The sequence below is a fragment of the Dipodomys merriami genome, unplaced genomic scaffold (assembly GCF_024711535.1).
Source record: "Dipodomys merriami isolate MVZ:Mamm:240054 unplaced genomic scaffold, mDipMer1.0.p SCAF_9, whole genome shotgun sequence".
In the NCBI taxonomy this organism is placed as follows: domain Eukaryota; kingdom Metazoa; phylum Chordata; class Mammalia; order Rodentia; family Heteromyidae; genus Dipodomys; species Dipodomys merriami.
Genome location: NW_027206512.1, coordinates 17894353 through 17966441, shown reverse-complemented (window position 1 = coordinate 17966441; position 72089 = coordinate 17894353). Strand labels below are relative to the sequence as shown.

The 72089-nt window shown below is 36.6% G+C and overlaps 1 protein-coding gene, 1 long non-coding RNA gene and 1 pseudogene across 2 annotated transcripts; 1 reads left to right on the top strand and 2 right to left on the bottom strand.

Moving 5' to 3' along the window:
• Positions 1-35909: 35909 nt before the first annotated feature.
• Positions 35910-36422, bottom strand: LOC138820796 (large ribosomal subunit protein eL20 pseudogene; annotated as a pseudogene).
• A 13157-nt stretch (positions 36423-49579) lies between these two features.
• Positions 49580-51470, bottom strand: Gk2 (glycerol kinase 2). Its single transcript, XM_070012493.1, has one exon. The coding sequence runs from the start codon at positions 51412-51414 to the stop codon at positions 49750-49752; it is 1665 nt and encodes a 554-aa protein (XP_069868594.1). The 5' UTR covers positions 51415-51470; the 3' UTR covers positions 49580-49749.
• Positions 51471-51618: 148 nt separating this feature from the next.
• Positions 51619-55636, top strand: LOC138821017 (uncharacterized). Its single transcript, XR_011370031.1, has 3 exons — positions 51619-51671; positions 55220-55274; positions 55560-55636. It is a non-coding gene; the product is annotated as an uncharacterized lncRNA (long non-coding RNA).
• Positions 55637-72089: the final 16453 nt, after the last annotated feature.

Below are 72089 nucleotides of genomic sequence, written 5' to 3'. Positions count from 1 at the left end.
AATAGTTTTATATGTGTTAACTTATACCTTGTCTAGGTCTACTTTGGCATAATAAGGTAGAGTTGACTATACTCAATAGACACCTAAAGGATAACATAGTCTCTAATAATTGACATCTTGTCCCAACTCCTTGAGAGATTAAAATACTAATGGATAACAGGCTTAAGGCCAAGTCTTGGATGGTTTTTAATCTGAAAAATAACTAAAGCTGTAAAGATGAGGGTAATGTATGTCCCTCTCTACAGTATAACCCCTGTTTTCACTATATTTGATGTTGGTATAATTTGTGGAGGGGAAGGTGAAAAGCAAATTGTTTAAATAGGGATACAGGTGGACCCATTGCAACAATGAGATGTACAAGACGTTATGTCGAAAAATGAACTTTACAACTTTGGTGGGGTATGTGTGTTGGGGGAGTGGGGGTGGGAAATGGGAAGGGATGGTAAGGGGAAACAAAGGAGGAAGCAACAATGCTTGATAAGAAATGTACTCATTATCTTTCCCATGTCATTGTAACCCCTCTGAACGGTATTTTCACAATTAAAAAAAAAGACGAGGGTAGTGACTCCAGTAATAGTGTGTCTGCCTGCAAACAGGGTCTCGGGTGTGTAAGGGTGGGAATGGAAGGAAAGGGCTTGAGTTCAAACCCCAGCACTGTCCAATACAAAACAACAATCTATTTTTTATACATCCACACTAGTGATTAGAATTCATATTTCCATGCTTATTTTAATAATTTTCTTTTTAAACTTATTACTCATCACATCTTAGAGGCTTTGTTTTTATTAATATTGTAATTTCCACATTATATTTTAGTACTTGATTGCTACAAGTTTTGCATATTAATATCATATTTAGTTAATACATATATTATCTCATACATTTTATGTGTCAGTTAATAATTAGATCTTTATTACTTCTTCTGTCCTTATGTTTTATATGTCATATATTGTATCTGATGAGCTGGCTAGGTCCTCCAATACAGTGATGAATGAAAGTTTTAATAATATGTATCTTTGTTTACTTTCTTACTTTACAAGTAAAATCTTTACTACTCCATTGTCAACTATGGTGCTTAATATACATCTAAGGTAGACTACTGTTATGAGGTTATTGTCCCTGTCTTCACAAAATGATTTAAAGCCTTAACAAAATTCCAATTAAAATGCCAACAGAACCTTTTTGGAGAACTTGATAATTTTAAAATGGCGATGAAAGAACAATGCACTTAGAAAAGCTAAGATACCACTGTATGAAACTTAAAATATGCAGAGATATGATCTATCAGTAAATCAAAATATATCAGGGAAAACTAGGGTCATTTCATAGTAATAAAGTGTCAATTGACCAACAGGTGAGAATAATTCTTGTTTTTTTAGTACCCAAGAACAGATCTTTCAAATACATGAAACAAAGATTAACATGAGTGAAATCAATGATGCTAAATGGAAATTGAAATACCTTGCATTTAATAACAGACAAGAGATTATACAGCAAGGCTTACTAGGATTAAGAATAGTTTTAATTTACCAAAAATTTGCTCAAAACAGAAGAAATGCACAAAGGATGGTCCCCAAGATAGACCCTCTTCCAGGCCACAAAATAAGTCAGTAAACTTAAGAAGATTCAAGCTGTTTAATTTATACTTTCTTAATATACTGGAATCCAAACAGAAACCAGTAATAAGACATTAGAAACTTGTGACACAAGAAATAACAGGGCAACAAATATTTTGCATTGAATGTAGTAAAACATTTTTTTTCAAGTAGATGTCAACATTTGTCTTAAATTGAATGGTAGGTTGTCAGAGTTTGTGGTTAAGCTTTATATCTTTATAGTACCACATATACATATACATACACTTAAGTATTATATCACATCCATGCTTGTTGCATGGTTAGGTTCTTTGTGGTCATTATTTTTAAAAAGATGGAAAATAAACACTTGTGTTCCTTGCAGTTGTTTGTATCATTTGGAAGAAAAGAGAAAGATAGGAAGAAAGGAAGGAAAGAAGGAAGGAAGGAAAGAAGGAAGGAAGGAAGGAAGGAAGGAAGGAAGGAAAGAAAAAAGAAAGAAAAGAAAGAGCGAGAGAAAGGAAGGAAGGAAGGAAGAAAGAAAGAAAGAAAGGAAGAAAGAAAGAAAGAAGGAAAGAAAGAAGGGAAGAAAGAGGAAGGAAGGAGGGAAGGAAGGAAAGAGGGAAAGAAAGAAAGAAATCCACAGCATCTGCAATTCCATTTTAATTAGATTCTGGAGTAATGGTTGCAGCTGAGCCATTTATTGTTTCTGTAAGGGAGAGCTAGCAGCTTTTATTCTCATCATTTCTGAAAGGGAAATGTGATGGCCAAAGCCCTGGTGGAAGGATTTGAGGTGAGGAAATTGGATTGTTTGTCCAATGTAACCAAACAAGTTGAGAGGCAGCATCTAGCAATGTGGTCATGGCGATATACTCTTCAATATAAACATCTATTCAATTATTGTTAACATATCTGATTTTTCTTTCAGGTTAATAGCTAAATGCTTTTCATCAATGGAAATTGAAATTATATGTACATTATATATAGACTTTGAATAGCTATACATTTACCTCAAGCAACTATATACTAGACAAATATTGGCACTCAAAATAACGTGTTTTTCTAGTTCTTGGAGATTAACAATATTAAAAAATCATTTAAAATGCCTTTTAGAAATAATTACATCATAAAAATTGTATAGAAGAGTTTCCTTTTATTTACAAAATAGCTCTTCAAAAACTTTTAACATTGACTCTAGCTCAGAAAAATGGGGTTTTCATATTATTAAATGAGACCAGAAAAGCATGTCAGATTTATAAAACCATTTGTTCCTACAAAACTATACAAGTGGAAGGCTTTTGAAGAGGGTTGGCTAGGAGCACTTCATTATTTTGAATGCTGGATTAATGTTCATAGCATTCTGTGGCTCACTTTTATGTGGAGGCTGGTCTGAAATGCAGTATATTATGCAATAGTTTTGTCATGTATCCGTGATGATATTAACCATCTAATGCTAAACAGGTTTGGAGGAAATGAGGAGGGAAAAAAATGACTTACTATATTTATCCTGAAACAAGATTCAATCTGCCAGTGTATTTAATACTATATTTTTCATTACCTCGCAAGCATATGTTGAAACTGCTACAGATGATGAAGTTAGCTGCTGGGCAGAACTTTCATCAATGCTTTCCATCTTTATTTTAATAACAGGAATGAGCAAACTGTTTGTGACCTTTGTCAAGGGCTTTGTGGAAGACAAGAAACTGAACCACCAAATCACTAGCCTGAAGCCCTATTGAATATTCAAAACCACCTTCCCTAGTGAGGAAAAAAATGTCTTATTACAAAGGCATTGTTTCTTATAAAGCTCTACCTTGAACAAAAGGTTCAAAAACTAAGGGTAAAATATGTATTTTATTTTTGGCTTTAAGAACAGTACATGTGTAATAGCATTTGCAAATGAGCCTGTTCTGTTTGGAGGGAAAACACATTTCCTTCAGGTCAATGTATCTTTAAAAATAATAAGAATGCCTGCTACTACAGAACCCTAGTTAAGGTGACTTATTTGCAAAACCAAGCCTTTTGGGCTAGGTGGAATCATCATATTTTATAATAATAGATAGCTACTTCTACTGAGTGTTTAGCATTATGTTAAGGTCTTTACTAAATTGATATGTAATTTTTACCTAGAAGGTAGATCTTGTGATCACTTCTATTTTATAGATCAGTAAACTGGGCAGAAAAAGACACAAAAATAGCATCAAGTCAGTTTTGGAATTCGATCATGGTGGTTAGACACATCCGTTTCTGGATACTTGATTCCACACCAAAGGAACCTAGTGCTTTCAACCTCTTCTATTTGGGGATGGCCATGGTTATTATAGAAATGACACATTTGATATTTCTGGCTGTTGAAAAATTAAAGTGTTTGAAAAGTCTTTGAGATACTTAGTTATATTACTAAAGTCTAAGAACTCTGGATAACCTATGTGTCTTTGGAAGAAAGATTGCATTTTTCAACTGTAGCTATCCTAACAGATCTCTAGCTTGAAAGACATATATTTGGTCCGGTACACACAGATATCTTTTACATGCCATTCTTTTTATTGACATCATACAAGTGAAAGAGTCCTAAACAGATGCCTGCAACTAATTTGCAAATTCAGTCCCCAATCGCTAAGTGATAAATGGTCAACACTTCTTGAAACTGCATGTGGAACAGCTCAAGTCCATAGTAAAGAGACAGTGAACCTTTCATCTTTAATGTGCCGGTCAGTTATAGGTTAGCTATACAACATAGTACAGTGAACCTGTAAACATTTGGTTTCTGTGATCACTTCCTACTTAGGGCTTATTTTCTTAATAAAAGCACTTTTTGTGCTGAACATTACAGTTACTGAGGTAGATGAAAATAGGGTTGATTGGGGGAAATAAAGTAATGTTTTAAAGCCTCACTATTTTTTTTTTTTGGTGGGTGGTGGGGGCTGAACTCTGGGCCTGGGTGCTGTCCCTCAGCCCTTCAGCTCAAGGCTGGTGCTCTACCACTTGAGCCATAGCACCACTTCTGGCTTTTTCTGCTTATGTGGTGCTGAGGAATTGAACCCAGGGCCTCATGCATGCAAAACAAGCACTGAGCCACCTTCCCAGCCCTAAAGCCTCATTATTACAAGTGATTTTCAAGTCTTGATTAGAAATGAAGAGTCAACAATGATAATCTTTTTTTTTAAAGATAAGTTCTGCACTCAGTGTGGCTTACCAAGTGGAAACAATATCTAATGATTTGTTACTAGCTAATCTTGTTCTAGGGGAGCTTGCCTTAACAATGTAAATTAACACATTGCTTCCTTTATTGAGGATATCTTCTATATAATATAATGAAAAGAAATTTCTGAGACAGTGTGCTTCTGATTTAGCTCATTTTCATTCCTAAAATGACAAGACTTTAGCAGAATATTTTTAAAAGTAGACTTAATAATTTGAAACAATTTTTGCTATTGGATTGTCTTCATGAGAATTGCTTATTGCTTTAATTAAGGTTACTAAATACATATTTGTGAAGACTTTGACAAGAACATAGAACAAATCTCATAGATATTTCTTATAAATTTTCTTATACTCTTACATTACATAGTTGCTAATAGCCCTCATATTTCTTATTAATAAATAGAGTATCAATTGTTGGTACTTTACAATGAAAAACTCTGAAGTAAACATCTTAAGGCTTGGTTTCTTTTCACACTAAATAGCTCTACATTGTTAAATATTCTTTTGACTTTATTTCTTTAAAAAAAATCCATTAAAAACAAATCATAGTAATTTCCTTCTTTAAAACACACACATAATAGCATTTAAAAAATTCAACAAACACTTCCATATTATCAATTCATAGACATCCCACTCTTGCATTAGCAAATAAGGTTATTTCAAGAGCAATATTATGAACTGATGTCTTGAATTTGCCCAAAGTAAATGACTAAAGCCCCTGACGCTGAATTTCAATCACATAATTTTATGTACGTGCATCTGTTAGTTGAAAAATTGAATATACACTGTCAAAATTTTTTTAACTGAAAGCTGTTTTGTAACATATTTTAAATTTAAAAAATGGAATAGTGTTATTCTTAGCTAGTTTCCTTCTTGTTTGTTTTTTTTTTCTTTTTTTTTAGCTTCAGCAAAGAATTCCTGTCACAACAGTAAGGAAATATGGACAGTCTTCAGCAATGCAATTGATAATGAGCAAATATGAAAGGCAAATCATGGTTAATCATAAAAGACTTAAATTGGGATTTGGTAGAGAGCTAAGTAATTGGTTAACTAATCAATAGTAACCACATAGTTTACACAGTTGGAACAATGCTTTATTCAATGATGTGTAAGTGACGTCCCTGTATAGGTTTATTTTACTGGATGAATTTTTGAGTGGCTTGACCTAATATAAATTTCTTTTACTCTCTTAAATCTCTCATATCAATTTTTACTTATACTTCTTTATTTTTATCTGACCAAACCTCCTAGGTGGTAAATATAAATGGATGACTTCACTCCTGGGAATATAGTCATGGAAGTCTAGGATAAATAGAGAATCTGCTATGTGGCATACTTTCCCTGCTTTGCTTTGGGCTATTTGATGAGCCTGAGCAGTTGTGCTAAAAGTTCTCACTACTATTATATCAGTTAATGTTGACTGACTAATACTATCCTGGTGGATGAAAGAAATTTGAAATGGAAAATGAGTGTCAATATAGTTATAGTAATAATCATTTCCTTTAGACTTGCATAAAGAAAATTTAAGAGAAGGAATGTTACTTGCAAACACCTTCCTACTGTGTGTCTTCCTTTTTATGTGTTTAAATTTTTAGTGTTTTTGGCGGGGGTGGGGGGGTGGGAGGGCAGGGATGGTAAAGGGAAACAAAGGAGGAAGCAACAATGCTTGATAAGAAATGTACGCATTACCTTGCCCATGTAATTGTAACCCCTCTGTACGGTATTTTCACAATAATAAAACTTATTAATAAATTTTTTAGTGTTTTAAGATTATTTTACTGGTCATAACAGTATATCTAGGCAGTGTGTAACATCAAATCAGGATAGCTACTATTTCCCTTTTTAAATAGTTTCTTTGTTTTAGATTAACATAGAACAATTATACATACCTGTGCAGCTTGTCTATCTTCTGATGTGTTATAGAGTAGGATAGCTTTGCTATTGGGACTGTTGTCTTGTTACACCTACATGGAAACCATTATTAAGAATAGATGTGATTTTAAAAGGAGAGGAATGAAATCTGAATTCAGGAAGGTTAATTCCAAAATGGCCATTAGAAAACCAAAGACAAAATGATTGTAATTCAATGTTTATAAAACAAGTCTCTTACTTTCATACTTTATAAGATATGAGAACAAAAATTACAGTGGGGGGAAGAGGACCAGGTAGGGGGGTGGGGGGTATGGGAAGGGGAAACAAAGGAGAAGGCAACAATGCTTGATAAGAAATGTAAAAAAAACAAAAAAGACTGATTGATCTTTAAGTGTGTTTTTTGTTTAGATCCAGATATAGTCACTCTGGCTTTACAAATTGAATGCTGACCTTCTGTAGCTTACAGAAACTATCACTACATCCAAGTAAGGGGGAGGTCTCATTCATTTATTCATTCATATGCCTTGCATATTCAAGTGTGTATGTGTATGCACAAAGAAAAGCTTGTTTGTGCAGGCTCATATCCACATTTGCTTTTAGGTTCTGATAGTTTGTCTACTCTTTGACGTGCATGTATTCCATTCTCTATGTCTATGAATTTCAGAATAAGAAACTTTGATTTAAAGTCTCTATCTTATGACATTTGTTTGGATGATTAAATTGATATAGCAGTGCAATCTGCCAAGTGGTTCTGCGTTCTTTTGTCTCCTTTGAGTAGGTCCTTGTTGGCTAAAGAATCAGGGAAGAAATTTCTAAAATCTGATTTTCTTTTGTAAACACTGATTGGCTATCTTCCAAGGGAGCAAAGCCAGATTGTCTTTGGAAATTGAATCTAAAACCCAGCATTGTGATCAGAGACCTGTGTGCTGTGATTCATTAATGCTATTTTCATATCAAGTACTTGAAAAAAATCCTCTGTATGAACAATTGGGGGAAGTCTAGCAAAATAGTTTTGACATTTTGCTAACATTAGTGCTTCAACACTGAACCATCTGCTAGAGAGTTCCGAGTCTGAATGAAAGGTGTAAACCTGGATTAGCATCGATATGGTTTTCTATCAAGTTTGGCTTATTCTCATTTCACTGGACATTTTCCAGGTCCCTCTGGAAGCCAAGATTGCCATTGGAGAGTGCAATGCCATATGTTAAGATTCAGATGACATATTACCTAAAAGTCATGAATTATTATACCATGTCTCTTTATGGAGCTGTGATTAAAAATGTTTATGTAAATGTACCTCCAAAGAAAAATGGTACCCAGTGTTGGGCAACAGTTTGCATGGTAGCACTGATGAGATTCCCTGACTCACTCTGAGTGTATCTCAAAAAAGTCTAGTCCTGTGGCAATCACAAACAAACACCGTTTCCTGCATATACTGCTTTTAGAGGAAAGGGAAGAGCTTAGGGTACCATTAGCCAGTAACTACCTCTGCAAAACACAAAGTCACTAACAAAAATAAAATTAGCCAAAAATGCCTTATCTCTGAGATTAAGTAAAAAAATGACAATAGAACATATGATTTCATGTACTCCATAAATGCTAATGCTGTGTCCTGTTGAATAGTAATAGGATTAATACAATCTCCCGTGTTTGTTCCTCTCCCTCTTAAAGGCCTTGAGACTGCTACCCCCATACTTCTCTATGCACAAAAGAGTCAAATACTTTAATCTATAAACAGCAGATGTAAACAACTCTATGTATAGTCTCTTAATCTTAAAACTTGTTTAGGGTTAAAGTATAAGAGTTAAACTGAGTTGTGTAGAGAGATGTTTCTGTATACTTTAATATTCTATAGATTTTTGTAACTAATGGTCATAGACATTTACTGACAAATATATATATTTTTTTACCATTTTTATATCTGAAGTGAGATGGGTTTGGATTGACATCTAATGTTAAAAGGTACTACTAGTCATGATAAAAATGAAATATCATGATCAAAATGATGTTTACATTTTATGAATAGATAACATTTATTACATTTTATTGCCATGAATTAGTAAACAAAGGTTAATCAAATTGGTAGTTGTATAACACACCTAGAAGAGACATATACATTTATATGTATAACAATAAATGCCTGCTTTTGTCAGGAAAGTTGTGTGTGTGTGTGTGTGTGTTGTATGTGTGTGTATAAATGATCTGGTAGGTATGACACTAAATGGCAAGTAATCTTCCCACATATAAGGAGTCAAAACTATAATAAATACCAAATCTTTAAGAAATTACATACAAGTAGGCTGTTCTATACATACATACTTATGCACATATATAATACACATATTTGTACACATACATTTGTATTTGTCACATACTAATGCAATGAATAATGACACCCAGCTCTTTCTGGCCCATATTTTCTCAGCTCCAGCTGAACTAGAGAAGGCTCAGAGTCACTGTGGGACCGGCCCACGTGCCTGTGTGTGAGATCAGCGTGATCGGCTGTCACTGGCTTCACTGGCATCTGTCCCCACAGTGAGACAAGCTGCAACATGAATTATTGAAGACGTACACATGCAGATCTGTGTCATGATTACGCCAAATAATACATTTTGCCACATGCCTGAGAGCTGAAAGAAGACATGGTCGACATCATCTTTAACCCTTTTTGACAATCTGCTACCATGTTACAGATTTTAAAAAGAAAACAAAACTATGATGCTTTGTGATAGGCTTGTGTCTCAAACATATATGAAAAGCAAGCTTTTACCCAGTTGGAATTAAAAAAGCAAATATTTGCTAAAATGTTTGAATATGCTTTAAAAAATAAATCTCTTTCATCAGGTGATTAATAAACTATAGTTTAAATGATAGAAACAGAATTTGTCTCATTTGTAGAGGGATTTCACTTTGTCAGATTTCTGGATGTTGGTTCACTAAGGGAACGTCTGTGATTGGATTTGCCTGAAGCAGTTCATAAAAATTAATACATGTTCACATCAATAATAATTTATAAAGCTGTTGCAAAATTTAACTGATATAATTCATATTCTTATCAATCAGGAAATATACTCTAGAGTAACAACTTCAAGAGCTTATCTTCTGAAAATTTTGTAGTGTTATGAAGCTGCGTGATTATAATCATATCCCCAAACGCCACAAAAGTGTGTCTAGCACACAGTTTTATCTACTGTACCTATTTAAATATTTATATATATATTTATTAAAATATATATTTGCTATAATAACAGAGCAAGTTTTTTCGATCTCTGTCTCTATGATTCTCTGTCTCTGTCTCTCTGCTTCTGTGTCTCATTTTTCCACAGCAAAGTCTTATTATGTGGCCCATGATAATCTGGAACTCACAATATAGTCCAGGTGCTCTGGGTTAAAGGCCTGCACCACCATACCTAGTTTCACCATTCTTTTCTGTGATGCAACCTATTACATGCATGGGTGTCATATGGTCTTTTTGCATCACCTTTTGAAATTGGGGCTGATCAATGAATCAGCCTTGCATTTTAGGTTGCAAGTACAGTAAAACCTCAGACCTACCGTAGTAGGTGCCTCTTACGATGAGATGTTTATGTCAAGGAGGATGCTCTTGAAACAGAGGAATTAGAAAGCCAGAAAGAATTCTTTCAGATGCCTAGTTTGATGTCCACTCCTGCTGATGCCAGACTGACAGTAAAGGAATGTTTAAACTACCAGAAGTTAAATCAACTGTAAAGGTTCATAACTATTATCCAGAAACCTTGTTTTGCTGCTGATCTGCTTCTTTCCATTCTGTTTCTCATATGGCACCCAGATCTTCACATTATTATATGGTTAATGCCAGGATTCTCCCCCACCCTTTTTGTTGGTCAATCGTGGGGCCTGAACTCTGGGCCTGGGCGCTGTCCTTCAGCTCTTCAGCTCAAGGCTAGTGCTCTACCACTTGAGCCACAGTACCAGTTCTGGCTTTTTTTGCTTATTTGGTGCTGAGGAATTGAACCCAGGGCCTCATGCATACAAGGCAAGCACTCAACCACTGCACCACCTCCCCAGCCCCAGGCTTCTCCCTTTTGAACCTGATGTTTTTCTGTTATGAACATCAACATACCAAGAGGTGTCTTTTCACATTTTTTCTAGATAGTATTGTAGAAAGCTGTGTCTTAATATCTAGTATTTATTTGTCGTGCTTCTTGTTCTTTTTTTGTTTCTCATAAAAATACCATAAATTTTGGACAGATCACTCTTCTATAATTTTTGCATCGATTTTTGCATCGATTATACCGTAAGCTCCAAGGATAGCCTGTGATTTGTTAACAAATACATTTTACTTCCCTTTCTGATTCTGTGACAGACGTGTAGCTTGATGAGTCAGGCCACACAGAGTCTTGGATATGTTGCTGGTTATTCTGAGCCATAAGGTAGCTGGACTAGTCATCAACAGACTAAAAAAAACAATGTAGACAGTCATATAAGCGATTGCATTTTGCTAGGTCAAATTCATTACTTCATGCTATTAATGGACTTCTAATTCAACAAACTTTGTAAGCTTCCTATTTGTTGAATTTTTAACTACCTTCTTATGCCCTACTTAGCTGCCAGGCACTCACTATTTTTCTCTTTAAACATTTCTCAGTCTTGTCTCAGAAACTCCATTCACATGAAAACATTGGTTATTGTGTGTGTGTGTGTGTGTGTGTGTGTGTGTGTGTGTGTGTGTGTGTTCTCCTTTGGGAAGATGACAAAAATCCATGAGCACTTTCCCTTTAAATATTCATATTAATGCATTTAGCCAAAAACTTGATTATAGTATTAGAAGGGTTATTTCCAATCTGTGGTTTATGAGTTCCTGATTAAAATCTTTGCTAACTCATAAATGACCGATAGTAGTATCTTTGGTTAACTCCTTCCTCCAAATATTATTGTTTAGATTTGTGTTCTATCTAGTGGCTGAGCTGAGGTGATTTGGAGAGGACCTGTGTTTCCTGAAACCACACTGATCAAGGTCTTGCCTTCTCCAGTTTTATCAATTTCACACATGGACAGTGGGCATTAGTGGAGATTAAGGAGGAAACTAGCTCCTAGTCTATTTGAGTAACTATCTTCTGGAAGAATGTAGTAATGCAATACATTAGATATAGCAAGATTTGGCACTTGTCTCTATGGAGCCATTTTCCCATTGTGTTCCATTGCTATTTTAAAATAAACATTTGGAGAGAGTGCTTCATTTTTCAAATTCAGAGTCAAAGGCACACAATTAACTAAATAAAGAATCCATGATGTACTTTCTTACTATTTTACTGGATTGTATTGTATGTATTAAGATTGAATGCATACAAAGAGAAGATGAGAGTATAATTCACTCTACATATCCAGTTATCCAAGGTATGCATATGTTGCTATATGATATCATATCTGTTATGCTTAAAATGGTATTGCATGGAGTTTCTATACATTTTGTCTCTGACTATTGAAGCAACTTGAGGTACCTGTGAAATTTCCAGGATAGAGTAGAACAAATTGAGAGCCTGGAAGGAAATAATAGCAAGGAAAATAATTTCCCCCAAAATAATCTATGGCTTTCTGCACTATATCAATTATAAAAAAGAATATTTGGAAGATACCTGCATTGTTTGCAATTGGTATCCTCATTTCCTCACCAGTGGTAACTTATTTATAAGTATGCAAATTTCATGCAAAATTAAAGACATTCCCTGGGGGTATCACATTCTACTGTCAGCAAGATATTTTAAAAACAGATGTTTTAATATAGTCTTTAGGATTTGATAAAGGAAATTATGAAGTGCTATGTGAACTCAGTATATTGTAAATTAAAATTTTTCAAAAGCATATGGATGCAGTCTTCTTTAGAAGAGACACACAAACCTTCTCTCACTGATAATCAGAATAAAAAAAGATATAGTGTCGCAAAATTTTTTTTTAAAGATGTGCTATCTTAAAGGATTTTTCAGTTTTCTTCATTATTTACCATAGCTAAGATATAGAATCAACTCAGGTACCCCTCAGTGGATACATGGATCAAGAAAATGTGATATGTATACACAATGGAATTCTATGCTTCCATCAGAAAAAAAGACATTACCCTATTCGTAAGGAAATGGAAAGACTTGGAAAAAAATTTTATTAAGTGAAGTAAACCAGACCTAAAGAAACACAGGGTGCATGGTTTCCCTCATTTTTTAGTAACTATAAACCTACAAGTTAATCCAATGGATAGTAAAAGATAAATAGTTACACTTGGACATATTAATTAAACAGCACTCTAAGCATTCACCACTGAGAACCAAGGAGGATGTTCTTAGGAGAAGATCACAAGGGCTCAATAGTGATGTGCATTTGACCATTTAAAACGATGTTTATTGAAATGAACTCCAAGAAATAGGAACATGAGGATTTCTTTATTTACTGTTCGCAGTTATTTCTTTTGTCTTTCTTCTTTTCCTTTGGTTTATTTCCTTTTGTCACTGTTTTGGATTTCTGTATCTTTTGTTTGTATATAAGTTTATCTGATTTGGGGAGGTGAAGGGGAATCACAGAAACAATGGGACAAAGGGTGAACCAATTCAATAGTGATACTCCCTAGACACTATGCTGGAGATAGCTCTTATTAAATCATGAAGACTCTTCTAAACAACCCAAGCCAGTAGGGCCATGAATACCTTTATTCAAATGATACATTCCCATTTCAAAAACATCAAACTTGCTTTGGCTTTTAAAGCAAATTTGCATGCCCCTTTGCACACATTTGCATATGCTAGCTCTGAATTGCAAATATTCAAAACAAAATAAAATTAATTAAATAGGGTAATGTATACAACTGAATTGCCACACAGTGAAAAGGACATGTAAAATAGATTTAAAAAGCAATCATTTTAATTGTATTCCATATGGAGAATCAATATCTTTGTAGTTATAGCTCAACTTTTCTTTCCATGAGGATTTCCAGGAGCTTCTTTAGTATATCCTTCGTTATAGCCATTCTAGCATCATCATCATTATTTTACATTTGCTTATACTCATATACAATCTCATATGATCATTATGTCCACTCTCTGAGGGAAGCATTATGAAGTCATTTTTTTAATTAGTTTAGAAAAACGAATCCAAGGGCAAGAGTAGCTCTAGAACTCTATTCAGAGTAAGTAGCAAAACAGGATTTAAACAAAACAAAAGAATAGATAATCCATATGCTGATGACTGTAAGTCTAGCTACCTAAGAAACTAAAACCAGAGTATCACAGTTGAATGCTAGCCCTGGTAGAAAAAGCTTTGAGATTACATTTTCAATTAACTAGCAAAAAGTCACTCTGGGGTGTCACTCAAGTGGCATAGTACCAGCTGCAGGCAAGCAAACCTCAAGAAAGCCCAAGAGGCTGAGTCCAAGCAATAAAAGGGAGGGAGTGAAGGAAGATAGATTGTTCCAAATGTAATGTTATTTTTATTCCAATGTGGTTTTCATGCTTCTTTTATACTGTTGGAAATGGGATTATGGCTGGATCAGTTTTATGTGGTTATACCCTTCTACTCAAGTTCTTCTGTGACTCCCTTACACAGCTTGTTTTTTCTATCATTTTATGTTCCTAATATTTTAAAGTTTTCTCTATTTCATCCGTGATGTGTTTTAAGATCTCAAAGAAAGGAAGATATTCTTAGGAGATGATCACAAGAGTTGAATAGCTATGTGCATATGACTACATAAAATGATGCTTATTGAAATGAACTCCAAGAAATAGAAACAAGGTTTTTATTGTACTGTTGGTAGTTATTTCTTTTTTCTTTTATTTCCTTTTGTCACTGTTTTTTATTTCTTGTATATAAGATTTGGGGAGTGGGACAAAGGATGAACCATTCATTAGTGATACTCACTAGACACTATATTGGAAATGAATTATGCAATTTTGAGGGGAGGGAAGTATTGAGGGGTAAAACTCAGAGAGAATGAGGAAATGGGTGACACTGGTCAAAGGAAATGTGCTCATTACCTGACTTATGTTACTGTAACCCTCTGTATATTACCTTTACAATAAAATTAAAGAAAAAAAGAAGATCTTAGTAAATTCATTTGTGCTGTTTATTTATGATTTGGTGTAGTAAAACTAATTTTAATTTTAGCAAATGTAATAAAGACCAACTTTTACATTTGTTGAGAATCTCTTCTGTAACTAAAACTTTTCCAGATTGTGGACACACACAACAAAGCAATTAGAAGTATTCGCTTCTTAGAATTTAAATTTTAGATTTGAGGGAAGTAGACATAGGTAAGAAATAAAATTCAAACAAGTTGAATGAATATGCACTCTGTGAAGGAAAGACAGTCATAAAAGATAAAAATGAGGAGATTTTGACTGTGGGAAATTTGGTTCTGTTTTAAATAAAGTGTTTAATGCGAAATGACATTTGAACATCGGCTAGGAAATAGGAAGGTAACTCTACAGATACCCAGAGAAAGATCTCCCAGACAGAAGGAAGACCAAGCTGAAAAGATTTAGATGTAGGACAATAGCATGTCAAAGAACAAGGAGGCCATTGTAGTGTTAGAGGACTTGAACTTTGATTCTGAATGACATGAGAAATCAAGGAAAGTTTGAGCAATAGATGTGGTTTCACCATTTGTAAACCATCACCACTATGAGGTGTAACTAAGCATGCTCGTTTGGGGGTGCTTGGGTTATGTCATACCTGCAGTGGCAATAGAGATTTTTGGGAACATAATGTACCATGATGTGCATTGTTACCACAACCACTGATGTTACGGATATGTGAGTCTATGATCGTTCACGAATCATATATGAACAACTAACCAGAAACAAACGTATGTACTTCCGGGTCTCCTTCCCTTGTCCCTTTTAGTTAAATAGCCTGCCTTTTTTCGGTGTCAGCACTAGGGCTTGGACTTGTGTCCTGGGTTCTGTCTTTGAACTCTTTCACTCTATCATTGAGCCACAGCTCCACTTCTGGCTGTTGGGTAGTTAATTGGAAATAAGATACAACTGGACTTTATCAGGCTGGCTTTGAACTTCAGTCCTCAGATCTCAGCATCCTGAGGAAGCAAGGACAACAGGTGTTAATGACTAGTACCTGGCTACACTGACTTAGTAGCAAATTCTAGTTATTTTTTCTTTTATTTTGTACTTTTATATAAGTGTAATACTATGGTGCTTGTACTATTTCATGTCCATTTTTTCTTTCTTGACTGTACTGGATTTTGAGCTTAGAGCTTTGTGTTTACTAAGAAGGTACTTTACCACTTTAGCATGTCCCCTGGCCTTTTTTTGATTTAGGTCATTTAAACAAAGATGACCTTACAAGATACTGACTTTTATATATGCCCCGGAATTAATCGAACTGCTTCAGACATTTCTAACTGTGGTGGGGCTGATGTTTATTACTGTGCTAGCTGGGGATGTGAGGTCACTGGAATGGGCTCTTGGATCATGCACAAGGGCCCTCCCTATTCTTGTCTGACAAATCTTGCCCCCCAGACTTGCCTCAAACCCCCTACGTGGCCAATGATATTCTTACCAATGTAATCCTGTTAAAATAACCTTTACAGAGGAGGAAAAAAGGATAACTAACTGGGAGGTGGGTCTGCCATTAAAACAAAAAGGTGGAATCTGTAGGGCACATGGGCAGCAAATATGGCCCCGAGAGTGAGTGGGCAGAACCCGATTTCTTTATGTTCAGTGTGTAAACAGCTCATGGAAGCTGATCATGGAAGCATGATAGGGTGTGACCTTTACAGTGATTGGTTGGTTCCTTTTCCTCCCCTTGCCACCCGGACTTTTTTGCTTTTAAAAAGTGCGTGCTGTGTGGTAATAAACGAGTTCATGCTTGAAAAAAAATAGATTGTTTTTTGAACAGGGTATTGAATTTCCCTATCTCTGCTTCCCAAGTAGGCTGGGATTCCAGGTGTTAACCACCTGTCCTAACCCCATATCTGACTTTTTTCATCCAAGATTGTTTTTATGAAAACAAACACTGTTCTACATTTAATTATATGTTATTACATGATGGCTTTAAAAATAATGTATTGTGGATGGTCATCTGGAGAGGTTGGCTTACTGGAAAATAATAGGATATAATCATAAAAGGACAAGATTGTCTACAAAAAATATGCATTGGCATTTGATCAAATTATAATAAAGTGATGATGGTGAAAATTAATAGGTTTACAGGGCAAAAATGATACTGATGTTATGCCAAAATGAGAGAATTTCCAATGAAATAGTGAGGAGAAGACTCTAGCTATCTTTGTATCCACAGTATAAGCTTTCAGATGTGAAGGAACCAGACTTCTTAGCACAATGCTAATAATACAACTCCTAACAGTTAACTCATGAACACCAAAGTTTCATAAAACTTCTAAATTTAAAGAGATATTGACATTTTGGATTTATCTTTTTAGATTTCATTTCAAATGCAAATTACATTTTGGATTTGGCTTGCATTCAGATATGCTGGTGGTCACCTGTAACTTTCAGAATTTTTCTCTGGGAAAAAAACAAACTAAAAATTTGTGTTAACCAGCCCTTCTACCAAACTATATTTGTATAATTGTTTTCACTTTCTAACATGACACAAAAATCATCGTAATATACACTTCTCATGAATACTGAGACATTTATATTTTATTATCAGGATTTTGATTTTTGTATTCTGTTTCACTTATTCATTCTTTTTGTCCCTGTGTTCACTGATGCATTCAATATGAAAACTGTGAACAAGTCTATAACTAAAATTATAAAAATATCAGTTAATGAAAAATAAATACCATGAAGAAAAATAAGGCAGGTGATGAAGGATTGATCACAATTTTAATGGTTGGGATCTGCAAATGCTTTCCTGAGAAGTTCATATTTGACCAAAAGCCTGCACTGGTAAGGAAGGAGACCTGGATATGTGAGGAAGAGCATTCCATGCCAGAAAAACAAAAATGCAACAATCTGAATAAAGGTGTGCATTTGGATGGGAAATGACTTTGCTCTGGGCCCAAGGAAGGACATATCCTCAACCTGAAATTTGAAATGTTGTTTCAGAAAACTAACTTTAGGATGTGTCAAGTTAGAGATCAAACAATTCATTAGAAAGGACAATACATGTAGACATGGGTGCTGGCCCATGAGAAGAGGCTCCCGTTGAGTGCTCAAGTGTTTCCCCTGGATTTGAACACGTGACAAGCCCAGTGATCAAAAAGGCCCAGAATATTAAGTCTTATCAGTTGAGTAAACTTAGCTCATTATACCCTGAATGTCTGTTTTCTTTGAGAATCCCTTCAAATAAAAGATAAGCATTCCAGACAAGGACTTATCAAAAAAAAGAAAACTATAGACCTGTTTTTTGATGAACATCAATGCAAAACTTCTCAACAAAATTTTGGCCAATCAACTTCAACAAGTCATCAAAAAAAATCACACACCATGATCAAACAGGATTCATTCCAGGGATGCAAAACTGGTTCAATATATGTAAATCAATTAATGTAATACATCACATCAATAAGAACAAGGATAAGAATTACATGATTATGTCAATAGATGCAGAAAAAGCATTTGACAAGACCAAACAACACTTTATGAAAGCTCTTTATGAAAGCTTTGGAGAAGCTCGGACTCCAGGGAACATTTCTCAATACAATAAAGGTTGTGTATGACAAACCTACAACCAGCATTATACATAACAGCAAAAAGCTACAGCCATTTCCTCTAAACTCCGGAACAGGACAATGATTTCCACTCTCTCCACGCCTCTTGAATTTAGTATTAGAATGCCTAGTTAGAGCAATAAGACAACATGCAAACATAAAGGGGATCCAAATAGGGAAAAATAAAGTAAAACTCTCCCTTTTTTGCAGATGACACGATCTTGTATTTCACGCACCCAATGGACTCCACTCCCAAGTTACTCAAGCTGATTCGAATTTTTGGCAAAGAAGCAGGGTATAAAAGTAACCCTCAAAAATCAGTGACTGGGCTGGGAAGGTGGCTCAGCGGTACAGCACTTGCCTTGCATGCATGAGGCCCTGGGTTCCACTCCTCAGCACCACATAAGCAAAAAGAAAAAAGCCAGAAGTAGCGCTGTGGCTCAAGTGGTAGAGTGCTAGCCTTGAGCTGAACAGCTGAGGGACAGTGCCCAGGCCCAGGGTTCAGGCCCTATGACCAGACCCCCCCCCAAAAAAACCCCAAAAACAATGACTTTCCTGTATGACAATAATGAGAGGAGTGCAGCTGAAATTCAGAAAGCTACTCCTTTTGTAATAGCCCCACAAAAAATAAAATACCTAGGAATTAACTAAAGAAGTGAGGGACCTCTATGATGAAAACTTTAAAAACCTGAAAAAGGAAATTAAAGCAGAACTAAGGAAGTAGAAAAACCTCCTATGCTCCTGAATAGGGAGGATTAACATCATGAAAATGGCAATACTGCCAAAGACTATCTGCAAATTAAATGCGACAAATATCAATATCCCAACCTCATTCTTCAATGAAATAGAAGCAATCCAGCAATTCACATGGAACAATAAAAGACCTCGAATAGCAAAAACAATACTTAGCAGAAAGAACAGTGCTGGAGGAATATCAATACCAGACTTCAAACTCTACTACAAAGCCATAGTAATCAAAACAATTTGGTACTGGCACAAGAACAGACCTCAGGACCAATGGAATAGAACTGAAGACCCAGAAATGAACCCACAGACCTATGGTCACCTAATCTTTGATAAGGGAGCCAAAAAATAGAATAGAAGAAAGACAGCCTCTTCAGGAAATGGTGCTGGCAAAATTGATTAATCACTGTTGAAAACTAAAGCTAGATCCTTATATATCACTCTGCACCAGAATCAACTCCAAATGGATCAAAGACCTTGAAGTCAGAGCAGACACCCTAAAAACATTACAGGAAGGAATAGGAGAAACCCTAGGTCTCCTTAGCACAGGACGAAATTTTCTTAATGAAGACCCAGAAACAACAAATCAAAGAAAGATTGGACAAGTGGGATTGCATGAAACTGCAGAGCTTCTGCATGACAAAAACCATAGCTAGTAAGATCAATAGAAAGCCCATAGACTGGGAGAAGTTCTTCACTAGCTATACAACAGACAAGGGCCTCATATCTAAAATATACTTAGAACTCAAAAAATTAAATCCTTCCAAAACAAATCCTCAAAGAAACTACCACCCCATTAAAAAGTGAGCTAAAGACTTAAACAGGGACTTCTCTGAAGACAAAATAAGAATGGCCAATAGACACATGAAGAAATGCTTAACTTCTCTAGCCATAAAAGAAATGCAAATCAAAACAACATTGAGATTCCACCTCACCCCAGTTATAACGGCTATGATAAAAAAAAAAATCTAATAATGACAGGCTGGAGGGGATGTGGCCAAAAGGGAACCCTACTGCGTTGTTATTGGGAGTGTAAACTTGTTCAACCACCCTGGAAATCAGTATGGAGTTTCCTCAAAAGACTCCACATAGAGCTCCCCTATGACCCAGCAATCCCACTTCTGAGCATTTACCCAAATGATCACAAACAAGACCACACTAAAGCTACCAACATAACAGTGTTTATCGCAGCATTATTTACCATAGCTAAGATATGGAACCAACCCAGATGCCCATCAGTAGATGAAGGATCAAGGATCAAGAAAATGTGGTATGTTTGAATATATATATATATATATATATATATATGGATTCTATGCTTCCATCAGAAAGAATGACACCACTCCATTTGTTAGGAAATGAAAGACTTGGAAAAAATATCATATTAAGTGACGTAGCCCAGTCCCAAAGAAATTTAGGTCCCATGGTTTTCCTTATTTGCAATAATTAGTATTCATATACGATAATCTTATCAGAGGAGCTGAAGCTCAAAGGCCATGTACATATGACCATATAAGATGATGCTAAGTGAAATGAATCCCAAGACATCTTTTTTTTTTTGTTTTTTGGTTGGTCATGGGGCTTGAACTCTGGGCCTGGGCGCTGTCTCTGGCTCTTCAGCTCAAGGCAAGCGTTCTACCGCTTGAGCCACATTGCCACTTCCAGAATCCTAAGATATCGACACAAGAGGTTTATCTCCCTTTATTGTTATTGTTTTAAATGTACCATGTGATTTTATTTTATTTTATTTGTTGTTTCCTTTGTATGTTCTTTTCCCTATGGCATATCCCCTGTTGTCACTGTATTTGATTTTGGCACCCTGCATCTTGTATTTACATATGTCTAATCTGGGGAGGGGGAGAAGAATAACAAAATGCTGAAATAAGGACACAGAATGACCCATTGCAACAAGGATGCCTATATTGGAAACGAACTTCATATCTTCGGGGTGGTGGAGGGGGGAGGTCGGGGAGGGAAGGGATAGTGGGACAACAAGAAGGAAGGGAAGGTGTAACAATGATTGACAAGTAATATTCTCATTGCCTTACTCATGTGACTGTAACCCCTCTGAACAGCATCTTTACAATAAAATTTTTTTTAAAAAAGATGAGGTTTCATCAGAGGCTTCTTTTAAGACAGATTTTCATTCTTATATGTTTTTTTCTTTGTAGACATATTTGTGATCCCTGGAGTCATTTTACGAAATGCTTTGTTCCCATACGTCTTTCCTTAAATATTCTTGCTCAGTCTCAGATCATAGTAATCATTTGGACAAGTGAGCAAAGTCACCGGAAGAAAATAGCTTTTTTTTTTTTTTATAAATTATATTATTGTCAAACTATACATTGCAGCTCAGTAAAAGCTGTGAAATTTAAAGCAAAGAAAGCAATAACTGTTTGTTTTTAATTAAGCTATTCTTTAGTACAGTGTTATCCTCGAATTTCTTTCTTTTTTGCGGGGGAGGAGGTCCAGTCGTGGGGCCTGAACTCTGGGCCTGGGTGCTGTCCCTCAGCTCTTCAGCTCAAGGCTAGCACTCTACCACTTGAGCCACAGAGCCACTTCCAACTTTTTTTTCCCTGCTTATGTGGTGCTGAGGAATCGAACCCTTAAAGAAATGACTTTTAACTTGAGAACTGAATCCAGTTGTTCAAAAGACTAAGGTAAAGAATGCTGCAGGGACTTTGGTGGGGGGATGGGGGGAGGATACGAAGGGATGGGAAGGGGAAACAAAGCAGGAGGCTACAATGCTTGATAAGAAATGTGCTCATTATCTTACCCATGTAATTGTAACCCCTCTGTACAGTATTTTCACAAATATATATATGTATATATATATATATATATATATATATATATGCTGCAGGGAAAGGAACAAGATGTGGAAAAGCTTCAGGATAACAAAGTCATCTATAGATCTGTTAACTTTCACTTCTCAAGAGGGCTCATATTTCCACCTCAATTTCATCGTTGATAAGAAACATATCTAGAGTAGCTACTATGGATTTTTACCCCAAATTAAGAGATTTGTCTTTATTAATCCGAACAGTCTATTTGCAATACTGACATAGCTTCCATGTGTCAGAGTTTAGCTAGAATCAAAATTCAGCTTATATATTCCTCCAGTGCTAGATTAGGTTGCATGGAATGAAACTACCACCTTTTGGGTCAGAGAAGATGACTGCAAATTTCATTTGGATCATTCTGCATATTTCCATTTCTCTTGTGGACCCTGGAAAATCTTGGGTGTTAACTAGATAGCTAGCATGTTTGGGGGAAGTGAATTAACAAAAAAGATTTGTTTTGAATAAAATTCACTGATCCAGCTTCTGAAGATGTTACACTATTGCAGACAAAAATTGACTCCATGAAAATATTCTTATATCATATGGATCATCAAATTATATTACAGAACCGTGCATACATTTTTTAAACTTTTTGTATATTTGTCTGATTAGGGCATTCCAGCATTAAAACAAATAGAGAAGGTCAGGGGTACATATGTAAAAACGTAATCATGTAACTTGAAGGAATGGATAGAATTGGGAAAGAGACAGAAGAATAATAAAAGCATGACTAGAGTTTTGAAGTTCTACTGCATTGGTAAGTTCAAACTTAACTCTTTTCCTTTATTTCTACTTAATCATATGGGGGATTAAGAAAGTACAGAATTTCTAAGCTCCAACTTATGCCTAATTTTGGAGAATTTATTAACAACTACCATAGGTGATTATTCTTTTTTAATTTAAATTTTATTTTCCTGTAAAGATGCTGTATAGAGAGGTTAGTTACATCAGTAAGGTATTAAGTATATTTCTTGTCAGGAATTGTTACCCCCTCTGTTTTTCCCCTACTATCGCTTCCTTCTCCAACTCCCCAACTCCTCCCAGCCTCCAAAGTTATAAGATTCATTTCCAGCATAGTGTCTTGTGAGTATCTTTGTTTCAATAGGTCATCCTGTATTCTTGTTTCAGCATTTTAAAATTTTCCTTCCCCTCCCCAAATTAGATAAATGTACATACAAGATGCAGGGTACCAAAGTCAAATACAGTAGCAACAGGGATATACTACAGTGGAAAGACCATACAGAAGAAACACAGAAAAAAAATCACATAGTACATTAGAAACAACAGCAGAGAAAAACTTTTTGTGTCCATATCTTGGGGTTCATTTCACTTAGCATCATCTTATATGGTCATATGTACATAGCTTTTGAGCTTTTCTGCTCATCTGATAAGATTATTCTACATAATACTAATTATTCTAAATAAGGAACCTATATTTCTTTGGATTTGGCTTACTTGACTTAATATAATTTTTTCCAAGACTTTCCATTTCCTATATTCTTTCTGATGGAAGCATAGAACCCCACTACATATATGTATATATATGTATATATACATATATGTATAAATATATATACACACACACACACATATATATCACATTTTCTTGATCCATTCATCTACTGAGGGATATATGGGTTGGTTCCATATCTTAGCTATGGTGAATAATGCTGCAATAAACATAGTTGTGCTGGTAGCTTTAGTATGGTCTTGTTTGTGATCATTGGGGTAAATGCCCAGAAGTAGGATTGCTGGGTCACAGGGGGAGCTACACATTGCTGTATGCTTTTGAGGAACCTCCATATTACTTTCCAGAGTGGTTGAACAAGTTTATACTCTCACCACAGTGCAGTAGGGTTCCCTTTTGGCAACATCCCCTCCATCATGTTACTTTTCTTAATTATAGCCATTCTAACTGTGGTGAGATGGAATCTCAATGTTGTTTTATTTGTTTTGGGGTTGTTGGTTTTTTGGGGTTTTTTTTGGTTGGTCATGGGCCTGAACTCTGGGCCTGGGCACTGTCCCTCAGCTCTTCAGCTCAAGGCTAGTGCTCAATCACTTGAGCCACATCACCACTACCTGTTTTTTCTGTGGTGCTGAGAAATCAAACCCAGGGCCTCATGCATGCAAGGTAAGCACTCTACCACTGAGCCACCCTCCCAACACCTCAATGTTGTTTTAAATTGCATTTCTTTTATATCCAGAAAAGTTGAGCATTTCTTCATGTGTCTATTGGCCATTCTTATTTCGTCTTGAGAGAAGTCTCTCTTTAAAGCTTTAGCCAACTTATTTATTAGACAGTTGTCTCTTTGAGGATTTATTTTGGGAGAATTTAATTTTTGAGCTCTAAGTATACTTTATATATGAGACCCTTGTCCGTTGTATAGTTAGTGAAGATCTTCCAATGGGCTTTCTACTGATCTTGCTAGCTATGTCTTTTGCCATGCAGAAGCTCTACAGTTTCATGCAATCCCACTTGTCCAATCTTTCTTTGATTTGTTGTGTTTCTGGGTCTTTATTAAGAAAATTTCAGCCTGTGCCAAGGAGCTCTAGAGTTTCTTCTATTCCTTCCTGTAATGTTTTCAGGGTGTCTGCTCTGACTTCGAGGTCTTTGATCCATTTGGAGGTGATTCTGGTGAGGGGTGATATATAAGGATCTAGCTTTAGTTTTCTATAGGTGTTTAACCAATTTTTCCAGCACCATTTCCTGAAGAGGCTGTCTTTCTTCCATTCTATTTTTTGGCTCCCTTATCAAAGATTAGGTGACCATAGGTCTGTGGGTTCATTTCTGGGTCTTCAGTTCTATTCTCTTTGTCCTCAGGTCTGTTCTTGTGCCAGTACCACATTGTTTTGATTACTATGGCTTTGTAGTAGAGTTTGAAGTCTGGTATTGTTATTCCTCCAGCACTATTCTTTCTGCTAAGGATTGTTTTTGCTATTTTGAGGTCTTTTATTGTTCCATATAAATTTTTGGATTGCTTCTTCTATTTCATTGAAGAATGAGGTTGGGATGGTGATAGGTATTGCATGGAATTTGGCAGTATTGCTATTCAGAAGCATGGGAGGTTTTTCCATTTCTTTAGTTCTACTTTAATTTCCTGTTTCATCTAAAGTTTTCCTCACAGAGGTCCTTCACTTCTTTAGCTAACTCCTAGGTATTTTATTTTTTGTGGGGTGATTACAAGAGGAATCACTTTCTTAATTTCAGCTGAGCTCTCCTTGTTATTGGCATACAGAAAAGCCATTGAATTTTGAGAGTTAATTTTATACCCTGCTACTTTGCTAAAGTTTTGGATCAGCTTGAGTAACTTGGGAGTGCATAGGTGATTATTCTATCCCTTAAAGTTTGAAAGAAGTATCTCCAGACAAATGAATCATAGATAAAGGCACATAGGCTTTTATTTCTTTAAGTATATCTTCATTGCTAACAAAGAGCATATATGAAGAATTTTTTGACTGCAAAATTAGTTGTAATATACAAAAGACCCTTACTTCATTACTTCAAAGTATAAAGATATTCATGTGTTTGCACTTAAAAAGCAAAAACATGAAGCTGTGCAACATGGCCTTATGCCTGTGATCCTAGCTACTCAGGAGGTTGATCTGAGGATTGCTATTCAAAGCCATCCTAGGTAGGAAAGTCTGTGAGACTCTTATCTCTAGTTAACCAGCAAAAAGCTATAAGTGGAGCTGTGGCTCAAAGGGTAGAGTGTCAGCTTTGAGTGAAAAAGCTAAGCAAGAGCATGAGGCCCTGAGTTACAGCTTCAATACTGGCACACACACACACACACACACACACACACACACACACACACACACACACACACACACACACACACACACACACACACACACACACACACACACACACACACCAATAAAAACAGTGTGTTTTCCTGTATATAATTCCAAGGCTCAGTTCATGAAATTGAAAATATTCACAACTTCTCTAGGACAAAAGTCAGAAATCGCTAAGTGTTAGTGGATCAGTAAGTCAATTAATGGCTCTAGTAATCCTAGATATTCAGGAGGCTGAGATTTGAGGATCACAGTTCAAAGTCAGCCTGGGCAGGAGTTTCTGAGACTCTTATCTCCAATCAACCATCGGAAAATCAGAAGTGGCATTGTGGCTCAAGGTGGTAGAACACTAGCCTTCAGTGAATAAGCTCATGGACACAGTCCAAGCACTGAGTTCAAGCCCTATGCCTGACCAAAAAAAAGTCAGCAGTATTTCTTCTTTCCTAAATATGGCAAAAGCTTCTGTGGACAATTTTTCTACTTAATATCCATAATTAAGAAGAAAACCTGGGGCTGGGAAGGTGGCTCAGTGGTAGAGTGTTTGCCTCCACCACTGAGGCCATGAGGTCCTGAGTTTGATTCCTCAGCAGCATATAAGCAGAAGTAAAAGCTGGAAGTGGTGGTGTGGGTCAATTGGTACAGTGCTAGCCTTGAGCTGAAGAGCTAAGGGACAGTACCCAGGCCCAGAGTTCAGGCCCCACAACCGACCAAAAAGAAAAAAAAAAAGAAAACCTATCATAGAGTTATAGTTAAAGTGCCATTTTATAATCCTACACCAACACTTTGCAAAATACCTGTCTATATCTTGTCAGATTTTCCATTAAGCATGTTCAGTTGATTTTCTTTCTCATGTTCGTGCTTGTATTCAGTTTAGTTACTTGCTTATTGCTTCTAAGATAAAATTTGTGTTTCTATTTAATCTTGTTGGCTAATTTAGGCATTGTAAATCTCTATTGTGAAAATACTGTAGTAAAAGAGGGTGAACCTATGAGGTGAAGTGGGTATTGGTCGTCATGATTTACTGCTTTGACTCTTGGAGCCTTTACATTAATGCCTGGTGTCCATGTTTGGCTAGGGAAAGCCATATGGCCAATGAAATTTTGCAGGAGTCGCCTGAAACCAATGTGCTGAACACTGGCAAACTCTACCTTCGGGATGTGATGACCACATGCTTCCTTTCGTCAGCCAAGAAAACCAGAATAGCTAAGCTTTTTATAAGGATTGTTTTTTGGAAAATTATGAATCCACAGTGAACTTTTCTCAGAAAGTCCTATTGCCAATACAGGTGTCTCAGGTAGAGGCCTTGTCTTCATCTGTCCTCTCAAAAATTATACCTACATGTAGGGAATTCCACCTCCACTTCTCCTTAGGAATGCATCCATTCACTTATTTCTGAGATCATTTCTCTTGGTAGCTGAATCAGCCACAATAAAGTCAATTCTGCATTGTGGGAATTTTCTCTGAAAGGTCCGTCAGACATTCACTAGTTTTTGAATGCCTCCCTCTTGTTATACTTTCTTCCATTCTGGGCTATTTTAGTGAGGGTATCATTTCCTTGAAATAGTTCTTCATTTAAAAAGCCTTCAAAATATTAACCAGTCGCTGAAGGTTCTTTGAAGAAAAATATGACTGCTCGTGTAAACAATTAATGGTTGTTAAGCATGGCAGTGTATATTATGACAAACAACACATGCTACATTATGCCAGCTGGTGTAATGATGTGATAATGTCTGACTCATTAACTCTGGCACACAGTTTACGATGCCCTTCTATGACAGGATTAATTGATTCACACATACATTAAAACAAAAATAACTAAACTGAAATTCAGCTGGAAGCCTGGCTCCTCGTTTGTCATAAACCCTGCTGTTGGTGATAGCTGACAAAGACCTTAATGCTGAGCGGGCTGAGGTTCTTCATTGACTTTATGCCTTGAAAACATACCAGGATGCTCTGAAGTATGTGTGAGGAGAGAGAGGGAGAGAGAGAGAGGAGAGAGAGGATGTAGTATAGATAATATAGAATCAGATATAGATAGTAGTTGTGTAGAGATCGCTCAGCAACAAGCCAACTGTTATTAAAGGATTTACTAGACATAGAGCTTAGATACTTTTCCTATTCAATATTTAAAGGATTTCTTTCATAAAAGTAATTAAATACTTTTCAGTGAGTTTTGTCATTGTTATTTTATGGTGATAAACAGAATGTTCACAATTGTGCTAAATTTTTATGTTTAATCTCATCTATAATTTTGTATGTTCACTGAATTGTGAGAGTTGATAAAGTTTAATATTTGTGCCTACACATTTGTTCACCTTTTGGAAATGGAATTGAGTCCTATTAAATTGAGAGCCTCTTGTGGAGGAGAGGGGGAAAAACAAGTCGTTTAAGGATTCAGGTGGACCTGTTGCAACAATGAGAAGTACAAGTTGTCATGTCAAAAACAAGCTTTACAACGTTGGTGGGGGGGGGGAAGGATTGGGTGGGTGGGGGAGGGGGGAGGCTGGGAAGGGATGTGAAGGGTAAACAAAGGAGGAGGCTGCAATGCTTGGTAAGAAATGTATGCATTATCCTGCCCATGTAATTGTAACCCCTCTGTACACTATGTTCACAAATAAAATAAAAAAATTGAGAGGCACCATATTATTTAATAGGAAGTCACTATTTAACATTGTAAGACATTCTTAACTAAGAACTAAATTATTTCTTTATGCTTTACTAGTGACAACATTGTGTTTGACTACTTCTACCTGTTTTTTGAATCAAGTCTGAATTTTGTAATTTTCATTGCACAAGCATTTCAGGTATTCTATACATATTATAATTGTTTTAATTTTAGTAAATGCTTTTAGTAATGTTATTTTAAATGACTACATAACTTATTTGATCATCTCAAAAATCACTGGACATTTATATTATTTTTGAGCTTTCATTTATTAGAGTAATATATACCTTAATGAATATGGATGTCATATTTTTAAAACTAGTGTCTGGAAAATAAATCACATCTAGCAACAAATAGTTCAGATGTGACACTTGAATAGAAAACAGTAGCTGCTATCAAACTACCAGATCAGGAGAAAAGCCACAAACTGGTATTGAGACTCTGAATTATAACTTTTCAACCAAAAATGAAAAAGAAAAACCTATATTTACTTGTTTCTCTCCAATTTGTGAGGAAAATACACAATCTATATTTGATATGCTGACATGTGAGGAAAGCTCTCCCACACCGACAATCCATACTCTAGGGGAATAACACTTGGTTAAACTTTTTATGGTAAATAAAATCAATCATCCTTGTGTGGCATGCTGACTCCCTCTGCAATGACGTCTGTTCATATGAAGAGGTGAGTGTGACTCTGTAAATGTTTTTAATAAAAAGAGTAAACACTGCAGAATGAAATTATAGGTATACTGGTTAGAAGATATGTCTTTCAGCATGAGGAGACATTGAGCAAAGAAGTATGTCCTGCTCCAGGTCCAGTTCTGGGTGTACTGATTCTCTTCCTGAAGTCTTAGCATTTGGCAAGTGTCCTTTGTGGACCAGAACTCAGCATTGTGATAAGTGCATTTTCTCTATCATTTTGTTGTGTTTTGTATTTTTTTCCTCTGTGCTTTCTTCATTTGTCCTGATATTTTAGAAAGAAAATTGAGATTTTTTTGTTTTTATTTTGTTTTTGTCTTTTCTGATACCAGGGACTGAACTCAGGACCTCTTCCTCTCACTCAACTTTATTGCTCATGGATTGGTGCTCTAATTCTTGAGCTGTGCCTTCAGCCTAGCTTTTTACTGAGTACCCAGTAACCTTACTTCTTTAGGTTGGCTTTAGACCACAATTCTCTAAGTGTCAGTCTCTTGAAAAGCTAAGATTACCTGAGTGATTTTTAATTAACATATAGTGATTATGCAAAATAGTTTATTTATGATATTTTATACATGTATAAAAGGGAAATCGATTTGTATCAATTCCTCCATTATCCACAGTCATAACCCTTCTCCTTTTCTATTACCTCATAGTCCTCCTTTGACTTTCATATCCTTTGTTATTTTTCATATTTGACATAAGTATGGCTTACTTAGTATGATGATCTCTGCTTCTGTCAATTTTCCCACTAATGACATGCATGATTCTTCTTAATGGCTCAATAATATTCCATTGTGTGTAGGTGCCACATTTTCTTTATATATTCACCTATTGATGGCTCCTAATTCCATGGCTTGGTTGTTGTTAATAGTGCTATAATAAACGTTGTGCAAATATCTGTATTGTATGCTGACTGATTCCTTTAGTTATACACACAGGAATATAGCTGGATCATGTGGTAGCTCTAGTTTTAGTTGCTTTTTTTGAGGAAACACCATATTCCAGCATGCCTATACTAATATGCAGTTCTGCCAACAGTGTATAAGCGTTTCTTCTACCCCACACATTACTACTAACATTTTTTTTTTGTTCTCTTGAACTGGTGAGATGATACCTCAATGTAATTTTTAGAGGGACTTCAAATTTATTCCTCATGGATAACTTTTCATTAAAACTTAGATGTGATTATTGTATATTTATTATATACTTGAGATGTGGGCATTTGAATTTACAGCCCCTGATCTGAGATCAAGTTTTGCTGAAAGAAAGAAGGATAAATTCTGAGTGTGTCATAGCCAGAAGTGGAATAAAGTGAAGGGAGGGAAAAATGCCAAAGGATAGATTGCATGGATTTAAGATTTCTGTGTACAAAATGGTCATTGGGACACTGAGAAATTGCTACAAAGGCTTAAGAGCATAGTATGTTTTGGGAAATACATCAAAGAGAAGACCTAGAGATTCTGTTCAAATTTCCATTTATACCACAATATCCTCTGGGCCATACCATTTTGTAATCTGTAGTAACTCATCCTATTCCTTCAAAGATGACTAATGACCAGAAAGAAATACCTAAATAAAAATAAGTAAAATAGCATATGCAAAGCAAACGAAGCATGTATATTAAATGAGATAATTAGCATAAAGGGTTTATAACTGTGCCTACAAATAGCAAATCCTCCATAAGCATTAGACATAAATCACAAAAGTAGTCATCCAAAAGACACAGACCACTTTGTGACAGTTGCCCACATTCTCAGAGTAATTGTGAGCTATTCATATGTACATACATATGGTATGTATGTTTGTATACTACGTATTTATACATACTTTTACAAAGTGAGAAAGCTGATAAAGGAGACTCATTGATACTAAGGAGATTATAAATTTAAGAAAGATTATATGTATGTGATCAAGCAGAGCTTAATGGTAAAGAGAGGCAAAAATAAGCATGTGTTGCTAGGTGAAATAGCTCTTAAAATAACAAAAAAACTAGAATAAGTAACAGGAAAATAATGTCAGCGGCACATCATATCCATAAATTAGAAGAACTCACTCAGTATAGAATAAGAACAGGAAAATTATTTTGGAGATGATCATAGAAATTAAAGTCCATCAGTAAGGATGGAAGAGATGTATAGCTTAGAATCAAGGTGTCATCTGAGCCATTCTTGCTGTGAGACTTTTGATACAATTCTTTTTTCTCATCCTACCTTCAGGTGAGTCTACTTTTTGAGTTTCTTGGCCTGTAGCGGCTTTATTCGGTGCCTGGATTCATCTCTACACATGAGGCATCCCACCTGCTTTCACAGAGACTTATAAGAATTCTGTTCATATTAGATTAAAGGGCTACCCTGCTCCTTGACTTTGAATTGTTTGAAATTTTCTGAGATTAAATAACTCTGCTTGAGATATTTTTTAAAACAATGATGTCTTTATTTAATTTAATTTTTTATAATATCTTAAGTTTATATTTATACGATTGTTCTTTGGCTCATCTTTTATTAATCCATGCAGAAATTAATGCTTTGGATTTGGGAACTTTTGTTCTCAATGATTGTTTTAAATAAAAATGTAAAAGTCATGATTTTTAAATTTATTCCTCCTTTCTTACATAAATGGTATAGGATAAAGGTGAAAGATGAGCAATTTATAAGTAATATATACCAAGAACCTACATTCTAATTGCTTAATTCAAACAACATTGGATCTATAATTACAGACTAATTACATTAAAAAGTAACATTAAACCAAACCTGTAAATCTAATGATACAGCTCACATATAAAACATCAGCCTGTTTTCTTTCTCTTTAAATATTTTTATATCACTATTTGGCTTCAATCCTTTTTAGAATTTGCAATTTGTTGTGGAATGTCAAGATTAGAATATAGGATATTTGGTTATTAGCCCAGAAAATTAGCCTATGATAGGTAATCTTTCAAAAGAGGTTACAACTTGTAAGTAGAATGGCAAATCACAGAAGATGGATAGGAGTATTATTATAGCAAATATCTGATAAAACAAGAATCTTTACATTTTAACATTTCCTACTTTGATAAATTCCAATATATTTCAAAAAGGAAAAAGTCTTTTAAATCAAGGTTTAATCTGTATGTGTGTGTGTGTGTGTGTGTGTGTGTGTGTGTGTGTGTGTGTGTGTGTGTATGTGTGTGTGTGTGTGTGTGTGTGATCACTCACTCTGGGCCTGGGTGCTGTCCCTGAGCTTTTGTGCTCAAGGGTAGAGTTCTACCACTTGAGCCACAGCTCTACCTTTTTGGGGGGGGGGTCCGGTAGTGGGGCCTGAACTCTGGGCCTGGGCACTGTCCCTCAGCTCTTCAGCTCAAGGCTAGCGCTCTACCACTTGAGCCACAGAGCCACTTCCGGCTTTTTTTGTTTGTTTTTGCTTATGTGGTGCTGGGGAATCGAACCCAGGGCCTTATGTGTGCAAGGCAAGCGCTCTACCACTGAGCCACCTTCCCAGCCCCAGCTCTAGCTTTTTGATGATTAATTGGTGATCAGAGTCCCAGGAACTTTACTAACCTGGCTGGCTTTGAACTGTAATCATAGAATCTGTATTCCTGAGTAGCTAGGATTATAAGCATGAGCCACAGATATCTGACTTAAAGCAATTTTTATTGATAGAAGTTTTAATCTCCATTGCATCTGTGCCTTTTTTAGTGAAAACCTAAGTTTTCTGCATACAAAGTTATTATTTTGTATTTTTATGAATGTATTCTGTGTATTAAAATGATTAATGAAATTTAATAATTGTATATAATAAACACAGTAGCACTTATATTCCTAATAATACAGGTGGATATGGAAATCAAAGAATTATTGTTTTAAGATGTGTTTTGTATTATGAAGTGGTGTTAACAGTGTGTTTTTTTCTTAAAGACCTTTAAATAAGTACTGTATTCATTAAACCATTCTGCAACACTGCAGGCCTACTATTTTTTGTGAGGTGTTAATCATGGTATGCACATTTAAGTATGTACTATAAATAAATGCCATGGTCCAGAAATTAAAGGGAGTTCATGTATCTCGAATAGAGTAGAAGAGGGCTCTAAGTAGTGGGGCAAGGTCATATTAAGCCTTTCAGATTATTACAGAGTTTTGGAATTTATCTTTAGAATAGTGAAAGACAGATGAAACATGATTAATGAGCATTTTAAATTCACAATTACTTGGTTTTATGGTGTGGCGAGGATCTTGACATATGAAGTATGTATGTAGGATGCTATCTTTGAGTAACTATGGTAACAAATAGAAGTCATGGGAAAGTATGGGAAAGTATGTCAGCACTGTTTATGGTCAAAGGTTTGGAAGGACTCAGGATAACATAGATGCAGTCTAGAGAGTGAGGAGATATGTAGTAATGGGGAGTGAGATATCAAACTGGTTTCTCAGGTTTTGGGATTTAGAACTTGCTAATAGCTGCAATTCACTCATATTCCAGCTAAACTATTGAGGTGAGATATACCATGATGAAATTCCTTTGAACAATTAACATACATCTTAAAAATACACACACACACACACACACACACACACACACACACACATATTAGTTACAATAGGTCTTGATGGAGGTAGGGTGTAAATACTAGTGGGAAGGGTGGCAGCATTAGAGAGGAGGAGGAGAATGAATAAAGAGAAAATACTCTATGTATTTGTGTGAAAGTGAGACAAGGAAATCCCAATGAGACCATTACAGACAAGAATGATGGAGGAGGTGATTCTGATCAAGATATGTTATTTACATAAACAAGTATGCTAAAACACATCTCCTACAACTAATTGGTGCTAATAAAAAATTTGTCGGTCGTGGGGCTTAAACTTTTGGCTTAGGCGCTGTCCTTGAGCTTTTCAGCTCAAGGTGAAAGCTCTACCGCTTGAACCATAGCACCACTTCTGGTTTTCTATTGGTTTATTGGAAATAAGAGTGTCACAGACTTTCCTGCCCAGGAGATCTCAGCCACCTGAGTAACTAGGATTACAGGTGTGTGTGCCAATGGTGCCCAGCCCAACTCTTCTTTATACCCTCTCAAGCTGGGAGGGAACAAAGGGGCTTGCTGTGGTCCCAGCGACTCTAATCCCATTTATGAAGGCCTCACCTTCATTACCTAATTATTTCCCAAGGGTCCTACTATGATTACATTAAGAGTTAGTATTGTAACATATAAATGGAAAGAGGGATGCTTGACATTCAGTTCTTGGGAACTGAGAGTTGGCTTCTACTTTTATGTTAGCATTTTCCAGCCAATTGGAACAAAAGTTACACTGCCTTGGGTGATTTTCAGACCTTATCTATTACTCAAACTTATAGTTCATACCTTGCTATGAATTGCCTCAAGAGAATGATGTACTAACACACATGAAAATATGTTATAGTTATATAATGTGAAAATCAGGTAAGTTCTTAGTCAATATTTCACTGTTTAGTAACTAAAGCTCTAAATATTGATATTTTCAAATAAGGTATTTTTCATCAAAGATTGTTAAACAATTCTTTTTCTTTTTTTTTTACAGTCTTGGAGATTGATGTCAGGTTTTTGAGCTTGTTAAAGCAAAAGCTCTCTGCCACCTAAGTCATATCCCATTCCTTTTGATACTATTAGATTGTTTTTCAGATAGGGTCTTTAGCCATGATTGGCCTTCCTGTGTCTTCTGAATAGCTGATATTAGAGCTGATATTATAGTGGTTCTTTATTAACAAAGTATGACATGACAAGAAATACATGGAAGAAATTCATATAAAACTATGTAATGATAAAAAATAAATTATATAATTAACTTTGTTCTGTGACTAGCAATGGCATGGGTAATTTCATTGATCAGTTAGCTTTAAAGTCAGGAAATATTAATAGAAGATTTATTAAATGATGTGTGCAATTTTTCAAAATATTTTCAATACTAAATGATAAAGTTTTAGGTCTTAGGGATCCTTGGTTTAGTCCTGGCATTGGATTTCATTCCTGGAAATCTAGATACTCGGGAAGTAAATTTAAGAGGATTGAAGTTCAAGGCCATCAGGCAAAAAGTTAAAGAGACCCCCATCTCAACCAATAGGCATGATGATAAACACCTGAGATTCAGCTCTCTAGGAGTCACAGGTGGAAGAATAATGGTTTCAGACCTGCCCAGGCAAAAAGCAAAAGTCAAGGCATTATCTGAAAAATACCCTGGAGCAATAAATAAATAAATAACCTAGGGCTGGCAGTGTAGTTTATGTGGTGAAGCACCCGACTAACAAGTACAAGATCTTGAGTTCAAATCACAGTACCATAAAGTGAATCAATCAACTAATCAATCAATCTTCACAGCTTTTGTTCTAAGACTGTGACCACCATGACCACTGTATTCAAGCCTAGAGCAGCTCTACAGAACAGATGTAAGTGTTTGAGGAGATGGCGGTGCCTGATATATCTCCAAGAAATAATGTCTAGGAACCTGAGCATGGCTCAAGTGGTAGAGAACCAGCCATGAGCTCAAGCAAGAGTTTGAGTCCCCGAGGTCAAGTACCAACACTGACATACACACATAAAAAATAAGATGCATTCTACACATACATGGACACTACCACATTTGCTTATTTGCTTTTCTATGCCATAAAATGATACAGTAAACATCTTATTTATCTTTTTTCTTTTCTTTCTTTCTTTTTTTTTTTTTTAATGTTCTGAGAGTTTATTGGACATCGCCAGCCTAGAAGGTGTTGGGGCTTCTTGGTGGTGAAGCCAGGCTTGTGCTGGCGCTTCAGGACGTCTTTTTTTCTTTTCTTTCTTTCTTCTTCTTCTTCTTCTTCTTTTTTTTTTTTTTTTAATGTTCTGAGAGTTTTTGGACATCGCCAGCCTAGAAGGTGTTAACCCTTTTGGTGGTGAAGCCAGGCTTGTGCTGGCGTTGCAGGACGCGGTGGGGCAGGGGGAACTTGATCTTGGAGTCGTGGAACTGCTTGACAGCAGACTGGCGACAGTTGGTGGCCGTGATCTCCTCCACCTTCATGATCTGGATGGCGTGTGCGCGGGCGCGGTGCCGGGCACCCATGTCGCGGTAGCACTGGGTGATGGCGCCCGCGGTGGTCAGGTCGTGGTATTCCTGGTACATGTTGTGCGTGCTGCTGCGGGAATCATAGTGCAGGCAGATGCCAAAGTTCTTCACACGCAGTGGCGTCTTCTCGAATACTTGACCACAGTACACGATCTCCCCAGAGGACTTCTTCATCTTCTTGAGCTGTGACACGAAGTACCAGAAGCAGGACTTGGCCCCCACTTGGTTGGGGGCGAAGAGGCGCATCCTGTACAGGGGTGGAGTGTGGCTCTTGGGGGTGGGCAGGCAGCGCCCCCTCAGCATGCCCGAGGCCTTCATGGTGTCCTCTCTGAGCTTGCTGCCACCCACAAAAGGCTATTTATCTTTTTCTTATGTTCCCGTTGTCTCTCTGAGTCACATACTAAACACTCAGTAAATGATCATTGGATGAATGAATCCAATGGTAAAGCACTGCTAGAATGTTGTATTCCAAATGGGTTTATTGAAAAAAACCATGCAATTTTCTATTTGTGAAAACAGAAATTATTAAAAATACACTTCTAGTTTGGGTGCCATGCTAGTAAGCCTAGCTACTCAGAACGCTTGAAACCTGGAGGACCATAGATGAAAGCTAGTCTGGACAGAAAAGACTATCTTCAGTGAACCAGCAAAATCCTAGACTGGTGGTGTGGCCATAAGCAAATGGTACTGGTACTAGCCATAAGCAAATGAACAGAGGATGAAGTCTTGAGTTCAAGCTCCAGTACCAGCAAATATAGGTATATGTATGCATATGTATATAAACTTATATAAAAATAAACATTTCTGCTTTAAGAAGTAGAAATTAAAACCAATTCTAATTCCAGATTGATCTGGAAGCTCGTTGGGAGTGAAAACAATGAAAATCATGTTTATATTCACTTTAGCTCCACAGGTATTTCAACTTATTTTTTTTAATGGAGTCTACAATTATACTCTAGAAAAGAACAAACAGGAATTAGGTCTTTTCATACAATATATATATTTTCTTCTTACCTTAAATGAAGCATATATTAAAATAAGCACAGAAAATAACAATCTCTGAAGTGTCAGCCCATCACAAAGGGGTCAAGTTTAAAATGCTACATCCATTGGCTATTTGGTGAGTTTTGTTTGCTACTATCTAGGATTCATTTTTACAATAGCCATCTTTACAATGGCAGATCTAATGATCTGCTATCAAATTCATTCTCTCCTGCTGATACTTCCCACCCACTCTAGCAATAAAGGATCTGGATTCAGTCAAGGACAATTCTTTGCAGTACATGTAAGGTACTAGCTTGTAATGCAGTTTACTTTTCCAAAAAGTTCTTGGCTCTGTATTATTGACAGTAACTGAAATGTGTTTGGACCTACAGAACCCAGTGAGAGACAACTAGGAAGACAGTGAAAGGAACAGATGGTTATCTTTACAGAGAAGCAATTTCAGAGCCACATTTGGGTCATGACCATTTTGTTTTCTTTCAGAAGTGACAAAGAGAAAGAACAAGAGTCAGGAAAAATAACACAAAAATTCTCTGTTGTTGTTTAATCTCTCTTTAGATTCCTAAACATTCTGAAAATTAAAATACATATAATTTTAGGTTTATCTGGCAATGATCACTGAAGTTTGGAACTATTGCATTATAGATAATATGCCATTTATTTTTTTGTGCTGGTCTTGAGGTTTTTTTTTTTTTTTTTTTTTTTTTTTTTGTCATGGGGCTTGAACTCTGGGCCTGGGCACTGTCCCTCAGCTCTTCAGCTCAAAGCTAGCACTTTACCACTTGGGCCACAGTGCCATTTCCAGTTTTTCTGAGTGTTTTGTTGGAGATAAGAGTCTCACAGACTTTCATGCCTGGGCTGGCTTTGAACTGTGATCCTCAGATCTCAGCCTCCTGAGTAGCTAGGATTACAGGTGTGAGCCACTGGCACCCAGCTTGAGGCTTTAACTCAGGGCCTGGGCACTGTCCCTGAGCTTCTTTTTGCTCAAGGCTAGTGCTCTACCACTTGAGTCACAGCTCCACTTGTAGCTATTTTGGTAGTCAATTGGAGGTCAGAGTATCACAGATTTTCCTACCCTGGTTAGATTCAAATCATGATCCTTAGACTTCAGACCTGAGTAGCTAGGATTACAGACCTGAACCACCAGTGCTCAGTGAATATATCATTTTAAAGACAAATAAATAAGCTTTTGAGAAAATATTTTAGCACATAAAGGCAATCTCCTCCTTATTAAGGTAAATTTTTTTAAAACAGTAAAAAGAACAACTGATCTAGTCAGATAAATCTATATTTCGAGATTGCTTGGGGAAATTTAATGAGAATCTAGAAATGATTCATTCAGTCTCTGTCTTTGTTGTATGTTCATAATCAACCATCTCTTTATACCAATGTAATTAAAGTAATACACTGATAATACATGGAATGGTATGACAATTTGACTTGAGTTGTAGATTACTGTGAAAAATTTTAGAGTCGCAAATATCATATTTCTCTGAAAATATCACCTTAAATTGCAATATTAAGAAAATGCATCTGAACCCTATTTGATGAATAAGTAATTTTCACAAAATATATTTTTATTGTTATTGCAAAGATGTTGTACACAGGGGTTACAGTTACATAAGTCAGGTAATGAGTACATTTCTTTTTGAATAATGTCATCCCTTCCCTTGCTCTCTTCCATTTTCCCCTCCCATCTCCACCCACAATTTGTATAGCTCAACATAGTTTCTAGTGAGTATCACTGCTGCATTTATTCATCCTTTGTCACACCCTTTCCATGTCCCCTGTTACTCTCCCAAAGGTGATTTGGGGAAAGGAAGGGGAATAACAAAATGGTGAAACAAAGGACAAAGGGTGAACCAATGCAACAGCAATACTCACAAGACAGTTTGTTGGCAATGAACTTAAAAACTTGGGGGTAGGGGAGTTGGTGAGTGGTGGGGGAGGGAAAGTGGGAGAAAAGGAGAGAGAGGGTAATAATGTTGGACAAGAAATGTATTCATTACCTTAAGTATGTAACTGTAACCCCTGTACTTCACTTATACAATAAAGTCAAATTAAATTTAAAAAAAATCCTAGCTTCTGAATCTCTTTGTTTTCTTCACTGTTACCAGGGCTTGAAGTTAAAGCCTTGTCCTCATTCAGATTGCTTCCTCACAGCTACCACTCTAACAACTTGAACTTTTTTTTAATATATTTTATTGTAAAGATACTGTACTTTTGGGTTTTTTATTGTAAAGAAACTGTACAGAGGGTTCTATGAGTAAGGTAATGAGTACATTTCCTATCAAGCATTGTTACCCCTCCTTTGTTTCCCTCCCCACCTCCCCAATACTTAGCCCGCCCCCCCCAAGTTGTAAAGTTCGTTTTCAACATAGTGTCTTGTACATCTCACTGTTACAGTGGGTCAACTTTGTTTCAGCATTTTGTTATTTCCCTTCCCCTCTCCAAATTAGAAAAGTGTATACAAGATGCAGGGCACTGGAATCAAATACAGTGAAAACAGGGGTTATACCAAGGGGGAAGAACATACAAAAGAAATTTTAAAAATCACAAAGTACATTAGAAACAACAGTGACAACGATAAAACCACTTGTGTCCCTATCTTGGGGTTCATTTCACTTAGCATCATCTTATATGGTCATATGTACAAAGCTTTTGACCTTTTCTGCTTGTCTAGTAAGATTATCCTAGACGTATACTAGTTATTGCAAATAAGGGAAACCATGAGACCTATGTTTCTTTGGGTCTGGCTTTCTTCATATTGAGCTTTGTCCCCAAACTGGCTTTTTTGCTGCTTAATTGGAGGTGGATTGTCTCTTGGATTTTTCTGCACAGGGTGGTTTTAAACTGTGATCTAGAAGTCAGCCTCCTGAGTAGCTGTTATTATAGACATGAGTAACTGGCACTTAGTTTCAGCTTCTAAGTCTTTAAGATAGGAGCCAATAAATTATTTTAATGTATAAGAAACATTCATAGCCCAGCGCTGGTGGCTCACTCCTGTAATCCTAGCTACTCAGGAGGCTGAGATCTGAGAATTGCAGTTCAAAGCCAGCCTGGGCAGGAAAGTCCGTGAAACTCTTATCCTCAATAAACCACCAGAAAACCAGAAGTGGTGTTGTGGCTCAAGTGAGTGGTAGAGCACTAGCCTTGAGCTAAAGAGCTGAGGGACAGTGCCCAGGCGCAGAGTTCAAGCCCCAGAACCGACAAAATAAAAGAAAAAAAGAAAAAGAAAAATTCATTAGGTTTATACTTTAAATGTTTTCCCCTCCTAAGTCTTAGATTAACTCCAAGTAGCAGTAATCACAGTTGAAAATTAAATATCAGATAACTCTCACATTGCATGTCAAAAAATTAGATACCATCAAATACTGTAGGAAATATTTTATGAAAATATTTATACCCTTTATGTTCATATTCCTCTTCTTTGTAGGAATTGCAAGACTCTAATCACAAACTTGAGGCTGCCATAAGATGACTGACATGAAATGTATTCTCAGAAACAAGAGAGGGGAACATATATACAGAGATAAGAGTATTGGACAGTGGTTAGAAACAATGAATGACATGAATGAAAGATACATAAATGTTTGTCCAAGTACTTACTGAGGCAAACATTTGGTACATAATTTGTTTCTGATACTATTGCAATGAATGCCATTCTTCTCTGTGGAACAAGCCAGATCTTTAGCACATCGATGCTTGATCCCAGTGGGCAGCTAGTGCTCAAGTGCCAAGGCCACTTTTTACCACATATTCATCTGCAGGAAATTAAACAGATTGCCATCCTTTTGATGTTTCTGCTTATAACTAGGAAATACCATATGACAGGATTCGATGGATTTCTTTCACAGAAAAGACAAAGACTAAGGAAAGGAAGGGAAGGAGGAGGAAGATGAGCAGAAAGAGAAGGGGAAGATAAGAATGAAGAGGAGGAGGAGGAAGAAGAAGAAAAGAAGGTGAAGGAAGAAGAAGAGGAGGAGGAGGAAACTGGCATCTCTCTGTGAAATGAAGGCACTTCCTAAGAAAATCCTATGTTGTGGAAGTAAGCAGTGGATTTGTGTCTAGAAAAGTCTGGTGAATCTAAGCTTTCATCCACAAGTTTTTGACGTGTTTTGTGGCTAAGGAAATGACTCCTCAAAGAATCTGTAAACATTTTTATATTAACTTTTTGCAAATAGAAAAATCATTGCAGAATAGAAAATGATTTTAATATAATTGACAACTTACCAGATTGCATCTGGTTTAATTCTCAATAAAAATCATACCTGCTTCTGATAAGAAGTGAGTGTGCTCCAAATTTCTCACTGGTCAATATATAAATCTAAGTGTTGCAAATAAATTTCAGTGATAGTTTTTTTTTAAACTTTACTTTTTGCAAAAAGTATCAAGGTATAGATTGAGTGAATCAAATCTTATGTTATAGTCGTTTTCCTAATATATACTTATAAGTTTTGTATATTGGAAGATATTAGATTAGATAATTTTTCTGCTTTACTTAAATCTAGTTTTTTTCATATTATGAAAGTAGTTTTGGAGTTTTGAGAACATTGTTCTAAAACCATTAAGTACTATTAATGCTTTAGGGGAGCTAGTACTAGGGTGTGCATGTGTATGACAGTTCTGAGCTTTGATGCTTTTTAACTTTTTTATTATTTAAGTAGTTGTACAAAGCAGTTGCTATTTAACAAATCAGTTTGTTAATATATTTTGATCAATGTCACCTTTTTCATCTTCTGTCTACTCACCGCTTCCCTCACTCTTTTTTAATTTTGTGGGATATACTTTGGATTCTTGTCTTTATTTTCTTCATCTTTTCCTCTTCATCTAGTCTACCCTTTTCCTTTGATCTTACCCCACCTCTGCTTCTCACATAGCTGTGACTTCAGACATGTGCCAGTATGCCTGGCTTGTTTGTTCAGAGATGGAGGGTCTCACATTTTATTCAAGCTGGCCTTGAATTTTATCTTCCTGAGAAGCTAGGAGTCCAGGTGTGAGCCTCTGCTCTTGGAAGATAATATAAATTCTATGAAAGTATATTTTCCATGTTGAATATCCCCTCAATTATAAAGCAGGATCCTTTAGTTGGAATGGGATGATGATTTCCTTGTTCATTGTCCTCAGTGCTTTGAATTGTCAACCTGACCTAATGGTTCATAACTGTGGCCCTTATAAAATGGAGTTTGGAAGAAGTGATCAGTTGCATCAGAGAAATTGACTTGAGACAAAATATTTTCCGTGGGAGAGAGAAAGACACTGACTGGTTTAAGCTTCCTTCATAAAGACTTCTCAGCCCTGCTCTGATTAGTTTACTGATGTCATATTGAGGTACAAACAGGGTAGTATAAGTAAGAAGATTGCTTCCTTTCAAATCTAGACAAGTCAGCATTGTCTTAATTTATAGCCATTAATATATTTTAATTTGGACATTGTCCCTGATTTTATTTGATGTTACTAGTATAGACATACCAGATACATTTACTATTATTTTGCTTTGTAAATGTTTTCTAGACTCATATTTTCTATGATACTTGAGAGCTGAATAGAACATGAATTTGTAGATTGTTTACTGTGAACTGAATTTCACATGGTTTTGTATCAGATGTTTAACACAATCTTATTAGCCTCTAATTTTTTTTCCTACCAAGGGTCAAGGCCTTCTTTCCATTTCTTTTTCTAAAGGAAATCAGTCTGCTGAGTGTTGACATCATAATGAACTGTAATATATGCTGAACACAAAGAGGAAAAGCATCACACACAATTTCTTCAGGTTCTAATAAATTGGGCTATAAAGGCTGTTGAAGGGAACTATGGGGATATGTAAATATTAAGATTATTAAATATATTCATTTGTTTTGATTGAGACAATCAGAAGGGAGTACAAATCCATCATTCCAGTAGGAGGTCAAAGTAGGTGACTGACTGAGATGTTATTTACTCTATGTTACAAGATTACCCTAGGGAATTTTATCAGTTTTTATAATTTTGTTAATAGGCACAGAAACAAATTTTCTCAAATTCAGAGAGCTAGTGCATAATGTTCTAACTAAATTGGGTTTGTCTGAATGTCACGTTTAGATCTATGCATTGCTGAGCGAACCAACAGCTTCCCTAGGAGAGTATAGGAGTGTCTATCAATATGCTAATAGAAAAAGCAGACAGGGGCTGGGAAGGTGGCTCAGTGGTAGAGTGCTTGCCTTGCATACATGAGGCCCTGGGTTTGATTCCTCAGCACCACATAAGCAGAAGAAGCTGGAAGAGGGTGCTGTGGCTCAAGTGGTAGAGCACTAGCCTTGAGCTGAAGAGCTGAGGGACAGCGCTCAGACCCAGAGTTCAGGCCCCACGACCACAGAAAAAGAAAAAGCAGACATCAAACACAGCTAATAATTTGTAACTCTTTAAGAGGTGGGATGGGCCAGGCACTGGTGGCCCACACCGGTAATCCTAGCTACTCAGGAGGTTGAGATCCAAGAATCAAAGTTTAAAGCAAACCCCTGCCCCCCACTCCACTTCCCCGATCGCTGCAACTCCACAGGCTCCGTGAGAGTCCAAGAGTCCATGAGACTCTTATCTCCAATAAAGCACTAAAAAAGCTGAAACTGGAGTTGTGGCTCAAGTGGTAGAATGCTGACCTTGAGCAAAAATGTTCAGGAACAGCACCCAGGCCCTGAGTTCAGGTCCCAGGACTGGCGCACTCGCCGCGCGCATGGGATGTCTTTAAATTAGATTTAATAGTACATCTTTTTTCTCTGGATTCACTTAACATTTATTTTCTTTCCTGAGCTTAATTTTCTTTCTGTCTCAGACTGTCTCTGTCTGTCCTCTCTGTCTCTCTCTCCTTATCTATCTCCTTCTCCCATGTAGGACTTACTTGCTGTGATGCACATAATGTGTCCTTGGAAAATGGCATCAGAATTAGGTGCTTTTCATTCTCCTGCTGGGTACCCAGCCAGTGCTCCCTCCCTCCCACATATGGCCGCCACTAAATGACTCACATAGCACGCACGCAGTAAGATGCCATCCTGATAATCCTGCCTAATGCAAAATAAAGAAATGATTAATTTGCTAATTTCATAATAGAATATACAGACTTGCCCTACAGACTTGGGGCAAAGTACCATAATTTACCAATATTGAGTGAGTTAAATTACAAAAAATGAGAGGCAAAGGTATTATTTAAAAACCTATAAAACTGATGATCCCAAAAAAGAAGGGAGAATGAGATTCTGAGTTTGAGGACATTTGGCCTCATTTTCTGGACGTTGGTGTTTCTGACTCTTCATAAGGTCATGTGCAGTAGATCCCAGATGAGAATCATGACCAAATAAATGAAATGGGAAATTAATTTGTTTTAAATGACACTGGACTTCATCATGTCTAGTATCTAGACATATCTCCAGCCTAATCACACAAATGACTTTAAATACAACTTTGAGACCTGCTGCAAATGGGAACTGGCACTCTGTGCCAGACAAGTATAGCATCAATGGATACCCACCAGTATGCCTAAGAAGGGAAGGCCAAAGAGTAACTACAACAGGAAAATTTTGGCTATATTTATTCAGAGTGTGAAGGTCATTTGAAAAATAAATATGTTTTAAGATGTAATTAAGTTAATAAACTGCACAAGTGATTTTTTCTTTCTTGTTATTGTTTGTAACATATTTATAAGGTGATTTTTTTTGTTGCTTTGTATGTCCCTCCCCCACAGTATAACCCCCGTTTTCACTGTATTTGATGTTGGTATAATTTGTGGAGGGGAAGGGAAAAAACAAATTGTTTAAATAGGGATACAGGTTAACCCATTGCAACATGAGATGTACAAGATGCTATATCAAAAACAAACTTTACAACTTGGCAGCGAGGGAATGGGGGGCGGGGGGAGTGTAGTCATGGAGATTTGAGGGCAGGGATGGTAGGGGAAAAACAAAGGAGGAGTCAACAATGCTTAGTAAGAAATGTACTCATTACCTTGCTCATGTAATTGTAACCCCTGTGTACGGTATTTTCACAATAAAAAAACTAATAAAAATAAAGTGATGAATTTGATTAGTTTTGATATATGCATTAATTCTTTCTGGGGGCAAAGATTTTTTATTAAACAAAATTGAATCTTCAAGGGAAAATGTTATTGCCTTTGATACTGGAACCTTCTTGCAATCATTCTGTGAGTATCTTATTAAGTGACCTGGATTCAGCTTATGGTCATGATATATATTATATACAATGTAAAAATAGCCTATAATCAACCCAACAATTTATCTTACTTACAAAGTAAACATATCTTTACAAAAATTTTAAGCCTTGAATAGGTAGGTGATTTTTTTAATAAAAGTTACCCTTGAAGATGATACGTGATTTATTTTATTATTCACAGAGTTCTAGTCCAATATCTTACATGTCTGTTCCTTGTTGACCATGTACTAAGTAGTCAATTGGTATATCATCTAAACTACTTATAGAATTTATCTTTTCCTTTCCAGATTAAAACCAGGTCATATAAACTGATGTTGTAGCTCAAGTGATAGAGCACATGCCTAGCAAGTGTGAGGCACTGAGTTCAATTCCCTACAAACAAAACAAAACCAAACAAGACCTAGGTGGTACATTAAGATCAATCTTATTCCCCTATCTTATTTTCTGTATTACAGAAATTATTTTGTGTTACTGAGTGTATACTGCTGCCTAGATCATAATTGGTTAATTTTCACTACTATATGCATTCATTCTTGAGCTCACCATCACATGAGCTCATCATATGTCCTCTATTTTACTCTGTGTTCCTTTGTGATTATATTTCCTCTCTTTTTGTCACCATTTTCCCCAAGCAGCCATGGATTTACTTTCTGTCACTGTATAATTGTTTTTACTTTCTATAATTTTATTAAACAGGATAATACATTATATATACACTCTTTGGCTAGTTGTAGCTTATTTTAAAATTGTTACAGTATTAATAATTTATTAATTTTTGTGATCAAATAGTATTCAATTGAATTGATATGTCTTAGTTTAATCTAACAAACCACTGATTGGTCCAGTTTGGAGTGGAGTTTGTAATGGACTGGGGATGTAACATGAATAAGTCTTTGTACAGACATAGGTCCTTATGTCTCTCATTTATTTTTCTACACGACTGTCAAACTCCTTTCAAAAATATTTGCAACCATTTACCTTTGCACAAGATATATATGAAAGATACATCTCATATATCTCATATATATTTTTGGCATCTTTACCAATACGATATGTGGTCATTTTTAAATGTTATATATTGTAGTTACTTTCTTAGGTTGTTAATATGTTGAAGTACATGGATGGATTTTCTAATTAACACTAATTTATTGTTCTATCTTCATATTCTCTCCTCAATCATGATATCTTATTCTTTCTAAATGTTGAGAGATACATTTTATTGTTTTGTTTAGAACTTTTATATAAAGGATATAGTTTTTTAATAGTAATTTTTATTGTGGTTTTTTTTTTTTTTTAGTTTTTAAACTGGGGTTAGAATCAGTTGGTGCTAGGAACTTAGCCTCACTGAGTTTGAAAGCACTCTCTTCTTTTAGTTTTCTGTCACTTTTTATAGACTATGCCATTTCTGTCTTACATGTGAGATTTTAAAATAGAAAAATAATCTCTTTAAGAGATAAGGAGCCATTCCAGGTTGAATGTGTGTATGTGTGTGTGTGTTTTTGTGTTGTATGTTTGTTTTTGTATTTTGTATTCAATAAACTTGTTCATTTTATCTAAGTTTTCAAACTTAGTGGCATAAATTTTTCCTCATAGTGCTATATTTATTTTAATGTCTTTTGGGCCTGTTATGTTGTTCTCATTCCTGACACTGACAATTTTTGTCTTCTTTTTGAACACTTCAGCCAAAAGATTATCTATTGATACTCGGTAAGATCCTAATTTTGGTTTGATGAATGTGTTGTTTTATATTTTCTATGTCACTGGTTATTGCTGTTATCATTAATATTTCCTTATTTCTAATTATTTAAGTAAATTCCTATTCTTTTAGCTTTTCAACATAGAAGTGGGGACCATTGATTTAGGGGCTTTTGTCTCTTTGAATACAGGCATTTTATTCTATAAATTTCTCCCTAATATTGTTTTAACAATAACAGCCAAATTTTAATTTGTGAGTTTCATTTTTACTCAATTCCAAATAATCTTTTTCAACTTTCCACTCTTTTACTCTCTTCTATTTTCTCTTGTGTATGTATGTATATGATTATCTATCAATCTATCTATCTATCAATCTGTCTGTCTATCTATCTATCTGTCTGTCTATCTATCTATCTATCTATCTATCTATCTATCTATCTATCTATCTATCTATCTATCTATAACAGATTGAACCCAGGATATCATGATCTATTATTTGAAATCTGTGTCCAGCCCTTTAGTTTTAGAGATAAGGTCTTTGTACTTTTTCTCTCAGTTCTACCAGATTTTACCTTAAGTATTTAAATAATACTTAAGTACAAAAATTAAGTGCACAAATTTTATTACTGTTACTACCTTTTGATGAATTACACCCTTATCATTGCAAAATGACCTTATCATGGTTTTTATTTAGGACGAAATTCATCATTTAATACTTCTGTAAATATTCAAGGTTTATTATTATTTTAGCCTGGCATATCTTTTTTCTGTCATTTTTTGGAAAAATGATGAACAAGGGGGTTACAGTTACAGCAGTAAGTAAATTTGTTTTTAATTATTGTTACTCTCTCCCTCATTATCTTCCACTTACCCCTCCCTATTTCTATCCCCCTAGGTTGGATATGAACATTTACCTTTTTTAACATATTCTTTTTTGATGGGGAGATGTGATGGTACATATTTCAGTCTAGCTTTTAATCTGATTATCTTGCTTTATAACTGTAGTAAGTAAATCATATAATGTGCTCCTTTACATGGTTAAGTTTAAATATGTTTTCTGTTAGGCTTTTCTAGTTTTTATTTCTTGTTCCTTTATCTTGTTTTCTACTGTCTTTAGGATTGAATATTTTGATAGTTCTTACCTATTTAACTGGTGAGTTAATTTTATCATTCTATTTTGTTCAGATTTACAGTATTAATCTTTTTGCAATGAAATTTGAAGCAATATTATTTATACTATTATCTTTTCCCAAATTTTGCTATTATTTTCTTTTACATATGTTTAAGCTTTATATATTGTAGGCATAGTCATTTTCTTCCTGATTTGAAATATTGACAGGTATATTCTGTAGCATTCGATTTTCCTCACACACACACACACACACACACACACACACACACACACACACACACACACAGCTAAGACAAAAAGCTGAGATATAATACTGAAATTAGAATACATTTTTGTATCAACATAAGATATATAATTTTTATTTTATCTCAAAGTTTGTGGTTTGGAGATTGAAATATATGCTTAATATTTAAATATATTGCTTTTAAATAAATATTTGTCCTGAAGTAATATGCATACATATTACCCCCAAGTGTACATAGCTATCCCACCTAAATTGCTTATGCCTGTAGATTCTATTTAGAGCATTTCTATTATGACCTATTGGATATGATGTGTTTTTAATTTATAAATGGTTGTTCTATGTGATGTAGACATGAAAATTACTACAAATAAAATTCTTAAGAGGGAATCAACAGCAGAAAGTGACTCTCTTCCTAGAAGACCAATAAAAACTTCAGTATAATGCGAGGTTTTGTAAAATATTTCAAATATCACTTTGACTAAAATATAAAAATATCTGAATAACAATTTAGAAAATATTTTTGAATATATATCTAAGTCAGTGAATAATACATTTTTATGTAAGAAAATTTAGTATTTCCATATACAATCAATGAAGATGCTGTGGTGACCCTAATATGTATAAAAGAACATTTGGAGAATTAACTAAAAATAAGAAAAGCAATAAAATGTTCCTGTTTTAGCTGGTGAGTCCAAATCCTTAATCAAGTGTAGTTAGCATAGATTAAGTCAAGGTCCATAAATATTAAAGGATCTTTGATTAAAAAAAAATTCTATGAGCCACACAACACCATGGCTCATGCCTGTAATCCTAGCTACTCAGGAGGTAGAAATATGAGGATCAAGATTTAAAGCCAGCTTGTGGAACTCTTCAATTAACCAGCAAAAAGTGAGAAGTGGATCTGTGGCCCAAGTGGTAGAGCACTAGGTTTGAGCACAAATTCTCAGGGACAGTGCCCAGGACCGGAGTTAAAGACCTAGAACTGGTGCGCGCGCGCGCGCGCGCGCACACACACACACACACACACACACACACACACACACACACACACACACACACACACACACACACACACACACACACACACACACACACACATTCCATGGAAAAATCTGGATGTCCTATGGTTCACAGGGAGTGGTGCAGAAAGGAAACTTTAGTGACTAGTGTTGAAAAATAAACCCACACCAGATGTTTCTGCAGTTTTCCTATGTATTTTCTTTATTTCAAGCCCCAGGTCTCCTGGTTGGGTTCTCATAGGTCATGTAGCAAGTGGCTCATAAAATCAGAGTCTGCAAGAGCATCATCACTTTGCGAGATTGAATGGATGGATTCTTTTAAAAACCTCACATTTTGGGAACCCATGGATGGAATTAGTCTAATAAACCTGAGAGGTGTCTTGCTCCAATTAACATTATCATGCTGCTCACTATGAAAAAACCCAAGGGCAGACTAGAGAAAATACTGGGATCGCCACAGTCAGGAGACTGAGCTGTGACCCACCCCATTGACTTCATCACAGCTTTCTTCCATGTGCAATAACGAATTTCACTCTCTGTGGCCTGGATCTGTGGTTCGAACCGTTCCATCATGACTGCAGTCAAATCCTCAGGTTCCAGGCTCCAAACACCTACTCCTTCTGCAGCTCCTGCGGCCATGGCAGCGCCCAGTGCGGTTGTTTCAGGCATGACAGACTTAATTACTGGAATATGCAGAATATCTGCTTGTAGTTGCATGAGGATTTTATTGTTGGTCATCCCTCCGTCTACCTGCAAATGACTGAGTGGAATTCCACAGTCGCGGTTCATAGCATCCAAAATCTCTCGGGTTTGGAAACAGACCGCTTCCAGGGCAGCAAAGGCGATATGACACTTATTGGTAAACTGAGTGAGGCCACAGATGATTCCCCGCGCACTGGGTTCCCAGTAGGGCGCGTACAACCCGGAAAAGGCCGGGACGAAGTAGCAGCCGTAAGAGGTACCTGCTTCTCTAGCGAGGGTTTCAATTTCATCGGAGGTGCTTACAATTTCCAGATTGTCTCGGAGCCAACGAATCACCGCGCCGGCTATCGCGACAGAACCTTCCAGTGCGTAACACACCGGCTTGTCTTTGCCCAGTTTGTAAGCCACGGTGGTCAGAAGGCCATGCTCGGAGAAGACACGCTTTCGGCCTGTGTTGCACAGTAAGAAGCAGCCGGTTCCATACGTGTTCTTGGCTTGCCCTTCCTGGAAGCACATTTGTCCCACTAACGCGGCCGACTGGTCCCCCAGACATCCAGAGATAGGTACGCCCTCCAACACACCACTCTTCATCTGCCCGTAGACCTCCGAGGAACTCCAGACTTTGGGGAGAATCTCCATGGGGATATCAAAAAAGTCACAGAGCTCCTTATCCCATTCCAGAGAATGGATGTTGAACAGCATGGTCCTGCTGGCGTTGGTGACATCGGTGCAGTGGACGCCGCCGTTGACTCCTCCCGTCAAACTCCAGATGAGCCACGAATCAATAGTACCAAAAAGAGCCCTGCCCTCCTCCACCGCCTTCTGGACCTTAGTCACGTTGTCCAGCAGCCAGCGAAGCTTCACGGCGCTGAAGTAAGTGCTCAGGGGCAGGCCCGTCTTGGACTTGACGAAGTTATTGTTTCCTGGGATCTTTTTACTCAGGATCTCCACCGTCGACTGGGTTCGGAGATCCAGCCACACCACGGCGTTGTAGAGAGGGTCTCCCGAGAGCTTGTCCCAAACCACGGTGGTCTCCCTCTGGTTGCTGACACCGATGGCTTTTATGTTGGAGATGTCAATATTCACTTCGACGAGTTTCTCGCAGGTCCTTGCGATGCACTCATAGACAGACTGGAGGATCTCCTTGGGGTCCTGCTCCACCCATCCTTCCTTCGGATACTCTTGCGTTAATTCCACTTGATGATGACATAGGAGCTCTGCTGTTTTTGAATTGAAAACCAGAAAGCGAGTGGAGTTGGTGCCCTGGACCACCGCCCCGACCAACGGCCCCACAGCTGCTTCCTTTGGGGCTGCCATGAAACCAATCGGTCAGCTCAGCTCTGGGACCGTTTCCCATGGGATGGCGACGTCGTTAGGGGCGGGGCGCGCAGCAGCCAATCGGAAGCGTCGGAGGGAGGCGCAGGCACCTGCTCAACGCCAGGCTGCACCACCAGGTGACCTTTACCCCAACTGGCACCGCACCCTTCACCCACCTTGGCACGCAAGCCCCGCCCCCAGCCTCTCCAGGATGTGTGAAGGTGATGTCAGTCAAAATGAGCCAGCCATTTACCCAGGTAATTACAGCTACCAGGGCTCTTCCCTCTCTCTGTGAAGTCTTCTTTTTTCCTATTCCTGTCTGCCTAGGAGAGGTCCCTCAGTCTTTCTTGCAGAAATATATTCTTCCAACTGAACACCTGAAAAGCGTGTTGTCTCCATATTTGAAGCCCTGGTTTCCCGACATGCAATTTTAATGGACTTTTTTTTTTTCAAACCTTAGACCCTTGAAAACTATCCATCCCTTTTCTTGTGGCAAAATAACTTTTGCTGTCCTGATAATTTTTTAGCTTTTTTTTTTTTTTTGGTTGTAAAGATACTATACAGAGGGTTACAGTTACATGAATGAGGTAATGAGTACACTTCCTCTTGAACATTGTTACACCCTCCATTGTTTTCCCCCTACCATCCCTTCCCTCCCTACCTTCCCCGAGGTTCTTTTTGTTTTATTGTGATTACATAATTTTTAATGTTTAAATTTTTTCTGTGACGACTAGCTATCACACATTCAATTAGTTCCGACCTTATTTGTTTGTCTTCTGTATTTGATGGGTTCATAAGTTACCTAGCTTTGTAGGTTTATAGTTTAGAATCAGACAGAAGAAGTTTGGCTGTTCTTTCTGCTCTTTTTTCTGTCTCTCCTCTGTGAAATCACACATTTTGGAGTTGTCTCACAAACTCATTAGTACATTAGTCCTTGTGATTATCTATTCTCTCTGTACTTAAATTCAGAGTTTTTTTATTGTTATATGTTCAAGTGCACTACTGTTCTAATTTGCTGTTAATTTATCTGGTGGAATTTTGATCTCACATCTTGCTTTCATTCTTATAATTTCAATTTGGGTCTTTTAAATGTCGACTTAACTTTTTGAGCACAAGGGATATAGTTACAATTACTTTTTAATGCTAACATCTATGTGAGTTCTGCTTAAATTTTGATTGGTTATTTATTTTGTGTTTCTTTCCCGCTTTGCCTACCTGATACTTTTTAATTAAATACCACACTGTGTGAATTTTTCTTGGCTTGATACTGGAACTTTTATTTTCTTATACATCTTCTTGAGTTTTGCTCAAAGATATAGAAATAAATACAAAAATAGATGGATGCTTTTGAAATTAGTTCAGATTAGTCTAGGACTAATTATCCTCCTTAGTTTGAATATATTTTTCCATGTGTCTATGACAAAATGAGGCTTTTGTGTCTTAGGCCAACACTGAATACTGTAATCTCTAATCTTTACATTGCATCTTTATTCATCCTCCAGTACAAACAAGCATACACTGATCAATACTCTTGAATACTCACGTGGGCCCTCTGAAGAGCTCAAATTTCTCTCCTTTGTGATTCTTTTCTTCTAGTGCATTACCCTGCGTAGTCTTCAGTTATTTCGGTGCGGTGGGTATTGAGTATTTGGCTCCATTTCCTCAACATAGGGTTTCCACTGGGTTCTATTGGGTTCCAGTGGCAACTTTCTACATTAGGGCATAGACTAATCTTTTGAATTAGCTATGGAGGAGGCCCAATTAGTCCTAATCAAATCAAACAGAGCAAAGCAGTAACATAAAAATTAACTATAACATGAGTTTACTGTTTTAAGTAAATCAGATTTAAGCAAACCTTTCAAGAAGTATTATAAAGTCAGAGAACATTTGAGTAGTAGAGAACAGAAGTCATCAGAAACAGATATAAATTTTCCTTATTTTGTTTCAATTTTTAAAATTCTCTGCTTTATGCTAGGTTACCACTGAGTTTCATGGAAGAAATTGCATTGATATTGTCTCAATTTTTTCTCAAGTATTTGGCAGTAGTAAACATTAATCTACACATATTCATCTACCCTGTCACACCAAAATATGCAAACAAATATTCTTACCCTCATTAGTTTTTGAGTCTTGAAAGTACTTCATTTAAGCAATTTGATTTTACCACAATTACTTAATTATGAAGTCATCAGTTCTGCTTATAATGAACCCATTTACATGGTAGTTTCACCAATAATACGTTATAGTCATTAAATAATTAGATGATAAGTTTAGAAAATTGATCAATTCACTTCATTTTTAAAAATTTTTGTTTGGGTGGTACCTAGGCTTGAATTCAGGGTCTGGTGTTTATTCAGATGTTTACTCTGCTTGTGCTGTACCATTTGAGCCATGACTGTCCCTACTTTTTGCTAGTAAGTTTAGAGATGAATTCTCACTGCCCTTTCTGCCAGAACTGGCTTCTATGTGTAATCCTCCTGATCTCAGTCTTTTGAATAACAAGGATTATAGATTTTATTTGCTCCCTTGACTATTGATGATTGATTTTGTAATACATCCTGATGGTTTGAAGAATAGATGGGAAAATTTAATAAAGTTCTTTTAGTGAAAGGCTAATTGTGTAAGCTATCTATAGATACAGTGGTGGTGTAAAGTTTTATGAACAACTTTTCTGTATGTTTTCACATTTTCATAATAAATGTTTAAATGTTAGTTTTCTTCATAACAAAGCAGGTGGAAAATTAAATTTTATAGATGAGATACTTATTTGGGCTTAGTTTTGGAGATGCTATCTGTGATAGGTGAATCCATTGCTTTGGGCTTCTGGTGGGTGTATATTCTGGATGGTAATAGTGGCAGGTGCTTGCCATAGCAAGTTGCTCCTTTTGTGACCAGGAAACAAAAGGGAAAAGTACAGTGAGAGGGTACTATAGTCCTTCTTAAGGGCATGTTCCTAATGATGTAAGGACCTTCCTTTAGGATCTAATTCTTGTAGGCTCCACAACACTCTAGGAGCCAGATCTTAGACACATAGACTTTGAAGGCTATTCAACATCCAAACTATAGTAGTTGGCAAAGTGTAATGCAGCTGATGAAGTTGCCAAACATAGTTAATAAAAGTATATTTCACACACATTTCTTTGTTTTGACAATTGAGAGGCAGAAGATTATTCTATCCTAGAATCTCCAAAATTAATCGGGAGATTTTGTAGTAGAATAATCTAGATATGGTTCTTTTTCCCAAGACTAATTATAAATAATTTTGTCAAATTATTCTCTTATTGTAGGTATCTTCCTCTGGCTTTATAAAATTCATAGAAATTTATAAATTTTTCAAATGAAAAGAAACCAGGAAACCAACTGCATGTTTAATTTCTTGGCTTTTAACCAAAATGTTCAGATATCCGATACGTTCATTCCTTTTTTCATCTTAAGAATAGGAATTAGTGGGATAGTTCATATTTCCCTGAGTTGGAACTTCTTTTAATCTTGAATTGAACAATACATAACCTGACAGTAAGGGTATTCATTAATATAAGTTTGTGGCTAGGATATGTGAATGTTTTAGACTGTGTCATAACCAATGTATCATCACAGTTGGTAATCTTCAAAACACTGATGCATTTTTCTACATGCTGTTCCCAAATGTGCTGGACCAGCTGTTGAGAGCCATGCCATCCAATTGCCTAGAAGACCTCTTCTTGGACCACAAATCCCCTAACATACTATCCCTCTTTGTTCTAATGAAGAATGGAAAGATTAAAGCAAGCTACCGTGGTTTATTACTCATGTTTTCTCTGTTAAGCATGGGCTGTGGGAGTCAACGTACCCGCATTAAGAGGCCTTGGCATTCATTCTAGGTAAGCACTCACCACAGACCAGCCAATGAGCTTAATAGTCACAAGTCTGAAAGTGATTTTATAAATGTTAGAATCTTTGGGGTTTTGTGTGTGTGTGTGTGTGTGTGTGTGTGTGTGTGTGTGTGTGTGTGTGTGTGTGTGTGTGTGCGCGCGCGCGTGCGCGTTTGTATATGTGCATTCTTTGTCATTTCCCAGTGAAAATTGCCCTGACACCAATCTCAATGTTAATATATTCCTGCTTACATTTGACTTTGGAATATGTTACAGCTAATTATCATTACACAGGATGAAAGATCAGAGGCCTGAGTGAGGGGCTTGAGTTTAGGAACAAAGGGAGGCCGATTCAGCTTCTTGGCTCTAGGCCCAATGATTGTAATCGAACATCTTGAAACTGGTAGGATCTTTGCGTTTTATTTATTTATTTATTTGTTTGTTGATTTTTCTCCCTTACTTTTTGAAAGTGGATGTAGGGGGAAATGGGGGTTAAGGGTTTGAAGGGGCTGAAATTTCCCCTTGAACATGATGTCAATATGTTGGCATGTCTCCTTTTATTAAGATGCCATCCAACTGATAACAAGTCCTGCTGTGTTTTACCAACATAAAAAATTAGACTGGAGACCGAGGAGCGGCAGGTGGCTTTTGGCACCAAGAAATAATCACACTTGATGTGGAAAGTAAAGTAAAAGGAGCCATCTGTTCACTGCAGGAGGACGTGAAAAATCACATTAACATATTGTCACTAACATCATGAAATACACAGTTAATAATAAATTTAGTTATCATGGCAAGTCGCATTGGATAGTTACCCTGAAAATGCAGAATGTAAAAGATGCTCATTCTTGCCTGCCCCCATCTTAATTTTTTGAGAGAAGAAAAAAAAATCCAAGTGTTAAACTTTCTGTTAGACTGTGTGTGTGTATATGTGCGTGCACATGCATGTATGTGCACACACATGGGTATATGTGTATGTGATGTGATTGCAAACAGGAAGTGTTTCATTTTAAAACCTGGCTGTGGTTCATTGTTGCTGTTTAGGTGATTAAAATAGTTTCTGATACAGATGGAATGAAACATTTCTTTCTCTCTGTCTGCCATGTTACTCTATAAATTTTACCTGCATTAAAAAAGATACAAGGGAATGAAAGGTTTTGATGGTATTTGTTGCACAAAGAACCGGAAACACACTGTGCAAAGGGTCTGGACGGTAGATCACTCACATAAGAGCATCAGAGTTTGTGGCCTTTATTTGATGGGCATCTGAATTGGCCATTTCTCTGTAAAATATTCTTACACAGTGTTTTACTAGTAGACTTTGTGTGAAATACCTGTGCATACTGTGTGTTAAAGCAACATGATAGGAAACATTTCTTACACTTTTTTGTATGCATGTGTTCTTTGCATAGGTTAACTAAATAAAGAAGCTACAGAGTGTAGAGGCCAAAAGGTGCTTGGAAACATGGGGTTTTGTTACTCAGTCACAATAGAATCATATTTAAATAACCTTTGCTGCCACAGTATACTCTTTAGCTTCTTGAAGTCACTGTTTATTATTGCTGAAAAATTGTGAGTAAAAAAACATTAATTCTATTTTTGTTATCAAGATCTCAGGGTAATAAAAATCAGAAAATTCCATTTTATATTGTTTAGAAATGCTAATAAGAATGATACAAGTTCTGCTAGATGTTGACTCATACCTGTAATACTGTTTACTCAGGAGACTGGGATCCAGAAGATGGAAGTTCAATGTTGGCCCAGCCAGATGGTGTCTTCAAAACCCTCCAGCAAAAAAGCAGGGATCAAGTGAGAGAGCACCAGCCAAGTGAGCAAATGAAGCAAGCATCTAGCTGTTAGTTCAAATCCTGGTACTGCCAAAATCAGAAAAGAAGAAAAGAATGATACAAGGTCTGTGCTTCTACAATGATGAACACTTACACCTATTTTCTATTCTACTGTTCTGGACATGCTAAATTTCTCTAATAGTCTTAGACCATGGCCAGTTCAAACTTCCAAATATTTTTCCTTCTCCCCATGTCATTTTTTCACAAAGTAACTTCAGCTCATTTTCCTTCCTCGTGGAAGCTTTTCCCTTTCACCTGATACCTTAGTGGTAGTTCAGTTATGTTGCTGTAGTCTCCTCTTCTCCTTCCTCTTTCTAACATTCATCATATTTGAGTTCATTGCTCACTGTATACCATCTCTGATGGACTGGAAATCCTAGGAAGGCAACTGCTTGTCCTTTTCCCCCATAACTAACATCATGCCATGCATGACTGACAGTTGACCATCCCAACCAACTGTGAGGTACTATTCATTTTAAGGGAAGCCAGAATGGGTCTTTGACACTTGCAGCAGCATGCAGCCTACCTGAACCTTTCAGTTAACTTAAGAGGATTGTTCCCAAGGTTACCTTTTTGTATTGGAGGTATAACTAGCCCATGACACTGTTTGAAGTTCCTGAGGAGCAATTTGAATTTTCAAGGGCTAACCTAGGATGGATATCAGTACATTGTATGGCTCTTCCAAGGCTTAGATTTATAATTATAAGAACCAAAAAAATCTATTCTCAAAAAGGTGAACAAGATACTTCCTAAAACGTTGGTTGCTCCTTGGGCATGTTTTCACTTTATAGTGAATATCCTGTAATATGTGTTAATTTGTTTCATATACTCATATTCATTTAAAGACCAAATCTATTTAACAATTTCTCATCCAGGATGTTCTGAATGTATTAAAGCAGCTAATTCAGACCTGGATACACTATTTTTCAGAAGACTAGAGCTTATCATTTCGCCAGTGTGTTTTCAGCTTGAAGAAACATGAGTTCTATTTTGCTGAGTAGACAAACTGACTGTTATGCTGCTCATGCTCTTTCTCCCTATATATTTGTGTTGTTATAATACTAAAGATGGGATGAGTTGGCAAAATGATTCAGTTTGAAGTGATGGAATGAATTATTATTGTCACCTTAAAAGTATTGCACAACCTGCTATTTTAATAATCACATAGATTACATAGAAGTGTATTTAAAATTTGTGTATATAATGTATTATTAATAATATCTTAATACTAGAATTTATACATGTGGTCACATTGTTTTATAAACTAAAAAAATAATATTGCAAAATGTAGCTATCAGGAATGAAGTCTGTGATAATTATCTAAATATGTGGATAAAATTAGGAAGTCATCATATTTAATGATACTCAATTATACTCTAAAGGAAGTTGCCAAATGTTGGGACTCAGGTTGGAAATCTTTTACCACGATGAATGAAAATCACCTCAGATCCTTAGAGGCAATTGTACTAACTGACAAGCATTTTAAGAATTGACAGCCTTCTTTACCCAGTAGATATTTCATTCCCTGCATGCTGGGCATCTTTGCAGTTGTTGAAAAAGCCAGGCAGATGGGCACTCCAGTCAGCCTGAGGGGACAGGAATAACATACTTCAGAGCACTAGGTGCCCTGAGATTCCTCCTTTTCATCAGATGGGCCTAGACCACAGAAGCCAGCAATTCAATGATATCCTAGTGGGTCTTGCAGGTGGTCACCATTGAAGTGCCTGGTAGACTTCCTGCTGGCTCCTCTTTTCATAGAGCATTGGAAGTGTAATTCTTTCACTATGACAGCAAGGCTTTGACATAAAATCACATATTAGACAAAATGATGGTTTGTCAATGTGAAAAACATTCAGAGGTTTGATGCTGATGAGTAATCCTAGTATTTGGTTTCTGCATCTCTCTGTGTGTGTCTCTCTCTTTCCTTTTGTCTCTGTCTCTCTTCCCTCCCCCACCCCCACCTTCCTGGTAAGACCAGGGTTTGAACTCACAGCTGCATGCTCAGTTGACTTGCTTGCTTAGCTGGTCTTTTCAGACTTATTTATTTATTTATTTTGGAGATGGAATCTTTTGGATTTTTCTGCCTGGTCTGGCCTTGCACTATAATCCTCTAGATTTCAGTTTTTCTGAATAGCTAGGATTACAGTAGTGAGCCACTGACATCTGGCTCTTTTTTATTGTTGTTTATTTCTATATAGCATCAATAATTTCCTATGTCTTTACCGTTCACTTTCTTCTGAAGTTTTGAGGGAGGCCTGTGGTATCTCTTCCTTTACTATTATCAATTTCTTTTTAGGATTTAGTGTTCATTTTTACTCTGATTAAAGTGTACAATAAGTAAAGAGAGTGATTGATGTATGCATTTTACATTCTCAATAGTGCTTTATTACATAGAAGACAATCTATACTATTGCTTTTCTTTTTCCCTTCTTTTTAATAAAGAAATATTTACTTAGCATTGGTTATTTAATGGATGCTTAGCTTACTTCTGGATTATATTGTGAATTAGAAAGACACAGTCCTGGGGCTGGGAAGGAGGAAGGTGGCTCAGTGGTAGAGCACTTCCCTTGCATGCCTGAGGCCCTGGGTTTGATTCCTCAGCACCACATAAGCAAAAAGAAAAAAGCCGGAAGTGGCGCTGTGGCTCAAGTGGTAGAGCACTAGCCTTGAGCTGAAGAGCTGAGGGACAGTGCCCAGGCCCAGAGTTCAGGCCCCACAACTGGACCCCCATCACCAAAAAAAATAAAAAGACACAGTCCTTGCTCTGGTGAGGTCCCAGTGAGTAAATCAGATACAGAATGAAGACATAAAGGTAAACTGATAGATAGCAAACTAAGTGTTAGAAAGGAAATAGTCATTAAGCCTGAACCTAACTGCTACTGAGAGAGTTGGTAGCATTTCCTGTTCTTGTAATTGTTTATCTCTTGTTTTAGATGTCTTCTCTTCCATGTCAAATATTTAAAGTGTCTTCTTTTAGTTGGGTATATGTCCAGATAATAAAGATTAGAAAAGCTGACTGTCATTAATTTTTTTTTATCAATGCACCTCTCCTAAGTGTATATACAGATTGTTCCACAGGTAAAGAGAAACTGTGGCTTTCAGTGGCCAGGGGCAGTACTATGCTTTGCTGTGAACCATACACTCCACAGATTACATAAAGAGCAATTCTGATTAAGTTAGAATGTGGAAGATGCAGTTTGCGAAGATGGAAAGTTCCCTCTGAGGCTTCATCACTGGTCCACAGATAACCATTTTTGCTCCTTTGCTTTCACATTATCTTTCTCTTCTGTGAGCCTACATCCAGGTCTTAATCTGTCTTTCATTACAAGAACAGCAGTCATATTGGATTAAGACCACCTGCATAATTTTATTTTACCCTAATTACCTCTTATAAGTCTTCACTCCAAATAGTCATATTTAAGGTACTTTAATATATTACTTTTTATCCAAAGCAAACTAATTTGTGACCTCTAATTCATACTGCAAAAGTCATTTTTACTTAATCATCAGAGTCAACATGTACTTCAGAAAATAAAATTCCTTCAGTTATTTGCAACAGAATTGAAAGGAAAGAACTGATTTCTCAGGCAATAGAAAGCTGCAAATGCAACATGAGCTGGTGAAGTGACCAAGGATGGAACATTACAAAAGAACAAACATTTTATGATCTTGGAGTAAAGGCTGTAGTAGGAGCAGAGACAGGACTGGGATTGATCTGGTGGGAGATGGATGGCATAGGCCTTTCTAGAGATCTTGGGAATGCTGCAGGAAAGAACCGCTGCTCCAAACAGAGAGGAGGAAGAGCACCTTGGCATGTCTGTGCTTCCTACTCCTTCTCTGGTGTTGCTAATAATGGCTAAGCCCAGACATGAGCCAGCTGAGGCAGGGGCTTAAGATGGCTCACGTCCTGTGTTACAGATGGAAGGGGAGAAGGATGAGGAGTGACTCTGAGGGCAAACAAAACCCAGACTAGCAGAAGTATGAAAGGAAAGAGACTATTCTGAAGTGATTCAAAATCACTCTTCAAGTAAATGAACAGTTATTTAACATTTATATTTATGGTTAGCGACTGTTATATAAATCTACCCATAACTGGGCAAACCAGACTTAACTTTATCTTTGTAATTACTTTAAAAACAGTTCTCCTCTTTTTTGCTTGGAAGATCTATTCTCCCTCCTACCCCACAATCTGTGCATTTCTCAATTCCAAATCTTGATTAAAGCCTTGCTTGAGTGCTCCTTGAAGTTGCTGAAGTTTTCTCTCTCTCTCTTTCTTCTGAATCTCCAATACATTCTGTATATACTAGCCTCGAGGCAGACTTAAAATTAGCAACAGTAGTTATATTTATATACACAGGTATAGAACTATGTGGCTGAGACCTTCCCATTTCAGTTTTTAACACTGTAGCTTGTACATGTTTGCAGTTTAATAAATATGTACTTTAAATAATTATGTATAAGAACATTTACAATGTTGACATTAATGCAAATCAATGTTTCTAATCTTCTTTACCCTTCCTACCAGTTTTTTTTTTTTACCATTTTACCATCTTTTATCATATGAATAACAAGCTAAAAAAATAAGGAAGCTTTCCCCTCCTTTGGGTTCCTTTATTTACTTGAATAACAATTTATCTACTGTACTGCATTTTTATTAATTTATTGCAAAAGAGATTTCACTTTGACGTATCCATATCTGCACACAGTGTACTTTGATGAGGCTTCCTGTCTCCATCAGTCTCCCTCATGACCTTTGCCCCCTTTCCAAAACCAGGCCCAACAACCTTCATTGTTCCTTTTTCACATATGTACATAAATTACTTAAACCATATCCACCCACTTTCTCCTTCTCCATCTACTCTCTCCCTTCCCACTATACTCACCCTTCAGAGAGAACACATTTCACCTTCCTAACATCCGTTTTTGTTTAAGTACAGGTTAATTGTCTAAAGATGCTTCACTGTGGGATTTCACACATTCATATGCCATGTACTGTACTTTGATCAGATTTATCCTCTTACCTACTCATCTTTGTCAACCCAGCCCCTTAATTCCCTTTATTCAACATCTTCCAGTGAGGTTTTGTTTTTGTGTGTTTGCTTTTTTGAGTCATCTCCATTGATAGATGTAATGTATTTTGGTGCTGTTAACACTCTGTCATACTTTCTTACCACCTCTTCCCTTTTTAAGTATGTTTTTTATTATAAAAATACTGTACAGAGAGGTCCTCCTCCTTTTCCTTTCTTACTGAAAACTACCATTGTCAAGAGCTTTCCCAAAGGTTTTTTGTTTGGCTCCATGGAGACTGGCATTATTATAACTTCTCTATGTTCCTAATAACCTAAGACATTCTTTCCTGCCTCTCTGTTTCATAGCTGGCCTGATTCTCAAGATTTTGTATGTAAACTGTACTTCCACTGGCTATCACAGTCTGGTTATATTCAAGAAATCAGAAACTTTTAGGCCAGTTTTCTTTCAGGAAGAAAGTTTTGGTTAGAAATGTAGTTGGGGTTGATCAGAAGTATATGGATGGTGTATAGAACCACAGAACTGAAGGAGATCTTCTTGAACAGATATAGATGGAGGAAAGAGAGGTCTACAAAGTGAATCTTGGAATTCATTATGGCTAGGTGAGGGAAGAGAGAAAGAAACATGACGTTTCAAAAGTTAGAGGAAAAGAATATGCTGTTTTGGAAGCTTGATTAAAGAATATATCATGTACTTTGTCTACATGATGGATGCAGAGATCAAAGAAGATAAAACAATATGCAGTTGTTAAACCCAGAATTTTTTTTCATTTAACATCATAATTAATGTTACGGTATCACCTGTCAATTAATACAATTACTACAAACCTTTCCTATTAAAGAATGAGAAAATCAGGGATCCATAACTCCCATTTCTTCTTTTTCTTCTTTATTTCTCCCTACTCTAATCCTCTTATGCTAAAATATATTATTGATGAAACACATACAAACAAAGAAATCAGAATAACATCTCAACCTTCAAAGATTCTTTTTTTTAATTTTTATTTTTTTTATTGTGAAAATACTGTACAGAGGAGTTACACTTACATGGGCAAGATAACGATTACATTTCTTATCAACCATTGTAGCCTCCTCTTTGTTTCCCCTTCCCATCCCTTCCCATCCTCTCCCCGCCCCCTCACCCAATCTTCCCCCCCCCCCACCAAAGTTGTAAAGTTCGTTTTCGACATAACGACTTGTACTTCTCATTGTTGCAATGGGTCCACCTGTATCCCTATTTAAACAATTTGTTTGTCCCCTTCCCCTCCACAAATTATACCGACATCAAATACAGTGAAAGCAGGGGTTATACTGTGGGGGAGGGACATACAAAGCAACAAAGAAATTATCTTATAAATGCGTTAGAAACAATCGCATGAAATAAAAAAAAACATTTGAATACATATCTTAGAGTTCATTTCCCTAACACCACCTTATCTGACCTTTTCTGCTTGACTCAGACATATACTAGATATTGCAAATAAGGGAAACTATGAAGAATGTCAATACAGTGAGTTTCGGGGTCAGGGAGTGGAGGGAGGACTGTATTTTTCCCTTGGTCCCTTCTTGTCTGTCTTGTCACTCTTAATGGTTTTCTTTCTGAAAAGGTGAGCCACTTTTCTTTGTCACAACCTTCTAACTTAAGCTTCTCTCACCAGCCCCCAAACAATAGTGCCATGTGATCATGGACTGAAAGCTCAGAAACTATGAGCCACAATCAATATTTGCCCTCCTGAAGGGTGATTTTCTCAGATATTTGTCATAGGGGTGAAAAGCTGACTAACATAATAGTTTCTGATTTCATAGTTTGTTAGTAATGCTTAGAGACATTCCACAACAAAATTTAAAACAAAGCGGTTAATAGCTTGAAAAGCTAGCTTCAAAAAGTAACCACAATATAATCTTGGTAGACAAAATTTATTTTCCAAAGTTGGCAAGAGAAATATTGACAATCCTGTACTGCTTTTCAGAGATATAGATAGATAGATAGATAGATAGATAGATAGATAGATAGATAGATAGATAGATAGATAGATAGATAGATAGATAGATAGATAGACAGACAGACAGATAGATAGATGTAATGCTGGGTATTTGCAGAACATCTGGTCAGAGAAGGTAGCAGTTTTCTTAGGAATATATTTTAATTGGTATTTTGATAAAGCTAGAAAATATCAATCCTAATGTTTATTCAAAATTCTATTTATAAAAAAGCAATTTTATTCCTATTTCCCCTTAGGCTTTAGTTTTCCTCGCTTAAAAACAAAATTACTGCTGGTTGCTAGTGGCTGATGCCTGGAATCCTAGCTACTCAGGAGGTTAAGATCTCAGGATTGCAGTCAAAGTCAGCCTGGGTAGGAAAGTCTGTGGCTCAAGTGCTAGAGTGTTATCTTTGAACAAGGATGGCACACACACAGACACACAAACACTTTTGATATTAAAAATGTGTTTAATTATTATAAAACAGTGCTTTTAAATATCTTACTTCCTTTCTAAAACCTCCCAATATCAAGAGCTTACTTATTTATTCACAAAGGATTGTTATTTGCCTCCACAGAGACTGATATTATTGGACTTTCTCCATGTTCGAATAATTTAATACATCCATTCTTGCTTGAATCTCATTTCTGGGTATCTAAATTATATCTTTACCATCCGTCTTTATCAGCTTGGATCTATTCAGGAAAACATACTAGATATGTAAAATACCTGAGTTTTAATATGGAGAATTAATGACATGCAATGGCTGAGCTAGGAAACTAAAAGGATGATGAGACACTCAGACGCGAACACTTCATTACCTTTCTCCATTGCTTCAAGAGAAGCACTGGTCTATGGCATTCCCATAGTCCAGAAGTCAAAGGCCAAAGAAGTTGGGCCAAACTAATGTTAGGCCAAACTAGAAGGTGACAGTTGCTTGGTACAACTGGTGTAATGAATGAAGGATATGTGCAGACAATATTAGAGGTGACTCAGCTGCTTCCAGAGAAGCAGAACAAGAAGGGGAAAGAGATCTAGATTTTTTTTTACAACTAAATCCATCAGAAAAAAAGCAATCATACCAACTTTTTATCCTATGGTGCTGAGGTTTGAACTCTGGGCCTTGTGGATGCTAGGCAGGCACTTAAAACTGGAGCCATGTCCCCATTCCTTTTGGCTTTTGATTTTTTGGGAGGAGACAGGATGTCATATTTTTGCCTGGGACAGGCTAGACCATGCTCTTCTTATGTACACTTCTCACCTTGCTGGGATTACAGGTGTGGCTTCTACCTACCTGTTGCTTAAGATGAGATCTTGCTAACGGAATGGTGGGCTGGCCTCAAACGGATTCTCTGGATCTCTGCTTCTTGAGTAGCTAGGATTGTAGGTATGAATCAGTGAGCCTGATCACATTTATAAAAAAATTATTTTTATTGTAAAGGTGATGTACAGAGGGGTTACAGTAATGTAAGGTAGTGAGTACATTTCTTTTTGAAAAGTGTTGCTTCTTCCCTTGTTTCCTCCCAGTAATGCAATACAAGCTATGAAGGTATTGGAGGACTGAAATCAAAACAACATGCCCTTTGCTACCAGAACAAAGGGAAAAATTTCAGAATGTGGGAATGTAGATACTTGCAGTGGCTGTGGGGAAATGGAATCCATTCCTTTGAAGAGGCTGCTACTATAACCCCAGGAACTTAGAAGAAGCTCTCTGTGGGCTGGCAGGCAGATCTTTAAGCTGGGCTTAGCCAGCTTGTGCTAAATGCTTCATGGAGCTATACTAAAATTGCTTCTGGAAGTGTGGAAAAAAAGATTCAGTTACTACCTGAAGTAAATACAACTTTGGGAATGAAAGCACATGGCTATGGTAATATTAGCCCAAACAGAAAGCCAATGGGAAGAATTTACCTCTCTCCCTTCTCCCAATTTCCCAGTTTCACCTATTGCTCCCTATCTAGGAAGTCTAGCAGAGGCATTTGGCCATAAAGAAATGGAGTTTGTAGAGTAACAACTTTTGCATAACACAGCAGAATAAAAAAGGGTTAGTTTGAGTCCAAGGAATCATAGTTTAGTTATAAGACATTTTACTATCCCTATCATCCATCAGTGTCTCCCATTGATTGGATCTGCAGCCAGTGGGGGTAAGGAACCTAGACAATTTCCTCCAAAGCAAAGACTATACAGGAAGTGACTTGAAGACACTAGGCAAATGTCTGGCCTCCCAAAATTCTTTATTATAACCCTTGTTCAAAGGTGTAATCCATCTTCCATGCTGAACACACAGAAGTCAGCGTACAGTGGCTAAATCAAATCTATCACTTTGAAACGAAAGTATAGAAGGATAAGAATACTGCTCACATTTTTTAAATAATTGCAAAAAAATCAAAAAAGGGAAGCATATTTATGATACATACAACTATATCAAATTATTTTTCACTGTCTATAAATAAGTTTTAGGGAACAGTCTTTCTTTTTTTTTTGTCTGGTCATGGCGTCTGAACTCTGGGCCTGGGCGCTTTCCCTCAGCTCTTCAGTTCAAGGCTAGTGCTCTACCACTTGGGCCACAGTGCCACTTCCGTTTTTTTTTCTTTTTTGCTTATGTGGTGCTAAGGAATCGAACCCAGGGCCTCATGCATGCAAGGCAAGTGCTCTACCACCGAGCCACCTTCCCAGCCCTAGATGAACAGTCTTATGCTTGTTAACTCACATATTGGCTGTTTTGGCATTATAAGATAGAGTGGGGGGGGGGGAGAGGGGGAGGATTGGGTGGGTGGGGGAAGCTGGGAAGGGATGTGAAGGGTAAACAAAGGAGGAGGCTGCAATGCTTGATAAGAAATGTACGCATTATCCTGCCCATGTAATTGTAACCCCTCTCTACAGTATGTTCACAAAAAATAAAATTAAATTTAAAAAAAAGAATTTACTGACTAAATGAAAAATAAATCTGAAAAAAAAAAAGATAGAGCTGACTAAACTCAATAGAGACCTTAGGGAAGACACAGCTTCTAATAATTATTGTATGCTTGTTACCAAAAAGATTTCTCTCTTCATTCTTTATACCCATGAAATTTAGCCCTGGTGATAGAAATACACCCATACTCATTACTGTCCCTTTTCAAGGCCACCTGTCACTGTTCTACTTGAACTGAGGCCATCTCCTTCTTCCTTTTCCTTGGACATCAGCATCATTAACATTTTCCCCCTTTTTCTTTAAGTTGAAGCTATGGACCATGTTCTATTCCTTCATCAACAAAATTGGGGAACAAAGTAACTCTTCTCCCTTAACTCCAGTTCAGGGAGTTCTAAATCTGAAACATTTTTTTTTCTTGCTGCCCTCCCTAGTTGATATTTGCATATAATTTATGAGGTAAAGTCCTAAGGGCTGTGCCGATGTTTACAAAGATAAGGAAGTCACAAATTTATCTTTCAAATTCACATGGTTAAGAAGGAACAATGTTGCAGAGATCTGACTACCTGTTAAGTAAGTAAGCTTGGGCAAGATAGAAATGAATAGCAATGATGACACTGGAAAGAAAGAATTCACAGATTGCTCCTATGCTATTTTGCTGAAAACTTAAAGAGCTAACCTACATATTATTTTACTTGCTATTACCTTGATTCAAAATTATGTCAGGTATTAGTGACTCACACCTGTAATTGTAGCTACTCAGGAACCTGAGATCTGAGGATTGTAGTTTGAGGCCAACCCAGGCAGAAAAGTCTGACAAGACTAAAATTAACCACAGAAGCAGAGATTTGGCTCAAGTGGTAGAGCATTAGCCTTAAGTGAAAATGTTAAGGGAGAGTACCTAATTCCTGAACCCGAATACCAGCAATGGCACCAAAAAACTTTACAATTTTTAACATTGCAAATAAAGCCTTAGTACAAATATGACTTTGTGTTATATAACTCTGGACCCAGGGTTCAACTAATTGCATCCTTGATCTAATTTCCTTACCTCCAACTTCACAAACCTAGGCTTAACATTTGTTTACAAATCTTCAGAATACCTTAATTTAAAATATTTTCCTCCAAGAATAAAGAACAAAAAGAAATAAAAACACAGCCAGTATTGGTTGCTTATGACTGTAATCTTAGCCCCTCAGTAGGCTGAGATCTAAGGAGTGAAGTTGGAAGCCAGTCCTGGCAGAAAAGTCCATGATTCTTATCTCCAATTAACCACCAGAAAACTGGAAGTGGTGCTGTGGTTCAAAGTGGTAGAGCACTAGCCTTGAGTGAAAATGCCCAGGGACAGTAGCTAAGCAATGAGTTCAAGCCCCATGACTGACCAAAATAAAAAATAAAAAATAAAATCAAAAACATAAACATGACAGAATGAAAAAGTAAGATTCCTGATAGTAGAAATGGTGCCTGGATTAATTAAAAACTTGGGAATTATAATCTAATATTATGAAATTTGTAATGTAGTCATGATTATCTCCATGTTTGGAAAGAACTATTGAACATTCACATTTGTGAGATTTGCTATGTTCCTAAATTTTGTTTTGACTAGGTCTCACATGTCCATAAAGCAGAAAAAGAAAAAAAGAAGAGAAAATATAATAAGGTGTAAAATTCATCACTGTCTCCATTCTTGGGAAATGCAAAGGGTTGAAGAGTTAACCTAAGCTCACTTTCTTTTTCTTTTCTTTTCTTTTCTCTTTGCTTCCTTCCTTCTTTTTATTTCTTCCTTCCTTCCTTCCTTCCTTCCTTCCTTCCTGCCTTCCTTCCTTCCTTTCTTTCTCTTTCTTTCTTTCTTTCTTTCTTTCTTTCTTTCTTTCTTTCTTTCTTTCTTTCTTTCTTTCTTTCTTTCTTTCCTTCATTCCTCCCTCCCTCTCTCTCTTTTTCTCTCTCTTTCTCTCTCTCTCTTTCTTTTCTTTCTTTCTTTCTCTCCTTCCTTCCTTCCTTTCCTTCCTTCTTCCTTCCTTTCCTTCCTTCCTTCTTTCTTTCTTTCTTTTTTTCCTTCCTTCTTTCTTTCTTTCTTTCTTTCTTTCTTTCTTTCTTTCTTTCTTTCTTTCTTTCTTTCTTTCTTTCTTTCTTTCTTTCTTTCTTCCTTCCTTCCTTCCTTTCTTTGGCATGGGGCCTGAACTCAGGTCCTGGGCTCTGTCCTTCAGCTTCTTTTGCTCAAGACTAGGGCTCTACTGCTTGAGCCATAGTGCCACTTCTGGTTTTCTGGTAGTTAATTGGAGATAAGAATCTCAAGGACTTTCTTGCCCAGGCTGACCTTGAACTTCGAACCTCAACTTTAGCCTCCTGACAAGCTAGGATTACAGGTGTGAGCCATGGCCTAAGCTCACTCTTAATGCTTGCTAAGGTCTTCTTCCTTGGCTCTCTCTTCCTGATAGCTGTTATAGGTACCCCTCAGCCAATTATAGCCAAGGAACAGATGTTTTCAAAAGAACTGAACTGAATGAGTCATTGGTCAGGAGAACAGACAGGGGACTTGTGCCCCTCCCCCATATTTCAACTAGAAGTTAGAATAAAGAGGAGAAAGAATTGTTGCCTGAGTTTCAGAAATCAAGTTTTTCCATTCCTCCATGCTTTAGAGAGCCATTTCAAGCTGTTGATTCTTCTAAATTTGATTCTAACCTTCCAAGTTGTTCTAATGTATGTTTAACAAGGTGAAATGGGATAGATTATATTTTTATAAATTTAAAGAAGAGATAATTTTCAGATCTATATATACTTTATACTCTATTGTTTTTGAGGGGCTTAGGATATACTTCAGATTCTTTTATTTATTCTTATTTCCTTATCATCCTTTCTAGCCAAGTGTATTATATAATTTTAGAGACTCGTTCTTGTGGCATCTAGCCAAAAGAACATTCAACAAATATTTCTTAAAAACCAGATTAACATAACAACATCCAATGCTTGTTCTGGGTCTGGTACCATTCTAAATACTTTATGCATATTATTTCCAGCAACATTATAGAGGTAACACCAGTATCAATTCCCATATTATAAATTAGGAAAAGACATTAAATTATGTGTACAGGGCCCTACAATTGGTGATTCATGGATGTTTCATTGGTATCTAAGATAACTGACTCCTGAATTTATATTCTTAATGATTAGACTAAATGCTTCTCTGAAAATATTTAATAAACACTGACTGGATTAATTAATAGTAATACATTTCTATGTTATCAGTAAGCAGCTAACATGCTATTGATCAGTCTGCTTTAGAGCAACTAAAAGTATAGATGCCTTTGTTAACTTACAATGAACTAGTTATACTCCTCAAAACAGAATTGAGAAAAATAAATGAGAGAATTTTAATCTATTAGGAGATATTTATTTCTAATTTTTCCTACATATTTGTGAGAGCACTAATTTTTGCTTTCCTGTCCTGTCTCCTCTTTCTATAATGATAGTTCCAGACTTATAAACAGTTTCATTTTTAGAATTATTTGGGAAAGACTGTGTCTTTTCTATAGCCTGTGAACCAAATTTTTAGCCATAGACTAGATTAACTCTATGCCTTGCGTCTCTCAGGCCCCAAAGATTATTACTGGCCATACAATATCTTTAAAAGATAAAATAAAATGGGCTGGGTGCTGATAGCTCATACCTGTAATCCTAGTTACTTAGGTGGCTGAAATCTGAGAGTTGTGATTCAAACCCATTCTGGGCAGGAAAGTCCTTCAGATCCTTATGTCCCTCCAATTTACCAGCAAAAATAAGTAGAGCTGTGGCTCAAGTGACAGAGCACTAGCTTTGCGCAAAACAGACTCTGAATTGAAGTCCCAATACAGGTGTGCATGCATGTGCACACACATACACACACACAAATACACACATGCACACACAGAGATGTTAGTGGTCTTTGTAGTTGTACATTAGCTAGTTCAATGGTGAATTTGACTCTTATTTTCATTGTGTGATGGCTCTCTTGGCCCTCATTAAGTAGTTTACTTGCTGCATAGACTGATACATTAGTTTCTAGGCTCCTTGTGTGGTCCTTCATTTTTAGTAGAATCATATTTACTAACCAGAATGTCTGGCTACCTCTTTCCATTTTTATTCAATTTCTTCTTTCTGCACAGGTGAACTTATCTAGGAGAGACTGATATTAAGTTACCACCAGTCTTTGCTTTTTTGTGTAGTTTTAATGGAGATTTTGCTAAATCTACACAGTTAACTTCATTTTTCTCCTCAATCTATGCACTCTTTGCCTGGCTCCCTGCCCACTTATTAAATTTTCAACTTTGACACTAGAATGCCTGATTTTAGTGTTGCTTCTTAGAGCATGAGCTTGTTTGTTGGCGCTGAGTCTAAGTCATTTTGTGAAATTCATTTAGGTCTTATTTTATCTGACCCTCATAGGTTGGGTGTCTGTTATATTGATCTTATTATAGGCACTAAAAATGATAGTTTGATCTTTATTTAAACTAAGTCAATGCAAACAAACACGACCTAAGGGCAGAAGACTCCTTTTTTGCATGAAAGATGACTTTTAGATCTGTATTTTAACAATAATTACTCCCCAGTTTCAAAGACTTTGAAATAGAATTCTGTTTTTCTCAAATCTTAGTAGCAAGTCACTGATATGAGAGATAATCTTTCACTTACCAAGTATTTATGGAATGGCTATTATGTGTTCAGCTCCGGGCTGGGTATGGGGCCTGCTTCCAGGGGATAAACTGCAATACTTGCTAGATGGTCATTCCTTGATATTCATATTGCCTGCGTTTTTTTAGTTGAAAGTTATGATTTTTCTAGGACATGTGTGTGTATGGGTTTATTCTCATTTCAACAATCAGTTTAACTTGGATCCCCATGTTCACATTGAGTCGGGCAGTAAGAGTAAGACTTCAGAAACTGATCTCTATCTTCTTCCACTTATCAATAGTGAAGATTAGAAACAAAAATACCAACACTCCTAAGGAAAGGCATTAAACCTCAGAGCTCAGTTGAAATTCCTATCTAAAACAAGGGAAGACTTGGAAAAAATTATATTAAGCGA

What these genes read in the sequence shown, in the direction of transcription:
- Gk2 (XM_070012493.1), bottom strand. Translation starts at nt 51,414, where the DNA reads ATGGCAGCCCCAAAGGAAGCAGCTGTGGGGCCGTTGGTCGGGGCGGTG.